The following is a 71,839-nucleotide window of genomic DNA, read 5'->3' as shown; positions in this document are numbered from 1 at the left end:
TGGAGTACTTATTGGCAATTCCCAACTCGCAACAATATCTTCTGAAAGCTTTACTATCAAATTGGAGACCATTTTTTGAGATCAGGGTGTGAGGGATTCCAAACCTGGTGACAATATTTTTCCAAACAAACTTCTTGGCGTCAACGTCTCTAATGTTTGCCAGCGGCTCAGCTTCGACTCATTTTGTGAAGTAATTCGTGCCAACAAGAAGAAATCTTTTGTTCCTCACTGCTTTAGGAAATGGTCCTAGGATGTCTAGGCCCCACTGCACAAATGGCCAAGGGCTGGATAGCAAATTAAGGGTTCCGCCTGGCTGATGTATATTCAGGGCGAACCTTTGGCACTGGTCGCACTTTTTCACATATTCCTGTGCCTCTCTCTGTATGCTCAGCCACCAATAACCTTGCGTTATGGCCCTATGGGATAGGGACCTACCCCCCATATGACTTTCACAAATTCCTTCGTGTAATTCCTCCAGGATAAGTTCAGTGGCATCTGGGTGCACGCATAGTAAGTACAGTCCTGAGAATGAGCGCTTATACAGTTTGGAGTCCTTAGACAGCCAGAATCGAGAAGCCTTTCTTCTAATCTTGTCGGCCTCGTTTTTATCTTCTGGTAAGGTGTCATGCTTTAAGAATAGTACTAGAGGATCCATCCAGCTAGGCCCTGCCCTGATGTTGTGAACCCGTACTAAGTCGGTTCTCGCCATCGGTGGGCTGTATAGATCTTCAACAAGAATTACCCAAGGAAGTGGCTGAGCCGAGGAGGTGGCGAGCGTTGCAAGAGAGTCAGCATGGGTGTTCCCGCTCCTGGACACGTGCACTAGATTGAAGTGATCGAAATGCGCCTGCAAGCGCTTGACTTGGACTAGGTACTCTTGTATTCTTTCATCCCTCACCTACAATTCTCCATTTACTTGTCCCACGACAAGTCTTGAGTCCGAGAACATGTTTAAGGATTTTCCACCTAGTTTCTAGATCATTGACATTCCTTCCAATAATGCCTTATACTCCGCTTCGTTATTCGTGGCGGAGAAGCCCAGCTTCAACGATTTTTCGATGGTAATCCCCTCGGGGGAAACCAGGTGAGCCCCACTCCTGAGCCCCTTTGGTTGGCCGCACCGTCAATGTGTGCTTTTCAACAAGGGGGCTTTTGTTGAGAGACTGTGCCGATTAGATTCCGATCTGGGTTTAGTGGCTTTCCTCCTCCTTCTGGTGTGGGTTCTACAAACTCAGCTATTAGATTCGCGAGAACCTGACCCTTCACAGCGGTACGAGGCATGTACCTAATGTCGAAGGCACCCAGAATCGTCCCCCACTTTGCTATTCTGCCTGTGTAGTCGGTGCTCCGGAGTATTGATCTAAGCGGAAGTTGGGTCACTACAACAATGGTATGTGCCTGGAAGTAATGGGGGAGCTTTCGCGTAGCTTGCACAATTGCCAGGACAGCCTTTTCGAGAGGGAGGTAACGGGTCACTCACTGGCATGATTTGCTTACGTAGTAGACGGGCTGTTGTGTGCCATTGTCTTCTCGGATCAACACTAAACTCACTGCGTGAGGGGCTACCGCAATATAGGCGAATAGCACCTCGTCGGCTTCAAGACTGGACATGATTGGTGGCCGAGCCAGGTATTCCTTAAGCTGCTGGAAGGCTAAGGCACACTCCTCAGTCCACTCGAAGCCTTTCTACATGTTTAATAAGAGGAAGAAAGGCCTGTACCTATCCGCCGAGTGAGAGATGAAACGGTTTAAGGCGGCAATCATGCCAGTGAGTTTTTGGACCTCTTTGGGGTTCCGATGAGGCTGCAGGCTATGGATAGCTCTAATTTGGTCGAGGCTGACTTTAATGCCTCTATGGGTCACCATGTAACCTAAGAATTTCCCTGACTCCATCCCGAATGAACACTTGGACGCATTTAGGCGCAGCCTGTACTTTCTCAAAATTCCAAAGACATTGCCGAGGTCCCTGACTTGGTTGGGCACTAACTTGCTCTTCACCACCATGTCGTCTATATAGACTTCGATGCTCTTACCCATCTGTAGTTCAAACATCCTGGTCATCAACCTCTGGTAGGTCGACCCGACATTCTTCAAGCCAAAGGGCATTACCTTGTAATGGAAGTTTCCGACAGGAGTGACAAAAGCCGCTTTTTCTTGGTCCTCGGCGGCCAGGGGTATCTGATGGTAGCCTTGGAAGGCGTCCAAAAAACTCATTCGAGGGTGTCCCACAGTTGAATCCACCAATCGGTCTATCCGCGGCACAGGGAAAGGATCCTTCGGGCAGGCCTTGTTCAGGTCTGTGAAGTCCACGCAAACCCGCCATTTCCTACTTTTCTTCTTCACCACGACTGTGTTGGCCAGCCATTCGGGGTAGAATACCTCCTTGATAGCTCCTGCTTTCTTCAATTTTATAACCTCCTCTCTCACTGCCTTTGCATGCTCTTTCGACGGTCGCCGATGAGGCTGCTTCTTAGGTGTTACGGCCAGGCTAGCATTAAGGTGGTGGCAAATGAAATTTGGATCGACCCCCGGAGCCTCGTAGGCATCCCATGCAAACACGTCCACATTCTGTCTGAGGAAGTCAATTAGTGTTTCCTTCTCTTGGGGCGGTAGTTCTGAGCCGACCTGAAAAAATCTTTCCGGGTCGGAGCCAACAAGAATTTTCTCCAAATCCTCATAACTCGCTTCCTCGGTAGGTCCCTCACTACCCAAGGCCAGGGCTGAGGTCATTAATTGCTATAAGCCATTCTCGGCTGAGGTGGAGGGCTCAGTACTCGGTCGTCGAGAGATTGCTGAAACCATGCATTGCCAAGCCATGGCTTGGTTCCCTATTACTTCTTTCACTCGACCTTCCAATGGATACTTCACCTTTTGGTGTAAGGTTGATGACACAGCCCCTAGGGCATGAAGCCATGGTCTAGCTACGATGGCGGTGTAGGGGGAGTATGCGTCTACCACTATGAAGTCCACCTCCACCACATCCAAGTCTGTTTGTATAACCAGCCTAGTCATGCCTTTCGGAGTGACAATTTTTCCCTTGAAACTCACTAAAGGGGAATCGTATGCTGTCAGGTCCTCCGGTTTCAGCTTTAACCCCTTATACAAGTCGGGATACATCACTTTCACGGCGTTGCCCTGATCGACTAGAACCCTCTTCACGTCGTATCCACTAATCTTGAGCATGACGACTAGGGCGTCGTCGTGGGGTTGGAGGGTTCCCAGTTTGTCCTCATCTGAGAATCCGATTAGGGGTGTGGTCATCCCTTTAGCCCTCTTGGACTCCCTATCGTCAGCTTTAGAGGGGAGTCTGCCCACCGACATTACTCTGAAAGGATGGGAGCCGGTCCGTCCTGGTGCGGTGAGAATAACATTTATTGTGCCAATGGGTGGTCTCAATGTGCTTTGCCTTGTTTCGATGTTCGATTGCTCCTGCCATCCGACAGGGTGATGCAGCAAATGTCACAGCTTCCCCTCTCGGACCAGACGTTCTAAGTGGTTTTTCAGATTTCTGCAATCATCGGTGGTATGGCCTGGCTCTTGGTGATACGCGCAATACAGATTCTGGTTACGTTTCGCGGGATCGCCTGCCATCTTGCTTGGCCATTGAAAGAACGGTTCGTTCTTCACTTTCTCTAGGATCTTATGTGATGGTTCTCGGAACACAGCATGGACTGCCTGTGCCCCTGTGGATCCAGATTGCTCCGAGTAATCCCTTCTCGGCCAATTACTACTGTTAAAACGGTCCAACCTGAAGTCCCTCCTCTCTTGAGGGACAACCTTCGCTTTGCCCTTTCCCGTCTGTTGGTCTTCTTCGACTCTCTTGTACTTGTCAATTCTGTCCATGAGTTGGCGCACGCTAGTGACCGGTTTCCTTGTCAAGGACTTCCTTAAACCATGCTCTGTCGATAGGCCCCTCTTGAATGTGCTAATGATGACGTCATCGTAATTTCCCTCTATCTCATTATACATTTCCCAATATCTATCTAAGTAGGCCTTCAGGGTCTCTCCTTCTCGCATGGACAAGGATAGGAGGGAATCTAGGGGCCAAGGGACTCTGCTACTAGTTATGAAGCGAGAACCAAAAGCCTGTGTCAGCTGCTTAAAAGAGTTTATGGAGTTTGGCTTGAGGCTATCAAACCATCTCATTGCCATGGGTCCCAAGCTGGACGGAAACACTTTGCACATCAACGCCTCGTCCCTGGAATGGACGACCATCCTCTGGTTAAACTGGCTTACGTGCTCTACTGGGTCCGTTCGACCATTATATATAGCAAAAGTGGGTTGGTGGAACCGCCGAGGAAGCTCAGCCCCCTCTATCCTACGTGTGAAGGGCGACTGGGAGATGCGGTCCAGGGCCTTACTCATGGCGTCGTTTGCCAGGCCCTGGTAAGATGGGCTTTTGTGGCCGCGTTTGCGAGGTTGCTCTTCCTCGTAGGAAAAGGTTTCACTTGGAGGGGTTCTCGATCTCCGCCTGTACTCATTATCCTCCTCATCGCTAGTGTCCAAGCCGGGTGAAGGACGCTTTCGCTGCGCTCGGCGTAACTTCTTCTTCAAGTCGTCGATTTCTTGCTATAAAGCCCTATGATCGTTTCGTTTATGGGATGCGTGACCTTTCCCTTATAAGCTACTTCTGCTCGTATGGGAGGTGTTTACACTACCCTCTCGCTGCTTGTCTTGATCTCTCTCCCATTCGAGGTTCAAGAAGTTGTCTTGCCTTTGGGAGTCTATGTGTCTCGTTTGGCGCGGACCTAATCCTTCCATTTCTAACGGTTTTACTTGTCGAGGCACGAGTTCTCCCCACAGACGGCACCAATTGTAGGGTCTTGATTCGGGACCCGGGCCCAACAGTTATAGAGTCCTAGACAATGAATTTGTAGAGAGTGGGTTACAGAACTGGGCCCTAACGAAACGTGTGCTAGTTAACTTTGGGCCATACAACAATCAAAAGTAAGAAAATCTCCTTCATGTCCATTAGGTATATGGTTCGAGGAGATGTATCAGGTGAATCCTTGTCTCTGTTCAATGGTTATGGTCTTTCTCTTCTTCTTCTTCTATGTTCCTCCTTTTTTCTAGTCCCCCTCTTCATGGGGACTCCCTTCTCTTATATAGCCCCCTTGAAGTCATCAGATCCTTACACCTGTTGATCATCTGGACCTTCACTTGAGTGCCCGTCCTATCGGATATCTCCCCCATTTTTCTGTGAGTTGTAGTAGTCAAGGTAACACTGTTCGCCAGTCCTCTCCACATTAATGCGGCCAGAAAAGTAGCTGCCATGCATTTAATGTGGCAGCTGTGGTTTCTCCCATGACATCCTATACTCTCTTCCCTCTCACAGGCTTGTGAGACTCATCCCTGCTACTAATACTCGTTGGAGTGATTCTTTACTGCAGGTAGGGTGCATGTTTGAGCCATACTTGGTACGTCTGAGGAGACATTTCTCCTCAGACCGCCTTTTAAACAAGTCTAGGCCCATAAGAATTGGGCCGGGAGCCCTTTTGGCGTCCACACCTTCTCCTTGGACATGATCGAATTCTATATGGGGCCCAAGACCCATTGTTTGATCTGGGGACTTTACCCCTACACATATTAATTGTGAAATACTAAATAAAATTGTATCTATTCTTTAATATATATATATATATATATATTTTTTTTTATATCTAAAAGCTGAAGCGTAACATTTATTGTTATTATGCTCCAGTTGAGCCATATCAGCGTCCACATTATTATCATTTTTCTTTCCTATTTTCCTATAATTATTTTTATCATTTTTTTTAATATTTACACCATTCCAACCTTTTTTCCTCCCTTACCTTTTCATCTCTCCACTGTTTCTCCAACCTTTCTCCTTCCCTTACATTTTCATCTCCCTACTACCCTCTATATTAATATTATTCTTCCTTTTTCCCTTCATTTTCCTTTATTTTTGTCTAATCTTATTCATATCCTCTTACTATAAATTTGTCACTATCTCTTCCATTCTATGCATAGTTTTTCCTCACATCAAAAAAGTTGTCTCTCTCTCTCTCTCTCTCTCAAAATTTTGGTGGATTTTTTTTTTTTTAATTTTTCTTGCATCTCTGTTTTAGGTTAATAATTTTTTTATATTCTTTAAAATTGTACTTTGGGTTAATGTGATTTAGTTTTGTTTTTAAAATTTTTGTTGTTGTTGTTGTTATTGTTTTTTTTTTCCCCCTATTTTCTTTGATTGTTAAATGTAATCTTATTGCATTATAAAGAATTAAATATACTATATAAAAATATAATATTATTCTATTACATAGCATGATTTGAATAATTTGATATTTATTCTATTACATAGCATGATTTTTTATAGTGCTCAATTTAGATGTTAAACTATGAGATTTTACTAATTTTTGTTTATTTTTTAATCCTTTGTGGTAGACAAAGTACTCTTAATAATTGTATTAGAAGTACTCTATAATGCTATTTATTTAGAGAAAAGTAAAGGTTAGCCAAACAAAAATAATCGGAAGGGTGACAAATTTTAGTTTCACAAAATGTTATAAATAACTTTTTATTGAAAATGAATATTTCCGTTAACTTGCGTTTTGATTTTCTAGGAAAAATTTTATTGCTTTCATTTTGGTACAACAAAATTTTTATTTATGATTTATGATTGTTCCTATATTACATTTATGATTGTTTCTTTGATAAATAAAAATATATTACAAAATACATTACTCTTTATTAAATTAGTTTAAATTGTAAATAATAATAATAATAATAAAACCACAATAAAAATAATTATCACACGCAATGCACGAGTTCATGGCTAGTATATATTAAAGCCTCATGCTAGGCTTTGCCATTTGCTATATAGCAAGCAATAATTTATATTACATAGATAAGTTTCCTTAAATTAATCCTAAATAAATGAATGTTTAAATGTATATTATTTCCCTTTCAAGTTACTCACCTTTTATTATGGTGCGGATTTTAAGTATGATTATTTCAAATTGATTGCCTTCTAAAGTTATCGCAAAAATATACTTTTAGTCACTACATTTTGGGCATATTCTCATTTTGGTCCTTAAATTGATTCTGCGCGTATCTCAGTCCCTAAAATTAGAAAATCATTTACGGTTTGGTCTCTATCGTCAACCCACTAACAAAAAATGCATACATGGTAGACAGAATGCTCTGTTTGCACAGTAAATACTGATGTGGCTAATAAAATATTTTATTTGGCATTTTTTAAATAACATGTTAGCATTTTAATTTTTTTAAAAAGCCACCTCAGAAAATTTAAACCAAAAAAAAAAAAAAACCTTAATTCTAATTTAATTAAAAAAAATTCTTAATGTTCTTCATTTTACAACTTGTTCTTCATGTTCTTCCCAAATCAAACCCAACAACCAAGAACTCAAATCCATCACAAGAACACAAACCTAGCAACCAAGAACTCAGACCAAGATCACAAGATCACAAACGAAAACAAGAAGAAAGAATTAAATTAAATACTAATAGGAAATTAAAAAAAAATGAAATTAACTTAAAAAAACGTTAAATTTAATCTCTTTATTTTAACAAACCCATCACCTAAACAACTAGCCCAAAGAAAGTATAACCCAACAATGAGCCCATAGCCCTAAACTAACAAGTTTCCCTTCTCTCTTTCATTTTATTTTATTGAAATTAGTTCCTTTTATCAATATTCAACATCAGGTCCTAGCTTAATAAAAAATAAAAAATAAAAAAATCAGGTCCTAGCTTACAGGCATTCATAAGCCAAAAATTCATGCAAAAAATCAAGCAAAATATATGAGAGGTGTGAGATATATACCCGGCCTTTTTCACTACACATCTGGTGATGGGTCGATCGACATCCATGGATGTTATAGTTGGGTCTTTTGTGGGGATAGCTTGGAATTCTGATTAATCCGTATATGTAGACACTGCATTTTGTACCCCTTATGAGTTGGACCCCTGCTCCCCTATGATGCTAAATTCTAAGATCCAAGGTTGGTTTAGGGACCAATTAGGTGATAAATTGACTTGAGAAATGTTAAAATGAAAAAATATAACTGTTAAATGAGCAAACAAATCTATTTTTGAAAAAATAAGGCCAAGGAAACCCTTGCTAAGTGCACGCAGCTTTTTGCATGCATATGCAGGCTCGATTTTGCGCATGCATAGCGAATTCCAAAAGCCTAAACAATACAAGTTTTCTGCATTAATGTTGATGTTTGGAACGAATCTCACATCATCTAGGAGTCGTTCCAAACCCCCTTTTTTCACACTATAAGTAGCCTTACATGATATATTTTCAAAAACATACAGAAATCCCATGGAAAAACTTTAAGATTCACTAGAAATAGTGAATCAAAGAGGGATTTTTTCACAAAAACATCCTCAAGTCAATTTTCTTTTGATTAAGGCCTTTTCTGGCCTTGATCTTTGAGTTTAAGATTACTAATCACTCTTTTTGTTAATTGTGAACAAATTTGATTGAGGGGAATGGTAAAAAATCAATCTTGAAGAGCTTTTCTTTAAGGTATTAGTCTAAACTTTTCTTTTTTCATTTTCTTAACTTTTATGCTTTAAATCCTTTTGTTTGCTTTATTTTCTTGTTATAATACGCTTTAATATGTTTATCTAGCTTAGGTTTATGTTTTTGTATGTTTAAAATGTATGTTAGGATGTTAGATTTAGTGCTTTAAGTATCTGCTGTTTTTCTAGGGTTTCTGGGTTGGAACCTACATACGCATAATCTTGCCTGCGCATGCAGGCTTGATTATGCGCACGCAAGGAAGTTCATGCATGCGCATGATTTTGCCTAGAAACCTTAATTTTATTTTTCTGTTTTTGCTTTCTGTTTTCACATGTGTGAATCTGTATAGCCTCTTTTCTGTATTTTTATGCTTTCAAAGCTTCTGTTTTACATGTTTAATTGCTTATTTGCTCTCACATGTTAGAATTAGGGTTTATCTTATTTGGTTTTATTTTAATGCTATGAACATGCATTCACACACTCATGCATGATGCCATAGGTGTTGAAATGCTGAAAGGTAAGTAAAAGGTAAGTCATGCATTCATAATGTACATGCATTTGTGATATGATCTTGCTTAGGTTTTATGATTGTGATCTTGATGCCTTGGATGATTGCATGTTTTCTTCGCTTTGTTTCCATCTTGATTTAATGCTCACATGTTTTTTTGCCTTGGATGAATGTGATATGATATGATGGAGTTTGTGATGAGGCATGCTTAGATGTATGATTAGGGTTAATGATATGTTATGCCATGATTAGATGAATGCTAGGAGGAAGTGACATGTATGCTAGATGTATGTTAGGAGATGCCATGCTAGATGAATGATAGGTTGTTTGAGATGCATGTTAGAGGAATGTTTAAGCTTTTGTTTCTTGCCATGATAGATGTATGTATAGGGATGTCTGATGCCATGTTGATTGTTAGATGCATGATTAGTGTGTGTGAGTTACATACAAGTATTGAGTGTGCCTTTAATAGGGTTAAGATATAAGACACAATGATGGGAAGCCAACCTTAGGGTTGGGTGGTTTTGGGTGCCTAACACCTTTCCAAGACTGTACCTTAATTCCAAACCCATATCTTTGGTAGTAAGATCAAAAGGTCCTTCCTCGAAAGGACGTTATATATATGGTTCCTAGACCATTGCAAAATCTAGGTGGCAATTCCTAAAAATGAACCCTTGCATCCACAGGGTAGTGGCGTTCGCTAGTTGGTATGTTGCGTTTGGAGATTTGGGGTTTGTGGCTTATGAAGGAAAGGTGTTTGAGTTTGGGTTTGGATGGGGATTTTGGGTGTGGCTTATGCAAGAAAGGTGTTTAAGTTTGGGTTTGAATGGGGATTTTGGGTTTGGTTAGGATTTGGGGTTTTGTTTGTCTTCCCTCAAGACTGGGATTTCTACCAAGATATTTGAATCTCTCTCAGAGTTTTTGATGGCTTTGGAAAATTAAAAAACAAAGAAATGTAGTTAAGATTTTAAGAGATGAAAAATATCAGGTAATAAATTTTAGTTGTGAAATCAAACGGAAATGGAGAAGTGTTTTTTGAATTTGACACGTCTCCATATTTAAAATTCAATGTTTTTAAAAAAAAATTTTAATTTCTTTTTTTTTTGTTTAAATTTCCTGTTAGTATTTAATTTAATTTTTATTCTTGTTTTTGTGTGTGTTCTTATGATCTGGGTTTGAGTTCTTGATTGCTGGGTTTGTGTTCTTGTGATGGATTTAAGCTCTTGGTTGCTGGGTTTGATTTGGGAAGAACATGAAGAACAAGTTGTAAAATGAAGAAAACATTGAAGAATATGAAGAACATTAAGAGTTTTTTTAATTAAATTTTTTAATTAAATTAGATTTAAGGTTTTTCTTTAAATTTTCTGAGGTGGCTTTTATTAAAAAATTAAAATGCTAACGTGGCACTTAAAAAAATGCCAAATAAAATATTTTTTTATTATTATTTTATTAGTCACGTCAGCATTTATTGTGCAAACAGAGCATTTCGTCTATCACATATGCATTTTCTGTTAGTGGGTTGATGGCAGGGACCAAAACGGAAACAATTCTCTGATTTCAGGGACTGAGATAAACGCAAAATCAATTTAAGGACCAAAATGAGAATAGGTCCAAAATGTAAGAACCAAAAGTGTATTTTCACTTATAAATAAAGTATATCAGCTTCTTTTAGAAACTTGAAGGACATTTGTTTTTAATCTGTTTGACATGTGCCAAGTTTTTTTAAACCCGTTTGACATGAAAAAGAATTCTACTCTAATCTAAATTAGGTGTATATATGTGAAACTCCCTCCTAGAAACTTGAACCTTGACTCTTGCCCCACACACCTTACAAGTACTTATACCCAAGTTAAATGTGTAATCCCTAATGCATCCTTAAATAGTATATTAAAAAAAAAAAAATTCAAACAGCATGGATATTGAAATAGTTATATATATATATATATATATATATCTCTCTACAAGGTCATTTGATCAACATTTCCTTATCTAATTATTTTATAATTAATGATAGTAGGACATTTGTAGTGTGTGTTAGAACTTCATGAGAATTGGTTTCTAATAAATTCAAAGAGTCCGGCATAAATAAAAGAAAAAGGAAAAAAGTGAGGAAAGACATCATAATAAGATCCTAATCTTAAAACAACAAAACAAAAATGGGGTATATGGTGAAACTCGTAGATGCTACAGACTTAATTGGATTGAGCCTTGGTATTATGCATTTATTATCGTACATTCTCAAGCTTTATACCTGTTGACGACTAAATTTCGAATTTGAAATAAATCAAATGAGTAAAATAGTTTCACAAATGTAGTTTGTTTTGATCAATGTGTGGTACAATTCTCTGAAATTACAAAAGAGTAATCCTCTAATTTGATCTCCTTGAAATATTTGTTGATTGGAATTGTAGTGATATGATTTTGATTTGAACACCAAATATACTTTAATTTGGTTGAAGGATGGATCGAACACCTTTGAAATGGAATTACAATGAATCTTTGGCTACGAGTTTGTTAGGAATCCTTTGTTCTTCACGTTCTTCGTGTTTTTCTTGTGTTCTTTGTGTATTCTTCATCTTCAAAGGTTTATGATGGAAATTCTTCGGAGCTTTGGAGGCTTGAATTCGTAGAGCATCACTGATTTGTGGTTTCTTGAAGTTTCTAGAGGCTTTTGAGCTTGATTCCAATGAACTTTGAGAGATCTAAGAAGATGATTTGAATGAATCTACTTCAAATATCTTCGTATTAGAGGTTGAAGTTCCTAGAGGCTTTAGGGCTTGATTCCACCAAAGCTTCTATACTTCTGAATCTTCTTTGATATTGCTTGAAGTGTGGATGTCTTGGTGTGTGTTCCAAGACATCTTCCAAGATCTATTGGAATGCCTTATGAAGGCTTCTATTTATAAGATTTTAGGGGTGGGTGAGTGACACGTGACGGAGTCTTATTGGTGGCACATGTCACAGCCTGATTGGAGGAGTTTTAAGACTTTTACTCCAAGACACTTGGCATCGTTTGATTGGCCGAAATGTCTTAATTTTCAAGGTGATACATGTTAGCACCCAATTGGATTGCTTATATCATTGCTTTCACGCACCGGTGTATGATTGGCTTTTGCATGCTTTTTATGTTTTTATTTTAGTAACACTTCACAAATCTTTGTTGGTTTATGAATGGTAATAGTAGAAACTAGTAGCAGTATGTGGCACTTTGTAATTGGTTATATGTTGTGGACTTGGTAGTATAATATGTTAGCTTGTGATAGGTTGGGAATTTTCCCTCTTTACAATACCATCTAAAATAAAGTGTTATTTTTTTTTTTGGAAGACTTCTAACATAAAATGTCCACATTTTGCTTCTCACCATTCAAAAGAAAAAAAAAATTATAGAATTATTTTGAAAGGGGTGAGGAGATTAAAAGGCACAATCACATCTCACCATCTGATGCAAAGCACGTTATTCAAATTTAGACAATCTAATGTGGAAGTTTTGAAAAGGGGTTTAGCAACAATAAGAAAAATAGGTTCTTATCCTAAAATAAGGAGAAAAATTTAAGCAATCTAATGTGAATGCCTTGGAAGGCTGGAATGTATATTAATAACTTAATTAAATGGGTGGCTATTTATTTCCTTGCCTTGTGAATGAAAATGATGCATTGCCAAGAGCTTTGAGCTATCATTAAGAGTGGACGCTATGGTTTGAAACTCTCTCTAAAAAAAAAGAAAAAAAAGAAATAGGGTTTAAAATAAAATAAAAAATCTAATATGGAAGTTATGAAAAAAGTGTTTAGCCGTAATAATAAAAATAGTTTCTTATCCTAAAATAATTGAGGAGAAAAATTTAGACAATCTAATGTTAATGCCTTTGAAGGCTAGAATGTACAGTATATTAATAACTTAATCAAATAGTTGGCTATTTATTTCCTTGCCTTGTGAATGAAAATGATGCATTGTTAGGAGCATTTAGCTATCATTAAGAGCGGACGTTATGAATTGAAACTCCCTCTCAAAAAAAGAAAGAAAAAGAAGAAAAAAAAGACATAGAGTTTAGAATAAAAAATCAAATATGGAAGTTTTGAAAAGACGTTTAGCAGCACTAAGAAAAATAGGTTTCTGTGGGGCCCAATAATTTATGGGCCAGGCCCACTTGCTCATGGAGAGTCCACAAGCCCAAGCCGAAAAAAGTTATGGCCCAAAGCTTAAAAAATATAAGGTCAAAGATGGCCCAGAGACGTAGCCGAGGACGGTTTAGTCCTCGGCCGACCCAAAGCTCCCTTAAGAAGAGGGGTAAAAAAAGAGGTAAAGGAAAATTGGTAAGAAGATCTAAAATATCTTAGGTAAGTTACCCTTATTACCCTCCCCTAATAAGACTCTGTACCTAACAGAACCAGATTCTTAGGCTTTATCAAACCATCCCCAACAATTCTGGAATTAGACTGACGGGACAAGTAGCAGTTCTAAAAAAGTTGACCCTACACGTGGATGAGGGACAGCGAGCGTAGGCTAGTATAAAAGAGAAGATAAACTAATCAGAAAAGGACCCCCATCTCACTTCCTGGAAAAAAACTCCAGGGATGAGAATGCCCGGGCAATATATGTACACCACCACGAAAAACCCACCGCCGGGTAACCGAAGAAAGACATTAGTGCTCCTCGGACATGATCCGAGGAGTCCAATTCCTCAAGTTACAAAGCTGTAGGGCTTGGATATCCAGGCTGAAGCCTTTTCTTATCTGAGTTTCCCTAAAGTCTGGTTTGGACCAACGCCCTGTGACCAAACGCTAGCCTTTCAAGCCCACTCTCTACAAATCTTATTGTGAGGGATCCTTCACGTGCGAGCCCAACGTCATTGTTGGGCCGTTTGAGAATCGTGTCCCTACAATTGGCACCGTCTGTGGGAAGGCTTGCGCGTTGGCACGGGTGGCGAATGAGTCAACTCTCTAGCAAGTAGAGATTCGCGAGTTTTTCCCATCTTCGGTGACCTGCAGTTGTCGCTCCGATATAAACTGGTGCCAGGGCTTACATCCTGTAGTGCCAACGGCACGGGTAGCTCTAGGGGCTTCCGACCTCAAGTCAGCTCTCCCAGTCATGGCCAAGGGGCTGACCTGCGAAAAAAGCAAATAAGTACCCAAAAAGTTTTGGACAGAACCAAGGCCTTGCATGGTTCTCGGACTCAAGCCTATGGGGAAACCAAGTACACAAAAGAAAAACCATAAGTTTTGGACAGAACCAAGGCCTTGCATGGTCCTCGGACTCAAGCCTATGGGGAAACCAAGTACACAAAAGAAAAATCATAAGTTTTGGACAGAACCAAGGCCTTGCATGGTCCTCGAACTCAAGCTTATGGGGAAACCAAGTACACAAAAGAAGAACCATAAGTTTTGGACAGAACCAAGGCCTTGCATGGTCCTCGGACTCAAGCCTATGGGGAAACCAAGTACACAAAAGAAAAACCATAAGTTTTGGACAGAACCAAGGCCTTGCATAATCCTCGGACTCAAGCCTATGGGGAAACCAAGTACACAAAAGAAGAACCATAAGTTTTGGACATAACCAAGGCCTTGCATGGTCCTCGGACTCAAGCCTATGGGGAAACCAAGTACACAAAAGAAGAACCATAAGTTTTGGACATAACCAAGGCCTTGCATGGTCCTCGGACTCAAGCCTATGGGGAAACCAAGTACACAAAAGAAAAACCATAAGTTTTGGACAGAACCAAGGCCTTGCATGGTCCTAGGACTCAAGCCTATGGGGAAACCAAGTACACAAAAGAAAAACCATAAGTTTTGGACAGAACCAAGGCCTTGCATGGTCCTCGGACTCAAGCCTAGGGGGAAACCAAGTACACAAAAGCACAATCGGAGTTCCCTACTTCCCAATCGACTGCTTGGATGGATTATTTAGAGATTATCAGTCTTGGACGGTATTCACGCGCTTATCACAGAGTATTCAACTATTACCCCGGTTAGTTTCCTAAGTTTGATTTACTATGAATTATCGATATAATGCCTGGTAGTATTGGTAAATTAGAGTTAGTTAGATTATGTTTCAAGGTATCTTGCTCTAAATATTCTTGAAAAAACACACATATGGAGCACACCCATTCACAAAGTAGTGTTGCCAAAAGATCAGTACTCAAAACATGTAAATAAATTTCTATTTTTACTAAAACAAAGAAATAGTACAGTGTACAATGAAAAGCTGGAATCAGCTTATGTCAGAGCTCACTACATAATTGAGTAGGAAGATACAAGAAAAAATATATAAAATAAAGCCGAGGAGCAGTACAGACGAGAGGTTGGCTACTAAAGCTAACCACATAATCAAGAGGAAAGATACAAGAAAATAAAACAAAGCCGAGGAGGTGGCACAGAAGAGAGGTTGGCTACTGCTTCAAGACCTCGTTCTTCCTCAGTGCTTTTACATGCCCATAACTCAGGCAGCAAAAGAACCCAGCCTGGGGCCCGCAACCTCGAAGAAAAAGTGCAAAGAGAACCCAACTTGAGCCTGACACCGCTGAAGGAAAGGTGCAGGGAGCTGGAAGTTGAGGGGCTTCCTCTAAATATTTGCCTGCCACAAGGCAGAGGCGCTGATGGTGTAGAATCTTTCTTCTGACACACCAAAATTCTGGCATGAACAGAACCTGCTTCGGATTTTGACTAAAAGAGGGAGAGACACCCTTTCCCCTCGATCGAAATGGAGTATTCTCTTGAACTTATGCTTCCTGTGCCCATACCTCACTATTTTGAGTCTCAGGAGGGCACGATGCTTCCGTGGCGGAGAGAGCTCCTTCTTCCCAACCCTCACCTCAAACATGTTATGCTAAGGGAGGACAGCACTGAGTATAGGAGCTGTGATGTGGGAGGAAGCTGAAGGAGTTGCGTGTAGGGAAAGCAACTATCTCTCCTATTTATTTAAGGGAATAAGGTGGTGGCAGTTAATTCACGCAGCATCCCAAGGGACGCTACAGACAAAATGGTTCTGGCTCAACTTCCAACGTCAACTGCAACCACAAGATTAAAGAAGCCTCGTAAAGGCGCACCTCGAACATTGGGACGTCAGAGAGTACCGCGTGGCCAAAGGCTGTAGAGATACCTCTTAATTCGTGGGCTTAGTGACTTCGCGGCCCAGGCCCGCTCTGCATGAGGGCCTAGGGACTGTGGCCCACGCCGAGAAATAGCCGTTGCCGAGGACAACCCCTGCTCGGCGCCTCGTGAAATACCTGAAGAAAGGGAGAATCTGAACTCAAAAAGTTTTGGACAGAACCTAGGACTTGCATGGTCCTCGGACTCAAGCCTATGGGGAAACCAAGTACACAAAAGAAAAAACATAAGTTTTGGACAGAACCAAGGACTTGCATGGTCCTCGGACTCAAGCCTATGGGGAAACCAAGTACTGAGAAAAACATAAGTTTTGGACAGAACCTAGGACTTGCATGGTCCTCGGACTCAAGCCTATGGGGAAACCAACTACTCGGATGGGGAAGGTTCTCGGCTCAAATACTGTAAAAGGTTAAGGCCAGTGTGTTAAGAAGATGGCGAAATGACCCAATGTTCATTAGCTTAAGGAAACTGTTCATTTGGCGGGTGACATGTCCTCGGATAGTTACTTCCTATACCGTATCGAGCACTTAGTCCTCATCTCGGCTAATTTTAAGGTGAGTTTCGTCCCTCACTGGTCGGCATTGCTATGTCGAATAATTTTATTAAAGTTATGATGACATCTTTTTATTAGCAAATATTTTAGCCTTAGTTGTCATTGATTCAAATGCTATATTATTGTGCCGAGCAGCGCTTGTAAACTTGTAAAAACATAAAAACAGAACATGCGAAGTAAAGTAACAGCAACTTTTATTAATATGAAAAATTATTACAACGTACAAAAAGGGGCTTAAACAAGCCTATACAAAAGATGAACTGCCGAAGCAACTATAACATCCGCAATGCAGATAAGTAAATAATCAGGTGTCTTTTAAACTCGTCTTCAAAGTCTCTCCAATCTCTGCCTCAGTATTGCTTATATAGAGAGAAGAACCTTCTTAAGAGAAAGATGAAGGAGAAGGAAGAAGAAGATGAAGGAGAAGGAAGAAGAGGATGGAGGAGATGAATGAGGAAGATGGAGGAGATGAATGAGGAAGATGGAGGACATGAGTAAAAGAAAGAGAAATGAGCAAAAGAGGGAGAAGGAAAAGCACCAGGATGGAGCTGGTGGTGGAAAGAAGAAGAAAGAGAAGCAAAGGGTGGCGCCAGTGAACAAAGAGAGGAAGAAGCAGGGGCATTTAGTCCCTGCCCCAGTCCTGACTCCTAATACATTGGTGCCATGTTAGATATGCTCATGAGAGAGCGAATGGTGGTGATAATGGATGTTTTTGACTCAGTCACACCGAAAGTGAGATGTGACGAGTCCCTGCTTCGGATTTTGGCTAAAAGGAAGGGGAGACAAATCTTGAGTCTCCGCCATCCTTGCCCTGACCGAACCATCTCGAGTTTTATTAAGACATGGTGTTTTTGGGAATGGAATGGTTTATTCATGGCTGACAACTGTGCTGAACGTATTATCGGATAAGGTATAACCAGAGGGAAGAAGTGAACTCTAGGAGGAATATGAGGGATTCAAGTATGATAAAATCAGCTTTTGTCTTCTCTCTTTATATAGGGGACGAGGAAAAGAGGTCATAATACATTCAGATCTTCAGGGAAATCTGCAAATAAATATACATCCGTTTCGTTTCCCCACGCTATCAATAACCGTTAGATCTGGGAGGTCTCGTAAAGGGAAGATATTAAAAACGCACTTCGGATAACCAAACGACATAAGGGCATCGTGCGCAAATTAAGGGGAACATCTCGTAGACCGGTACATTCCCTGAGCAGGTGAAGAGTCGCCCGCGTCAGTCAAGGGCTGAAATAAATGAGCTATAATAAAGGCTCGGTATTACCAAAACCCACCTTTCCAACCAAGATGTTGGACAGCAGGGTTTCGAGGGGCTATTGTGGGGCCCAATAATTTATGGGTCAGGCCCACTTGCTCATGGAGAGTCCACAGGCCCAAGCCGAAAAAAGTTATGGCCCAAAGCTTAAAAAATATAAGGCCAAAGATGGCCCAGAGACGTAGCCGAGGACGGTTTAGTCCTCGGCCGACCCAAAGCTCCCTTAAGAAGAGGGGTAAAAAAAGAGGTAAAGGAAAATTGGTAAGAAGATCTAAAATATCTTAGGTAAGTTACCCTTATTACCCTCCCCAGATAAGACTCTGTACCTAACAGAACCAGATTCTTAGGCTTTATCAAACCATCCCCAACAATTCTGGGATTAGACTGACGGGACAAGTAGCAGTCCTAAAAAAGTTGACCCTACACGTGGACGAGGGACAGCGAACGTAGGCTAGTATAAAAGAGAAGATAAACTAATCAGAAAGTGACCCCCATCTCACTTCCTGGAAAAAACTCCAGGGATGAGAATGCCCGGGCAATATATGCACACCACCACGAAAAACCCACCGCCGGGTAATCGGAGAAAGACATTAGTGCTCCTTGGACATGATCCGAGGAGTCCAATCCCTCAAGTTACAAAGCTGTAGGGCTTGGATATCCAGGCTGAAGCCTTTTCTTATCTGAGTTTCCCTAAAGTCCGGTTTGGACCAACGCCCTGTGACCAAACGCTAGCCTTTCAAGCCCACTCTTTACAAATCTTATTGTGAGAGATCCTTCACGTGCGAGCCCAACGTCATTGTTGGGCCGTTTGAGAATCGTGTCCCTACAGTTTCTATCCTAAAATAAGGAGAAAAATTTAGACAATCTACTGTTAATGCCTTGAAAGGCTAGAATGTATATTAATAACTTAACTAAATGGTTGGCTATTTATTTCCAGGAGCCTTGTGAATGAAAATGATGCATTGCTAGGAGCCTTGTATTTCATCAGTCGGTTAGTATTTCTTGGTGTTTTCAAGACATCCATAGTTCAAATTCCCATTCCGCCATTACATTTATCGAATTATAAAAAATAAAATAAAATAAGGAAAAAGAAAAGAAATTGATGCCTTGAATAGCTCTCTTCTGCCGTACGTGTGTAGACCTAGCTGTGTTTCACAAAGGAAATTCATCGTCGGAAATTCGCCATGGTAATCTAGCGTATGTTCTATGATGGGTACTTGAAGTTTAATCTAAACTCACCATTAGGAAAAGCTAATAATTTATAGTTTTTCATGCAGGAGTTCTTTTCTGTTCTACACATCATGGTTCCGGTTTCAATGACTTTAATTTGGATTACTGCGAAAGCTCAAGTTAAATATTTTAACGTTATGGATTATGGAGCAAAAGGCGACTTTGTCACAGATGATTCCGTGGTAATACTTCTATAGTCTTTTCTTTTTTCTGGTTAAAACTTCTATAGTCTTTAGTCAATGAGAAATTAATTTGTTGACCCATTATTTTATTAGGCTTTAGAAATATATATATATATATATATATATATATTCCTTTGAAATAGTTAGAAATCAGTACACTACAATGCAACCCCTGCTATTTGTCCCAGCCCTCCCTTGGGCTTAGTCATCATTGCACTTTGAATTGAGTGTCAATTAATTTGGCCCCTAAATTAAAAAAATAAAAAACTAACCTGCTAAGAATTAGTTTAATGACAAATCAAATATTCTCTTGGCATGTTATAACAATTCAAGATTTATTGACAATTTAATAGAAATCACACACACACATCACATAATTAAATTCATTAGGTTTTAGCTAAAAAAAATATTAATAGAAAATTTAGTTAATTTGTTGCAAACCTTATAAATCCAAGAACCAATAAGTTAATCGTTTAAAATTCAAGAACCAAATTGATAATTACATTAAAACTTAAGAGTGATATTTATAAAAATTCTTTATTTTTCTTTCAATTTTAAACATTTCTACTTAGGTGCATGTAGGCATTTTTGAAGGCGTGGAATGATACATGCAATGCAGAGACAGGAGAACCAACTATGCTTATTCCAAGAAAGCAATTTTTCTTGAGACCCACAACCTTTAGCGGTCCTTGCAAGTCTCACGTTTATGTTAGAGTAAGTTGGAAGAAGTATAATTTGACATTCTAAGATTTATTCTATGGTAACAAAATGTTGTGAGCTGGTTTAGGTCAATATTTTTTGCTTGCTCTAAATGTATGATCTAACTCAAAAGACCTTGGGGTTGATTACTGTCTACCATAAGTTCATTGCCTTTTTTTTTTTTGGGATGTGAAGTTCATTGCCTTTGATTTAGAATTATATGTCTATATAATATATTAAAGTAGAGGCATAATAATGATCTATATTTGATTTTAATTCCATATATTTTCTAATTTTATGCCAAGCATCACTCCATTTAAAACTACTTTCTAACTCATTTTACCTAAAGCTCTTTTAAAATTACTTTCTCTTCATTTGTACTTAATCCAAATTTTCTTACCAAAATTTATTATTAATTAAAGTGTAAATTTCTATAAAAAATACAATATCCTAAAAATTGGCTCTTTCTAAATACATTTTTGTGGGGCCAGAGAATTTGTGATCTCGGCCCACTTTACATTAGGGCCCAAGGCCCGCGCCGAGGAGAGGCGTTGTCGAGGACATGCAACGGAAGTCCAAATGGCCTAGAGATATAGCCGAGGACAATCGTCCTCGGCATCCCAAAATCTAGAAGGAAGGAACAGCACACCATCAAAGGCAGTCCCCAAAGCGCTCCTAGAAGAAAGGGCGAGTACAGTATAGGAGCGGTTCAAGGAAAAGCTAAACACCTCCGCATTGATGGGGAAAGGACCCCTGAACAGTGTGGCGACAAAGGACAAGGGAAAGGCTGCCATTATTGTAATTAAGTACTCTACGCTTGACAGAGCCATGCTTTTCAGCTTTTACAACAACCTCCAACCACTTTGGGTATGAACTAATAGGACAAGTATCAGCCCTAGAAAGCTGAACCTACACGTGGACATTGGAGGGAGGGGAAAGGCTAGTATAAAAGGAGAAGGAAGCAGTCCAGAAAAGTGGCTGGGACCAGGGCCAAGAACCAGAGCCACCCAGGCCGTGCCGAGGAGAAAGTCTTCTTGGGCAGGCATAGTTCACCTCTGTGCGATCATCATGAATGCCATGACTAACTAATGTCCGATAACCAAGGCCTAGCCTTTTAGCCCACTCTCTACAAATTTATTGTTTGGGCCTTTAACGTTCGAACCCAATACATCAAATTGGGGTCGTTACAAATTGAGTCCTTACAATTTTCATAAATACTCATTTTTCATTTGAAAAATATAAATATCAAATAAATTTATTACATCATAACAAAAATTATGATGAGAATTAAAAACAAAGCATATAAATAGGTCAAATACATTGCTTTTTCTTTTTTACTAAAATAGAATAATAATAAAAATAAACGGTTTGCATATCCAACAAAATGATATCATTATAAGGTTTTTCGAAAGGTTAACAAAAATTCAAAAACCAATTGTGTGAGTATTAAATTAACTTAGGTATATGTATGTAATTGTGTTTATTTTGAAATGTGTCCCTACATAAGCATTGATAGATTAGAAATATATTGGAGAGAATCTTTAAAAAAAAAAAAAAACACTTGAGATAAAATCTTAGTTAGAAAACAAATGGATGACTCAAATGGGATTCTTATGCAGTTATTGGGAGGCTTATTAGCACCTGATGGTCCTAAGGAATGGAAGGAGTTCAACGATGTTGTGAAATTTATAGAATTTGAGTCTGTGACTGGGCTCCACATAACTGGTGTTGGCCTAATAAATGGTCGTGGAAAGGGTTGGTGGGATATCTCATGCAGATATCATCCTAAACTTTTGGTAATATCCTCTTCATGCATATTCATTCGCTTATTTCTTGTATATGATTTTGCTAATTTCATTTCTTTTTTCTAAAATGATTTTCACACAAAATAAATTGTAACGAAATTAATTTTTCAACAGGATTGTGGCAAGGGTGCACCTACGGTATGGTTAAAGCTGCTTTGATTATTATTACCATTGAAAGTTGTTTAGACACCTAAGTCGAACTACTAATTTTATTAATTTAGCTATTAACGTATCTGGATAGTTAATAAACCAATTTCAAGTGCAATATGATAAAGGAAAATAATCGCAAAACACAGAATGTTCACAAAGTAAAAACCCAATTTGGAAAAACACTTGGAAGCCAAGCCCAATCCTTTGCTTACTTCAAAATTTCTAGAAGAATTTTCTTTTTTCTATGTGGTTTCACAACAACACTCCAATATACAATATCTTTGTATTTGGGAGGTAAAATCCTCTCAAGTGTATGGAAATTAGAGAGGTTGAAAGACTGGTTTTGGCAAGGAATTCTTGTGTTGTCTTTCTTTACGGAATATTAGGGTTTTAATTTTATTCTTATATGGTATAGGTTACATGGGATGATTGGCCATAAATAAAAGAGAAATGCTTTGTCTACAACAAATCTTATGAATTAGGTTGTTATGAATTGTTATTGGTAGGGCAAAAAAGTAATTTCAGTGATAAATTCTAATTAGAACCAATAACAACTAACTATCAATGATTTGTTGTGAAAATATTGTATACGTATCACCTTTTTAAATAAAGTGTTAAAGCGAAATTGTTGGCTTTCCTTAACAAGTTTGTGCTTAAACAAGTTTTGCACGAATGTTAGGCTAAACTTGTTTGTCCAACAACTTTTTAAATTGCTTGATTTGGCTTGATCGATCACCATTTTGCTCAATTGAAATTCCCAGTCATGCATAATGAACAACTTTCTTCAAACTAACACCAAATGATTACAAAAAAGTGAAATACAATTAAATCGAAACATTTTCATTACAAATGTCATAGAATTTAGTCAACATAAAAAAAAAATTTATTATTATTATTATGTTGTTGTTGTTATTGTTGTTATTATTATTGAGTAATAACATAAAAAATTATTTTTAGATGTTTTGATTTTTTTAGTAAGATAATTGTTATAGATGTTATAAATTTTAGCAATATATGGTTATAAATTTAATCGTATAAATAGTTGGTAAGTACCACACATCAGTTTAAATCAAGGTAAGAATTTGTAGTATATATTTAACATTATTACTCATTGCAAATAGTATTGTTCCAATTTGATAACAAATTATATGGTGTTCTATTTTGACTATTTGCAGACACTCAGATTTCATAAAAGCAATGATATCCACATGAACCAAATTAAAATAGTAAATAGCCCCCAAACCCATATTCCTCTATTGGGATGCAATGGTGTTGAATTACAAGACCTAAGCATAATATCTTCAGGTGTGAGCCCAAATACAGATGGAATTCATATTCAGCAATCAAATCATATATTCATCAACAACTCATTTATTGGCGTTGGTAAATGTCTTCCCTTTTGCCTTTCTCAATCTTCTGCATTTTATTATACATATTTGAGATACTGCATTAATTTGACTCTTATGCTTTAAAATATGGTAGTGGTTGGTTTGGAGCTCAATCATCTTCTATTTACCAATTGCATATATAAAAAAGTACTTAATTAATGCACATGTAATAATGGTTGGTTTACTAAAATATTTCAACAAAATTACATAAAATTTGTATGAACATTTTACAAATGAAACCATATATATAAATATGCGAATACAAGAACAATCACCCAAAAAGGAACTACTTGAAAATTATACAAATTATATATGATTATGTTTATTTTTTAGAAATTAAGAAGGTATAAAGAAGAGAATTTAATGTAATAGCAGATTTGTCAAGAGACTCATCCAATTGTGGACGTTTATTTATTAAAGGGAAGTTAATGTTTTTTAAAAGTGTAATGGATGTTTCAATTATCATTCCAAACAAGCATGTAATAGTTTTGTCAAGATTGATACCCAAAATTTGGAGAAGTATTTTGCCCATAGTGAATTGAAAATTTGAAGAAATCAAATTTAATCTCTATATGTGTGTATATATATATTAATAGGTAAAGTCTAAACAAAGTTCAATTAAAATTTGAAATTAGAATCCAATTTTGTCCTATGTGTCTAAATTTATGTGAAAATTATACCATAATTATCTACTTAAGTCTGTGCCATGTCAATGTGCCAAATTAAGTTTTTTAATCTTCTTTCTCAAAAAAAAAGAAAGTTTTTTAATCTTTGTGTCAAGTGAGTTAATGAGTAAAAAATATTAAGAATCTAATATTAATGAACTATAAAATAAAAAAACCAATCACTTATACTTAATAAAAATCATCACACGTTCTATCTTATTAAAAATTAGAAAAAAAAAATCATAAGTAGTATTAAATTTATGTAAGAATTTTAATATGTGACTAATTACGTTTACTTTAAAAAAAAATAATTTGATTAATTATTTATATTTATGATAAAAATTGTGTTTGATTTTAAATGTATTTATATGTATGCATGTGTTACATGCTATTTTTTTTAAAAAAAATTGACTAATTATTTATATTTTTATAATAAAATTTTTGTTTAATTTTAAATATATCCATGTATTTGTATGAGTTACATGCTAGTATAACTAAAGCATATTGCAAAGTTCTGGATTTTTGTTTGTCCCTACTTTTATAACCCAATGGAACAATTTAATACCTATGGACATCCAAACACCCTATATATAAAAAAATTCTCTACCAGTTCAGGTCACATTTATTCTGAATTTATGTGAACTATAATGAGTGGTGGAGTTAGAATTTGACCTCATGGGTGAAATTTATAACTAACGTATGTATGGCTTTGTAGGGTACGAAAAAGATGGCCAACGATTTTATTTTTATTTAATTTTTGTTTTATTTATTATTTAATTCTTACAATAAGAGGCCATTGTTAGAGAGAGATTGAAGCATAGGAGTGTAAAACAATTTCAATCCAGCAAAGTGGGTTTGTTTTCTTCTGTGGAAAATGATATTGGTTTGACAAAATTCCCCTAAGCACCTAAAAGAGTAAAAATGAGGAAAATTTTCTCTAGAAAACATTTTCTTCTAAAACAAATGGAGCTAAATAAGGACAGGATTGAACCTATATTTTTCTCCAATTAATGGGAGAATCAAGCAGTGTTACTGAAAATGTCAATTTCCGACTATTGTTAGTTGATATTTTGGATATAAAAACAATAACTTGATGTTGTTATTATTGGCAAGCAGGTGATGATTGTGTCTCTATTGGAGATGGAATTACAGATATAAATATCACTTATGTGAATTGTGGGCCGGGTCACGGGATAAGGTAAGGGAAGAGCGCACTGTATTTATATATTTGATTTCCTGAAACAAATATTTTGTTTGATTTTATTTACTTTGTTTAAATATGTAAAAGGTAATTTAAGAATCTAAATAAACTCACTTTGTCTTTATCTAAAAAAAAAAAAAAAAAAAAAAAAAATGACAAACAGCAAACTATTTCTCAATCTCCCGGGGGGGGGGGGGGGGGGGTTGGGGTAGATCTATAATCTTCTAAAATGCGAAATTTAACATATTTTGTTCCATTTTGATTGATTTTATTAGGATTTGTTGGGAAATTTAGACCCTAGTTACAAAACAATTAACCACTTTTATGCCAAATTCAATTAATTAACCAATTGTGCTTTTAAGTTCAGTTTTGGTTAGTTCAACTCACAAACCAATACTGCTAAATTATTGTGCGTCATTGGCGTGATAGTCACTCTACAAGTATGAGTGTTTGTGGAGTGTTGGGGTGGGGGGGAGGGGGGGGAAGGGTCAGAGTTGAAGTCTCTAGGAGGGAGTTTTACATACATATACACTTATATTAGGCTAGAATAAAATTTTTATCTTGTATCAAAAATAAATATATATTGCTAAAACATATGTGGAAAGAAAATAGCACAAGCGATATGGTTACAAAGATAAAACTTTGACAAGAAAAACTCTTCGAGGGTGTACCATCAATATTCCTAATAGAAACAAATCCACCAAAAGAATTGAAGTTTGTATAATAGAATGGACCTTAACCAACATTTAATTTTTAGGTTATTATCTTCCTGCTTCTAAAAAAAGAAAAAAAAAAAAAAAAAAAAAAAGGTTACTATCTTCCATATATATATATATATATATTCTTTCTTTTAACCCTTTCTGTCTTTTCCTTTTGTCTTTCTTTTTTAATCTTTTCATTTTTGGTTTATTTCTTTTCTATTTTCGTTTTTGTATATGGTTCAAATAGGTGGTCACTCTTACTGAATGCTAAGTAAACAAACCAATGCCCATGATTTTATTTTCACTATTATATATATATATATATATATATATATCAATCTTTATTTGTAGTTGCCAGATGGAGAACATGCAAGTTATAATTTACATTAAGCCTTTTTAGAAATCTGCATCCAAAATAATAATTTTATACTAATATTATCCAAATGCTTGATTGAGAGAAACACACAAGATTTATCGAATGCTAAACTGTGATTTTAAAATTTTCTAGATTCAAAAAGCATGTTTTAAAATCCTTATTTTTTTAAACACACATTTTCAAACAGCTAACCCAAACATACACTTGAACTCACAGTGCCCACTTCTTTAACGTAGTTACACACACAAATCTAATTGTATCTAAGGAGAAATTTTACTGCAAAATGATGTGGCACACTACCGTGAAGTAAATTTTTAGGTTTGTTGGATAAAGAATATTCAATCATGGTATGTTATATGTTTGAATTTTTTTTTTTTTTCCATTTTAAACTTTAATTATTTTATAAGAAAAATTAAATAAGTACATAGTAAGTTTTGATTGTAGAACACAAAAAATAGGATTGACGATTGAGAAATTCTAGTACCATGTAAAATTTCATAACTTTTATCACAACTATCTTATGTGACAAATTGTGATTGACTACATATTACTTTCATATGAATCCACTATTTTTTCTTTACCACTCATAGTTTGCCCCGTAAACAGTTGTGACCAAAGTTGTTATATTTTATATAGTTTTAGAATTTTTGCTGACGATTTGTTTTCTACATGTCAAACAATTTATAACGAATTGGACGTTTCATTAAATACCAAACAAATTACCTTTTGCTGAAATATTTCATTTTCTTTTTTCTCTCATAGAATTTGTTTGAGTTGAAATATTCTACTTTTGTCAAATTAACAAATAGTATAATCTCATTTAATAAAAAAAAAAAAATTACGGTACTAATTTTGTCTACCTTGAATTTGCATATACAATAAGTAAGCTAAGCTAAAATAGGTTCATTGGAAAATGACATCTTCGTTTGCATGTTTCACATTTTATTTTATCCTTTTAAAATCAATTTGCAAGAACTTCATAATTTTAATATTTTTTGTTGATTCTTCATTGGTGATAGCATTGGAAGTTTAGGACTTGATGGAACTGTGTCAAACGTATCAAACATTCGTGCGAGGCATATTCTCTTCAATGGGACGCAAAACGGAGCACGAATCAAGACATACCAGGTATGAAATGCAGAGTCAAACTCATGTTCATTTGGAATACTTATTTTACAATTTAGATGGTTAATCTTGAGCTCAGCTTGCATCCTATAAATGGAATATGGATCTTCTAGCTAGGATTTTTTTAACACGAAGCCAATCAATACTGCTCTAAACTCTAATACTAAGGTGGCCAGGCCCCCTTGGCAACCTTTGTATTCTAGACTTTCTAGTTGTACTGCTATATATGTTGTATTTATTAAAGTTTCTTACTTGTAGAAGTTAGAAAATAGCTAAAAGCCTTATAACTTAATTAGTTGACATTTCCTGGTACTTCTAAATCAAACTGTTAATCTAAATTCGATCTTTTGTAGACTGGGAGAGGACAGGTTCAGAACATTGAGTCACAGATGTAACATTCATAGATGCTGGAAATCCAATAATTATTGACCAACACTATTGTGGCGCCCCAAATGCATGCCCACCAACGGTAAGTCAATCATGCTCTCTTTACTTATCATTTTGAATATTCTACCTTACCTATTACTCTATTAGTACTAAGTTTAGAGAAATGGTCGTGTTTATCACACACAAATTGTTTGCTTAATTCGGGACAAATATTTGAGCTAAGAAATATATATATTAACTTTAAAAAAAATTGGCGTTTTGTTGTGTGTTGATAGAAAGTTGGAGTTAAGATAAGCAATGTGCTCTACTCTGAAATGCATGGGACATCCACGTCCGACGTAGCACTCAATTTTAATTGTAGTGAAAATGTTGCTTGCACCGACATCAAGTTGAACAATATCGATTTGACATCTTCAACCCGTGGAGAGAAAGTCAGTTCTAGCTGCAACAATGCTTCTGGAGAGGCAATAGGAACTGTAAATCCCAAGTCTTGTCTAAGATAAAAATTTAAAAAAAAAAAAAAAATTTGAGAATGCTCACTGTTGCATTTTTTTTTTTTTTTAAATCTGTCTTCTTTCTTGAGCTTATAAAAGCTGTGTACTCAAATTATATATATAGATCACTCATGAACAATTCAATGGATTGATAAGGTCGATCAAATGAAGAATCCTAGATGGGGGGAAGTGTTGAAATGGATTTATTTGATCACAATTTTTTTTTTTTTTGGAGATAGTTTTAACCTATGGCGTTTGCTCTTGATGATAGTTCTTTATCATCAGACCAAGACACCAATCAATTTTTGATGTAGGCGGGGATTAAATTTCAGATTTCTTATTTAACTATCAGAGACTTTATCAGTTGAGTTAACTGGAACTCACTATTTGATCACAATTTGATTGCATTAAAATACGTCGATGACTTGGATGCTACATATTTATTTATTTTCTTTTTGGATAAATTATAATTTACTCTATTGTGTCAAGTTTTCTAAGTATAATATTTTGACCTTAAGATTTCGATTTAAACCAAATTGTTTGGAATAATCTAAGAAGAAGAAAAATTGCGCCACAAATGAAATGGCAGAACAATTGCACAGTTCTCTGCTAGCTTACAAAATAAAAAATAAAAAAAGCTCTCCGATAAGGCTTACGTTTTTTGTTTCTAGTGAGCCGTCTGTTAAGCAAGGTTATCAATTACGTACCGTACCGGCTGTACCGGCTGGAATATACCGTACCGGCCAGCAATCCGGTACACTCGACCCCCCTGTTTCGTACCGGAAAAAATACCGGCCATACCGGCCAATTTCAGACAATACCGGCCGGTACAGAAAAAAGTTTTTTTTTTTTTTTTGTTAGGACAGAATGGTAACTTATTTGTATTAACTTATTAGTATTATTTGTTTTCTTAGTATGCAATGGTAACTTTTAAGCTTTCTATTTTATTTTTTTATTTTTTTCCCTTTTAATTGATACTAAAGTCTAAAATCATGAATAATTAGTTCTGAATTGAGGAAATGTTTTATGGTAAACTTTTATATTTATTATAATATATATATATATATATATATACACAGACACATACATACACATATATATATATATATTTATATTTATAAATATAAAAAAAATAGCGGTAAACCCGAAACGGTACACCGGTATTGACCGGTATCCGAAATATATCGTACCGGTGGCCAAACCGGTACGGCCTCCGGTACAGTATTGACATCCTTGTTGTTAAGGCTCTTTGTGAGACATTAGGAAATTTTTTTTTTTTTTTTTTTGAGAAAGAGGAAATTATTTATTAAAACAGCTTTCATTGCCCCTACAAATTTTCATGTTGCTTTACAACTAATTTCCAAATAATTAGTTTTTAAATTTTTTTAAAAATAATTAGATTATTTTAGGCCTTTAAGAGAGACCATTTGAAAAAAAAAATTCCCATATGCCTATAAGTATGATTTTGATGTTAGACTTTTTTTTTTTTTTTTTTTTTTTGCTTGATAAATTCAATAGTTACAAAATGTGTCATACTGGGATTCTCACTATGTTCCCGATGACGTTCCATTAGGCGTGGGACATTTTACAATTTGGCTATATACACTTGTGTGGTATTGCTTTTTTATTTTGTAGTGTGAAAGGATTGCTTACGAATGAACACCTTACTTACTCCCCCTTTTATAATCACAAATGGGAGAGGAGTATAGAAAAAAAAAAATTTAAATGCTAAAATTCTATTGGTTAGGATATGGTTACAAAAGCAAACTTTGGCACACTATCAAGTAGTAGTATTCCTTGTCTAGCAAAGACTGAGTTCAGTACTCTTGTACACTGAAACCTATCATTCTGATGTAAGTCATGATCTTAATTGATCCATTCCAATGTACACAAAGCACTGTACCCTTGCCAAGTCCCTCCTTATCGATCTCATTCTGTTCCACATGACATGGTTGTTGGGGGAGTCTAGTTTGTGTTTGATCCGGTTGACGACCTGACCTGACCCGAAATAATGTTGCATGGTTTTTAATGAGATTTTCTGAGGCTTAGTTCATGGAGTGAAGGCTTGGGCTGACAAGCCTAAGCCGAAGCTCTTTGGGGGTTTGGGAGCAATGGGCCCAAGAAAAATTTTTGGCCCATTTTGTAACCCATTGTGAATCCTATGCGCAGGATATAGAAACCGTTTTTTGGTGATTAGGGTTTTTTTTTGTAGTTGTTGTTGTCGTCTTGAGAGAGTGTGAAAAACTGTAGCCACACTTTGTATTTTTTCTTGATAATAGTGAAATCCCTACAACTTCGTGGATGTAGGCAAATTGCCAAACCACATAAATATTGTCTTATGCGTGTGATTGTTTTTCTTTGACATGTATTTTCTCTATTTTTGTTTCTTACAGGTTGGGAATTTCGGGTTAATTCCTTACAACCGGTATCAAAGCCTAGGGTTAGGTTTGAGTGGAAGCAATGGCAGAGGAAGCAGGAAAGGTGTTTGGAATAGAAAAGTTTGATGGCATAGACTTCGCGTATTGGAGGATGTAGATTGAAGATTATCTCTATGGGAGAAAATTGTATCTGCCTCTTTTTGGGACAAAATCTGAGACTATAAAGGTTAAGGAATGGGCTCTTCTTGATAGACAGGTATTGGGAGTTATCAGGTTAACTCTGTCTAGGTCTGTTGCACACAATGTTGTAAAGGAGAAGACCACAGCAGATCTGATGAAAGTTTTGTCTGGTATGTATGAAAAGCGCCGTCAGCAAACAACAATGTGCATCTGATGAAGAAACAGTTAAATTTGAAGATGGCAAAGGATGCATCAGTAGCGCAGCATTTGAACGAATTTAACACTATCACAAATCAATTGTCGTCGGTAAAAATTGATTTTGATGATGAGATTCGTGCTCTGATTGTCTTGGCTTCTTTGCCAAACAATTAGAAGGCATTGAGGATGGTAGTAAGCAATTCTACAGGAAAAGAAAAGATGAAGTACAATGACATACAAGATTTAATTTTGGCTGAGGAGATTCGTAGAAGAGATGCAGGCGAAACTTTAGAATTTGGTTCTGCCCTAAACCTTGAGACAAGAGGCAGAGGTAATGATAGAAATTCAAATCAGGACCAATCAAAATCTAGAAATTCTACTCGGAATAGAAGTAAATCTAGATCAAGCCAACAAGTACAATGTTGGAACTGTGGGAAAATGGGTCACTTTAGGAGGCAATGCAAGAGTCCTAAGAAGAAGAATGAAGATGATTCTGCTAATGCTATAACAGAAGAGGTACATGATGCATTGCTTATTGCAGTAGATAGTCCACTTGATGATTGGGTTTTGGACTCAGGAGCTTCGTTTCATACCACTCTACACTGAGAAATCATACAGAATTATGTTGCAGGTGATTTTGGTAAGGTGTATTTGGCTGATAGTTCAGCCTTGGATGTTGTAGGTATAGGAGACGTCCGAATATTGTTGCTCAATAGATCTGTTTGGTTACTGGAGAAGGTTTGACATATTCCTGACCTGAGGAGGAATCTGATTTCTGTTAGACAACTTGATGATGAAGGGCATGCAATACTATTTGTTGGTGGTACTTGGAAAGTTATAAAGGGGGCCAGAGTATTGGCTTGTGAAAAGAAGACTGGTACCCTATATATGACCTCAAGTCCAAGAGACACAATTGCAGTTACTGAAGCAAGTACTGATACAAGCCTATGACACCGCAGATTTAGCCACATGAGTAAGAAAGGGATGAAGATGCTGCTGTTAAAAGGAAAACTACCAAAATTGAAGTCCTTTGATTTTAACATGTGTGAAAACTGCATCTTAGGAAAACAGAAAAATGTGAGCTTCTTGAAAACTGGCAGGACACCGAAGGCTAAAATATTGGAGTTAGTACACACTGATTTGTGGGAGCCTTCTCCGGTTGCATCCCTTGGAGGTTCAAGGAACTACATCACTTTTATTGATGACTTAAGCAGAAAGATATGAGTTTATTTTTTGAAAAATAAATCTGATGTATTTGAAACTTTTAAGAAGTGGAAGGCTATGGTTGAGATAGAAACAAGTTTGAAAGTAAAATGTTTGAGGTCAGATAATGGAAGAGAGTACATAGATAGAGGGTTCAGTGAGTATTGTGCTGCACAGGGAATTAGGATGGAGAAGATCATTCCTAAGACACCATAATAGAATAGTGTGGCTAAGCACATGAATAGAACTCTCAATGAGCATGCTAAGAGTATGAGGTTGCATGTTGGACTACCAAAAACTTTTTGCGCTTATGCTGTTAGCACTGCAGCTTACCTAATAAACCGAGGGCCATCAGTTCCCATGGAGTTTAGACTTCCTAAGGAGATTTGGAGTGGTAAAGAGGTAAAATTTTCCCATTTAAAAGTTTTTGGTTGTGTTTCTTATGTTCATATTGATTCTGATGCTCGTAGTAAATTTGATGCAAAGTCTAAAATATGTTTTTTCATTGGCTATGGTGATGAGAAATTTGACTATAGGTTTTGGGATGAACAAAACAGGAAAATCATCAAAAGTAGAAATGTGATATTTAATGAACATGTTGTGTATAAGGACAGGTCAACTGTAGTGCCAAATGTTACAGAGATAGATCAAAATAAATTTGAGTTTGTTAACTTAGATGAATTGATTGAAAGTACTGTCCAGAAAATGGGCAAAGAAGATAAGAAGAATGTAAATTCATAGATAGATCAGAGTACACCTGTAGTTGAAGTCCCCAGATCTTCCAGGAACATTAGACCTCTACAGCATTATTCACCCACTCTAAATTATTTCCTTTTGATTGATGGTGGTAAGTTAGAGTGTTATGATGAAGCCTTGCAAGATGAGAATTCAAGCAAGTGGGAGTTAGCTATGAAGGATGAGATTGATTCCTTGTTGGGGAATCAGACATGGGAACTGACTGAATTGCCAATAGGAAAGAAGACTTTGCACAACAAGTGGGTAAACAGAATAAAGAATGATCATGATAGTAGCAAACATTATAAGGCCAGATTAGTTGTTAAAGGGTTCCAGAAGAAGAAGGGTATTAACTACATAGAGATATTTTCTCCATTGTGAAAATGTCAACAATTAGACTGGTACTGGGAATGGTGGCTACAGAAATCTTACATCTTGAGTAGTTAGATGTGAAGACGACATTCTTTCATGGTGACTTGGAGGAAGAAATTTATATGATTCAGTCAAAAGGGTTCATTGTTCAGGGACAAGAGAATCTAGTCTACAAACTGAGAAAGAGCTTGTATGGCCTAAAACAAGTTCCTAGACAGTGGTATAAGAAATTTAACAGTTTTATGCATAGAATTGGGTTCAAGAGATGTGAAGTTAATCACTGTTGCTATGTTAAGTCTTTTGACAATTCTTTCATCATATTACTGTTGTATGTGGATGATATGCTTATTGCAGGGTCTAGCATTAAGGAGATTAATAATCTGAAGAAGAAATTGTCAAAACAGTTTACAATGAAGGATATGGGAGTTGCAAAGCAAATCCTTGGTATGATAATCATTAGGGACAAGGCTAATAGTACATTGAAGCTTTCACAGTTAGAGTATGTGAAGAAAGTTCTCAATAGATTCAACATAAATGAAGCTAAACCAGTGAGCACACCCTTGGATAGTCATTTCAAATTAAGCAAAGAACAGTCACCAAAGACAGAAGAAGAAAGGACCATATGAGCAAGGTGCCCTATGCCTCAGCTATTAGCAGCTTGATGTATGTTATGGTGTGTACAAGGCCAGACATTGCACATGTAGTGGAAATTGTGACCAAATTCATGAGTAGGCCAGGAAAACAGCATTGGGAGGTAGTCAAGTGGATTCTGAGATATCTGAGGAGTTCATCAGATATATGTCTTTACTTCACAAGTGCAAGTTTGAAACTGCAAGGTTATGTAAATGCTAATTTTGCTAGTGATATTAATAGTAGAAAGAGTACTTCTGGGTTTGTATTTACTCTGGGTGGTACAACTATATCATGGGCTTCAAATTTACAAAAAATTGTTATTTTGTCTACTACAAAAGCTGAGTATGTTGCAGCAACTAAGGCTAGAAAGGAGATGATTTGGCTACATGGCTTCTTAGATGAATTGGGTAAGAAGCAAGAGATGGGCATTCTACATAGCGATAGTCAGAGTGCAATTTTTCTTGTTAAAAATTCGGCTTTTCATTCAATGTCGAAGCATATATAGACAAAATACCACTTTATCCGTTACCTTGTTGAAGATAAGTTAGTAATACTTGAAAAGATTTGTGGATTTAAGAACCTGGCAGATATGTTGAAGTTGTGCGCAGCTTCAGTTAGTTTTCTAGCTTAAGAACAGAAGGATGAGTTGCAGGGATGAGGGGTTTTTTTTTGGAGGATAGCGGCTGACGTTGGTGATTGAACTAGTCTCCAAGTGGGAGATTTGTTGGGCTTTGTGGAATCTAGTTTGTGTTTGATCCAGTTGACGACTCGACTCGACCCGAAATAATGTTGCGTGATTTTTAATGGGAGATTTTCTGAGGCTTAGTCTATGGAGCAGAGGCTTGGGCTGACAGGCCTAAGCTGGAGCGCTCATTGGCCCGTTTTGTAGCCCATTGTGAATCCTGTGCACAGGATATAGAAACTGTTTTTTGGTGATTAGGGTTTTTTTTTTTTTTTTTTTTTTTTTGTAGTTGTTGTTGTCATCTTGAGAGAGTGTGAAAAACTGTAGCCACACTTTGTATTTTTTCCTGATAATAATGAAATCCCTGCAACTCTGTGGATGTAGGCAAATTGCCAAATCATGTAAATATTGTCTTGTCCGTGTGATTGTTTTTCTTCGGCGTGTGTTTTCTCTATTTTTGTTTCTCACAGGTTGGGAATTTCGGGTTAATTCCCTACAATGGCACTATATATGTTGTCTAGGTAAGTTAAGCGTTAGTGAAATTTGTTTTTTTGACACCGGTTTAGTGCTCTTTCGCACCGCACATGTACTGAATGGCATGCATGAGGTGCATGTTAATGGTCAGAATAGCCATTAGGAGTTGTGGAGACTTCAGTTTCCCTAACAACCACGCTTGCCTTCCCCATCACTACTTTTGCTGGAATATATATAAGTGATTTTACGTTTTTCATTAGAAAAATAATAATATTGTTTAAAAGATTATATTTCTATGTACGTATATAAATTTAAATAAAATTTTAGAGCGTTATAATTGCAACTATTTAGAACTACATCTCTCAAAAACACACACACACACACATATATATATATATATATATTTATATATATAGGTCTTGACTGGGTGGTCTATTCTAGTCAATAATTATCTCATATATGTGGTAGAGACATTATCTATCTCCTAAGTCATAATATGTCTATATGCTTCAGCTTTCTGACTCAAATAAATGAGAGATGCTACGTCTATAACATTTTTACAACAAATCACAGGTGGTTAGTTGTTATTGGTTCAAATTTGAAACTAACAGTAAGATTACTTTTTTGTCCCAATAATAATAATCAGTAACAATCTGCCACTTAGAATTTGTTGTGAAAATATTGTAGACATATCATTTCTCCAAATAAATAGGACTCAAATATTGTGAAGAGAAAAATAACACATATTTGATCATGTGAATTTATGCAAATTTAAGAAAATCGTTAAAATTTGGTTATTTATGCAAAAATTTCCACTTCTATTACCGGGGGGAAAAGTACCAAACTTAAGTAAACTGCCAACCCAGCAAGACCTGTCCTCGCCAGGAATAGCCTTCTTTTTTTTTCTCTCTCTCTCTCTCTCTCTTTCTTCTCGTGTTCACAATAGAATCTGTCACGGTCGCATATTCGCGACGTCGGTGCAGCCTGCCTTTTCCTCTGCCATTGCCACAATGGGGAATATCAGACCTACACCGCCGTGTGACCTTGAGACGGGCCCTCTCAAGGCTCGGCCACCACCACCGCCTTCACCTCATTTTCACCCTCCAGCCCCTCAGTCATGGTTCTCATGGCTTGTGCCGTTGATTTTTGCTGCTAATATTATCGTGTTTGTGTACACCATGTACTACAATGATTGCCCAGCACACGGAAATAAGGACGACTGTCTTTTCCATAAATATTTGGGGAGATTTTCTTTCCAACCCTTCAAAGAAAATGCCCTCCTTGGCCCTTCTTCTAACACGTAAGAAGTTTGAATAATTTTCTTTTGTTTTTTCCATTGTGTTATCCTTAAAAAGTTTTGTCTTTGGAGAATTTAAAATGGGTTTCTTTTATGATTCTTGTTTATTAGTGCTATTTAATAATAGACATGCTCTTATTAAATCAATAAAGAATTAAACAGTTCATAGTTTGCAATAGAAATCTTTTAGGTTAAATTATTAATTTGATCCTTCATCTATAGGATATGGTTTAATTTGATCAATCGACTATTGATTGCATCAATTATTCCTTGGCTATCAATCGTGTCAATATAATCCTTTAACTTTCGAAATTAAATCAATTTCATCTTTGAACTAACACTTTACTTGAATTTTAATGAATTTAGTTAAAGTGATAAATGGAACATAAGTTAAAAAAAATATTGTAAAAATGTGTAAAAATTTCAAAATTCAAATCTTTCAACCATTTTTTAATTGAAATTTAAACTAATATGAAACCCAAGGGTAAATTTTACCAGATTTGAAAGTTAAGGTCTAAATTGAAATAATTAATAGCAGAGAGACCAATTTACACATTACATAATAGTTGGAACACCAATAACCAATTTAACCAATCTTTTATATATAAAACTTTGGTTTGAAAGATGAATATTTTGTTACTTAATATTGATCCTTAGTGAAGCATGTAATATGGACCCTTAAGCAAAAGTAGAATAATTAAAATTAAAAAGCCATTGCAAGCTAATAATTCAGGTCAAGCCTCTTAATTAGAATAATGTAAGCTAGGGCTTATAGGATATATCTGCTAATCTAATGTTGAATATCATCCAAACTGCTACAAACTTGATTATATATACAGGCTGATAAAACTAGGAGGGCTTGAAAAGAAATCAGTGGTGGAGGGAGGTGAAGGATGGAGGCTCTTGTCTTGCATGTGGCTTCATGCTGGAGTTGTGCATTTAGCTACCAACATGTTGAGTCTTCTATTCATTGGAATCCGGCTTGAGCAGGAATTTGGATTTGGTTAGTATAATCTGACTATTGTCTAATCAGTTTTTGACTGTCTACCTTAGCTGATTTTTCAACTTCTTGGAATTTGGCAGTGAGAATTGGAGTCTTGTACCTGCTTGCTGGTTTTGGTGGAAGCTTGTTATCTGCTCTTCATGCAAAATCAACAGTATCAGTTGGTGCATCTGGTGCACTTTTCGGGTTACTGGGAGCCATGCTCTCTGAGCTTCTCACTAACTGGACAATCTATGCAAATAAGGTTACATTTTCTTTGGGCAACTTACACATTTTTCACCCTAAACTATTATCTTAATTACACTTAACCCCCTAAACAATCAAAACACATGATTTACCCTCCAAAATAATAACTTTGTTTCAATGTCCCCCTGCCGTTTGTTTTGGTGTTAAGTCTAATAGAATATACATTGAAAGATCAATTTACCCCTCTCCAAAATAGATAGCTGAAAGGTAAATTGATCTTTCAATATTAAATTTCATTAGAGTTTACCGCTAAATACACAGTAAAGGGTTAAGTATAATGTATTTTTAAAATTGTGGGGTCAATTGTGCTTTTCAATAGATCAAAGAATAAAGTGTAATTAGGGTGATAGTTTAGGGTGAAAGAATATAATTTTTCATTTCGTTTTTTTGCTTTTTATGAATGTAAAAGTTACTGTAATATATTCTTAGTTTGTGAAAATAGTTATTGACTCCTAAATATTCAGTGTGCAGCACTTTTTAGCCTCGTGATCATTATTGGCATAAATTTGGCAGTAGGGTTTCTACCTGGTGTGGACAATTCAGCTCATATTGGAGGATTCATTTCAGGATTTCTCCTTGGCTTTATTCTTTTGGTTCGTCCTCAATTTGGATATGTAAGCCGCAGATACATTCCTCCTGGATATGAAATAAAGAGGAAACCCAAGCACAAGTGTTATCAGTACCTGTATGGGATTACAGCCTTAGTCCTCTTAATTCTTGGGTAATTTACTTGAAATTTCGCTTCATTCTAAATTTCTTGTTTTAAGTCTACTATGGAAAAATGATCCACCCGTTGCTAACATTTTCTTTTTATTTGTTTTGTCTACCCCAAAAAAAATAAATAAATAAATAAATAACTTGTTGGCAGATATGCATATGGATCTTATGAGCTATTTACTGGTCAGAAGATGTTTAGTCTGCCCGTCTAGTGCTTCAATCGGCTGAAAGATTATGTCAGTCTAACTTCCTATTCTTCAAGCTTTGCAAGTTTTATGGATGTACATATATACCTGTGTTTGGATTGTGCATTTACCTTTTTTTTTTTTCTGTGAGAATTTATATTTTTGTATATACATGGACATCTTTAATTATGGATGTTCACATGTAAATATGAAGGTATGTGTGTATGCATGTATAAATGGATTGATGCAGGTACTTTTCCGTGAATGTATGTATTTTTTTGTGGTTGTATCTTCCTCGATTGAAATTGGTTAAAGATCTGTATTTTCTTTGAAGGTACTTGCTCCGTTAGAGCATAGCTGAAGGGAAATAGAGACAAAACCAGGCACCCAGAGACTCACAGATTGCAATATGGTGTAGCTTGCTATACTCAAATCCATCTGGCTTATAAATCAGTATAGAGAAATACATGAATGATTACTTTTGAGAGAATTTAATGGAATTGGATAGAGAAATACATGCATGAAAGCAATTTGAAGGACCATATATATGAAATAGTATTCAACACTATCAAGTATCATATATTCATTAATATTTTCTTCAATTCCAGCAGCCTATGTTGTACACTCTAGCACATTTAAATACATGGGGTGGGTCTCACTCACCATGGGGCCTACTTCCATGTGAGAGGGAGAGAGTATACTCCCAGACTACCTAATAAATTTCTTGGAATTGGAGAGGACATAGTTTATCAAAATTCCAAAAAAATTATAATTACATACAGATAAAAGAAGTTGGCATGGCCTGTCATTGGCTGAGGAAAGTATTTGATAGGAAGCAAAATTTTGAATGCACCCGGCATAGTTTAGTTTTCTGAACAACTAAATACAAGTACTACTTATTCATGCAGGCCCATGAGGTAGACAGTAGACACAAACCAAATGGATCTCGATAATAAATTAATATTTATATAAGAATTTTGGGCTGAATATCCTACACTTTATTAAATTTTTGTGAAAGGTCATTTGAAGTTAGGAACATAATAAAACAGAAGAACAAATATGCAGCAATATATAAGTCAAGAAATTAGCTGATTTTGATGCTTTTGTGCACTTATATCATGAGTCACCAATGAAGGACAGGAGGGAGAAAGGTGATAATGCCCAATGGAGATCAACGACCATGCTAGTTGGCATGAAAATTTTGGTTCAGATTGAAGCTTCATAAGAACAACTTTGTGACAAATTACAGTCATGGTATTACGAAAAGGAAGATTTACCTGTATGATAATGATATTGATATTGCCCCAAACAGATCTGCATTGAAATTTACTTGTGTTGTGCAAACTAGCACCCCAGGATTCAAATAAATAACAGTAAATAAGCGGAATTAAATAATAAACACACACAAAGAGCACAAGAATTTACTTGGTTCGGCAAATTGCCTACCTCCACGGCGACGACAGAGAAATTTTACTATAAAAATAGGGACATACAATAATACATGAACACTCTTAAGAAACCCAAATCTCAATTACACTCTAGCTCTCTCTCTCTCACGCAAGAAAGACACAAGACTGAAGAACCCACAACTTTTTCTCTGATGCGGTTGTTCTTCTCTTCTTATTTTATTCTTATATAGTTATATAGTAGTAGGACTTTTTGTTATTACTCTTACTGCTGCATATCATAAAAGCGTGCTCGCGCGCGCGTACACACACACACACACACACACACACATATATATATATATATATATTACTTTAACAAGTTGGTTCCAGGACTCCAAATACAACTAGTATTCGGTCAATTACTATGACCGAATTGGGCTTGGTTGGGCTTTATGGGCTTGTGGCAATTCAAGCCACACACACGGGCCACTTCAACAAATCTCCACCTTGGCTTGAAATGATCAAACTACACTAGCAAATTCCTCCACCGCCTCCACCTTAGCCCTTAAGGGCACACATACTACAAACACCAATCAAGTCCAAGTAACTCTTGAACTTGTCTGTTGGAAATGACTTCGTCAACATATCTGAGGTATTCTCTTCCTCTCTCTGTGAGTAATCCTTAGCCACTAACTGTGCCTTGAATTTTTCACCTTCATTTTATGATAATGCTTCTTTCTTGCGATATACACACTTGCAACCAATAGCCCTCTTTCTCTTGGGCAATTTCACTGATTCCCAACTCTTATTCTTCTGTAGTGACCCCATCTCTTCTACATCCTTGTAAGATGATGGATCTCCACTGCTAGTTATGAGAGCAAAACTAACCATGTCTTTAAAGTCATATCTCTGTGGTGGTTTATGAATCCGCTTCTCTCTACCTTTAGCAATTTATTGTGAAAAGTCGGTGAAATAATCTATTTACACAAGGTTAAAGAAGAGAGATAGAGAGGAGAGAATATGACACAAGGAATTTACATGGTTCGGCAATATGCCTACATCCAAAAGAGGCGACAAAATAAAGTTTCACTATAACTTTGGAGATTACAACAATAGCTTGAAGGCACTCTCACACAAACCCAAACTCCAAATACACCCTTGGTTCTCTCACAAATAAATAGAGAACATCCTATTGTATTTAGACAAAAGTTGCAGGATACTCTAACTTCCTATCTCTGGTGCGCACACATAGAAAAAGCTCTTTGCTATCTCTCTATCTCACGTAGGAACTCTCTCTTACTCTACCTCTATTTATAGCTAAAGTTCAGCCGAAATACAAATAGTTTCAACATATGCAAGACTTCTATTGTTAAGGAAGTCAACAATAGTGGCCAAGAATCCATGCAACATTTAATGCAAGGAGTGTAGAATTTCTTCATGCATGCTTATTTGCTGAATTGCAAATCTTTGGCTCTGTTGATCAAGCCACACTTTCTAATATAGGCATGCAAGCATTCATTGCCAAGATTGTAATTCATTGCTAGAATTTGTTCCTTACCTTTTGTCAATTCATGCAAGATAGCATTTAATGCTTGCTTGTAATGTCAATCCACCGACATTACAATTCAAGCCATTTCAACACAATTGAATATGGCTCTTCTTATTGCTGTTGTGGATCAATATCATTATCATCACCCTTATCACTAGGTGAACTATTCTTGTCAAACTCCACCTCAACAGTTAATTTCTCCCGTAAACTATCATCACATGTCTCTGCCTCATTTTGTTTCAACATATGGGCTTCATCAAATACGACATCTCTGTTGGTCAACGTTTTCTTTGGGATTGGATCCCAATGCCTGTAGCCTTTAACACATTTTTCAAAACCAAGAAATATGCATTTTCTGGACTTCGAATCCAATTTAGAACGCTCTCCACTCTACACATGCATATAAGTTGGACAACCAAAGATTTTTAGACTCGAAATCTGGAATCTTGAAATCAATGGTTGATGATGGAGATCTATTAATAATGAAGCTTGTTGTATTAACTGTCTCTGCCCAAAACACTTTAGGCAACCCTACATTTAATCTCATGCATTTGGCTCTTTCTGCTAAGGATGTGTTTGTTTTGGGTGAAAATCATTTCCGGAAATGCTTTTTCGGAAATGAGGCTGTTTGGTTGGTCCAGAAAATTCTATTTTCCAGAAATTGAAATCCGTTGATCGAAAAAAAAGGCTTTTGACCACGGAAATCAATTACCACTTCCATTTTCACTTCAAAGGATTTTCGGAAAAAGAGAGAGAGAGAGAGAGAGAGCGCGCATGCGCGAGAGGAGAAGACCAATCCAAGCTCCAGTCCGCGCCGATCTCGCTAGCTCCAGTCCAACGACCGCGATCTACGCTTCGCGAGATCGCGCCGGATCGAGATCGCGATCGACGGCGCGATCTCGCGAAGCATCGTTCGCGAGATCGCGCCATTGATCACGATCTCGCCTTCGCGAGATCGCGCCGGATCGAGATCGCGATCAACGACGCGATCTCGCGAATGACGCTTCGCGAGATCACAACGTTGATCGCGATCTCGCCTTTGCGAGATCGCGCCAGCAAGATCGCGATCTCGGATCGCGATCGTTGATGATTTTTTCCTGGGTTGTGGCTTGTGTTTTTCTAGATTTGTGTTTTTCTTCTTCTTTTCCAAACACCAGAAAATATTTTCCGGAAAATTTTTTGAAATGCAACCAAACACACAGAAATATTTTCCTTTTCCGGAAATTAGCATTTCCGGAAAATATGTATTTTCCGGAAAACGTTTTACAGCAACCAAACACAGCCTAAAGTTCTGCTTATTCTCTCTGCAACCCCATTCTATTGTGGAGTTCCTTTAACTATGAAGTGACGAGTAATACCTTCTTATTCACAAAATCTTATGAATTCTTTTTCTCTATACTATAGTCCATTATCTGTTCTAAGGTATTTTATTTTCCTGCCAATTTGATTCTCAACCTGTTCTTTCCACTTTTTAAATATGACAAACACATTAGACTTATGCTTCATAAAATAAATTCATACCTTTCTAGAGTAATCATCAATGAAACTGACAAAGTACTGAGCACCGCTATGAGAAGAAACTAACACTAGGCCCCAAACATCTGAATGAATGTTGGTAAGAACACCCTTACTTGTATGAGAGCTTGTCTTAAAACTGACTCTATGCTGCTTCCAATACATACTTGCAGAAGTCTAGCTTGCATGTCTTCACTCCCTTCAATAAATTTCTCTTATGCAGCTCTAACATACCACATTCACCAATATGGCCAAGTCGCATATGCCATAATTTTGTGTCGTCAATGCTAGAGTCCATTAGAGTGGTGACTGCAACTCTTTCTACAACTGTGTTCTCAATTAATCTGTAAAGCGTGCTTACTTTCTATCCCTTCATCACCATCAAAGCACCTTTGGTAATCTTCATGATTCCACCCTTTGATGAGTATGAATAGCCCAAATCTTCCAATACTCTTAAGGAAATTAAATTCTTTTTAAGATTTGGAACATGTTTAACATTACTAAGAACTCTCACAATTCCATCAAACATCTTGATCTTTATAGTATCAATCCCAATAAACGGGCATGTAGCATCATTACCCATTTGGACCATACCACCATTGTAAGGCTTATACGTGTCAAACTAATCTTTCTTTGGAGTCATATGATATGAGTATGCTGAATCTAAAACCCCATATTCCAATATAGCATTGTTACCCGATGAAACTGAAAGTAAATCTGTATCAACTTCATTGTCATCTGATATTTCTTCAACAACACTCGCTGATTCTAGAGACTTCTTTCCATTATTCTTCTCCTCTAAGAGCATCCATACCAGTGCTTCTAAATCTTCTAAAATGCAAAAAAAGTGACAAAATTTACACAATTTTTCTCCAAAACTGCCCACATCAATAGATGTAAAAATGTGCATATTTGTACATTTGCTACATTAACTGTGCAAATATGCACGGTTACTATAGCGGTGTATAATAATATTTTTTTATTTTTTTTATCTCTCCTCTATCAGACAACTTCATCCCAACATTCACAACAACCCAGCAAAACATAAGAAGAAGAAGAAAGAAACCGAGGATAACCTCCCAACCACCAACCATCACCTCACCTCCCACCACCCAACCAACACCAACACAAATCATTTGAACAGTTGATAATCCACCACAAAGTTGACCCAAAATCAACGGAAAATTAAACCAAAATCAACACAAGCAACTAGAAAAGCCAACTCAAAATCAAGCCAAACCTACTAGAAAACCCAACTCAAAATCAATCAAAACTCACTGACAAACCTAACTCAAAAATAGTCCAAACCCACCGGGAAACCCAACTCAAAATCAATTCCAACCCATCGGAAAACCATCCCAAACCAAATCGAAAACCCACGTGAAAAAACCAAACGAAACCACTACAGCCACCGATCTGCTGCCGCTCTGCCACCAGATCTGCCGCCGTGTGTGAGTGTTTGAGAGAGGAAGATAGTTGAGGGAGGAATGAGAAAGAGACTTTTGGAATTGATATTTGAGAGTGAGAGATACGGTTCAGATGAAGGAGAGATTTTAATAAATAAGTAATAAAAAAAGAATAAATAATATTATTTAAGTAAAGTAGATTGTAAAATAAATAAACTGATGTGTGTGTTTTGGAAAAGTGATAGTGTAAAAAAAAATATATATATATAGGATCTTAGTATAAAATAGACGGAAAAGTTTAACCGGACTGATGCGAATGCTCTATATGCTCTTTCAACTCTTCAAATTGATTCTTGTAGTGCCCTTTCTTGTGACAATAAAAGCACTCTACATCTTTGTTTGCACGTGATATAGACTGAGATATGTTCCCGTTAGATCTTGACTCGCTTCTACCTCGATTGCTCAACTCTAACTTTACAACAATTCCATCAGCTTGAGAACCATTACCATCTTGCTTCATCTTCACATGTGACAAGAAAGCACTAGTCACCTCATCGAGTACTACAATCTCTTTCCCATAGAACAACGTAGTCACTAGATGATCAAAATGTGTAGGAAGCAATGCTAATAAGAGTAACGTTTTATCTTCGTCCTCATAATTCACCTCAAAACTTGACAATTGGGTGTTCAACTTGTTAAACATGTTGAGATGCTCCAACAAATCTGAACCCTCCTTCATATGCAAACTATACAATTACTTCTTCACATAAAACTTGTTTGTCAGATTCTTTCTCATATAAAGACATTCTAGTTTTTCCCAAAATTCCTTTGTGGTCTTTGATTCTAGGATGTTGTGAATAACCTCATCACCTAGGTTGAGACGAATAGCGCTAGCTGCTTTCTCATCCATCTCTACCCATTCTTCATCCTTCATCTTTTCCAGTTTCTTCTCCTTCCCAAGCAAGGCCTTATGAATTCGTTGTTGAATTAGGAGATCCTTCATTCACCTTGTACTTAACATCTTTACTGTATTCAAAGGATTAAATCCTAACCTTGCTCTAATACCACTTGTTGTGCAAACTAGCACCCTAGGACTCAAATTAATAATAGTAAATAAGCAGAATATAATTAAAAATACACACAAATAATACAAGAATTTACGTGGTTCGGCAAACTGCCTACCTCCACAGCGACGATGGAGAAATTTCACTATAAAAATAGGGAGATACAACAGTGTACAAGAACACTATCAAGAAACTCAAATTTCAATTACACCCTAATTCTCTCTCTCTCACAAGAAAAACACAAGACTGAAAAACCCACAATTTTTTCTCTAATGCGGCTGTACTTCTCTTCTTATTTTATTGTTATATAGTTATACGGTACTAGGACTTCTTGGAATTACTCTTACTGCCACATATCATAAAAAAGTGTGCACACACATATATAAATATATGTGTGTGTGTGTGTGTGCACGCCCGCTACTTTATCAAGTCAATTCCAAGACTCCAAATACAACTTGTATTCGGTCAATTACTATGACCGAATTGGGCTTGGTAGGGCCTTATGGGCTTGTGGCAATTCAAGCCACACACGCAACTGACGCAAGCCCACTTCAACAATTTGCATAGCCATTGAGTATTTTGAGAAAGGTTTTTTTTTTTTTTTTTTTTTTTCTTGAATATAAATATATATAAATAAAATAAAATAAAAAAGTCTCTTTGTTGAGTTTATTCGTATACTCTAATATAATTCCTTGGAGAATAGATGAGAAAATTTAAGCAAGAAAATGAAAGAAATATTCACAGGAGAGATGCATACTATGAGTAATGAGCTCTTAGCAGGGGGTCTTCCCATAGATAAAAGAAAATGAGAGAAATGCCAAAAAATTTTATCTTAAGTAGTGATATAAAAGAGATCTTCTCAAAATTGTAATTTCTTGATTAACATTTTTGAAAGAAGACTTCAATAACCACCTTTAAGCATTATTTCAATATGCCCAAATGGGTTACTTTTTTTTTTCTTTTTTTCTTTTTTCTCTTTCTTTTTTTTTTTCTCTACTATTTATTTGCTTCTATTAATTGCCAAGAAATTAGAGGGGAAAGAAAGAAGGAAATTAGAATCTTACAACCATATTTTATTGGAATTTTGTAGTCATATTATTTAATTCTTCTTTTCCTTCTGCCTGGCAACACAATTAAGTCACTTGAAAAGCTAAGCTATATAACATACACAAATAAACATCAGTTGATAAATATCATTACAACTTCAATTTATTCTGGGAAAACAATATTAGTGGACCACAGGAAGAGACCTTACTTTTGGACTTTACCGTATATTGAATTAATCTAAGTACGATGAATAAATTTGTTTATATCTCACATGATTCTGAGCGGCCAAAAAATGTGTAACGGTTGTTTGCCACATTATCATATAGGAAATCCCTTATGAACCTGCAATCATCCATGAAAAGGGGTAAATAAGTGATCATCTCTGGTTGCTTCCATTAGATTCAAATCTGAAGTGACAAACAAAACAGCACTGGAAACTGGAAAGGTAGTACTTACAAAGGCACAAACTGTAGAAAAAGTGCCAACTGAGGGAAGGGTAAGTCTATGTATTCCATTATTTTCAGCACAGCTTCTGACTTGATGTATGATCTGAAATCCAGCATGGTTTCTCAGTTTTCATTGGGCAATATATCTTTATATCTATCTTCTATGTCCTAACTAATAACCTCTTTTTGAACAAAAAGAAATTTGTAGTAATCCATCTGTTGACAAGTAGCAGGAATATGGATATTTATTCAGCTAGGAATTGTTGAATTTAGAAACCAATCTTTTCTGTGTGTCCAACATCTTCACAACCAAAATGAACTACTATGGATGATTTGATGATTGGTAATTGAATTCGTGCAGTTATGCTAGGCACATGATTATTGTTTATCACAATTAAGCGAATTGAACCAGTAATATACAAACCTATCCTTTTCAACAAGTACAACACTGGAGATATCATCAGGAGCTCTTCCAGACCTCCTAAGCAATTTCTTGCCTGCTTCACTTTGAAGAGGCTCAAATCTTATGCTTCTGTTAATAATGAGATACAAAAGAGCAAATGAATAGATCTCAAGTGGTAAAACTACCCTATAAACATGGTAAGGAATTCATTTTAATGAAAATATGAAAGTGCATATAAAGACTTTTTTCTTTTCTTGCAGAAAAGAAGCATTCCCTATCTATTTTTTAGAAAGCTCATATTTTATCATTAAGTCTTTAATATGGATTTATCTTGGAATAGCATCAGCAATAAAATTACTCAATGGCCATTACAGTGAAACTCAGGATGAACCTAAACCAGGACCATAAACGTGAAGGTTAGTAACTTAGTATCTTATTGAAGCTCAAGATGCAGAACACATTTTTGTAACAAGGTAAATTTCCAATGCGAAATAACTTCAGCCTAAAGAGTTCCTTCCTCATTTTCTTTCATCTTCCAGCAAACATCTTAAGTAAAGTGGGCCTAAACTCATTAATTTGTTTGCATGTGGATACCAAAAATGAAACTGTAATTTAACAACACCACCCCCCCCCAAAAAAAAAAAAAAAAACAAATATTACAAGTTAATTGTGAGCCATTGGTCCAAACATTTGAGAATCGTTGTAATCAGAATTTACAAGAAGGAAAGAAACACTGACCTATTTCGATCATTTTCACGCACAAACTTCACACCCCCATTACATAAGTTGCATACACCTGTCAAACCAAATTTAGCATTTACTTACCAGAACAAAAAAAATACAGATACATCAAACAGAAAACTCAGGTAGAATTACTTTAAACTTTGTCATTCATTAATTGCCCCTTAATTTAATTTGTTCAGACTCTGGGAAAGAAAGTATATATGCATTTCATGTTACATAAAAACTACAATTTGCCTATCCAAGCACCATTCTATGCACGTGTATAGTAGTTACTTGAAGTTAGTTATCAGATAAGCATTCCTCTCCTCTTTATTTACATTACATAGTAAAAGAAAAACAAAAGCTTCGGTCCATGGGCTTAGTTGGACATCCTACAAAGAGTTAGGATGGGGCAAGTTTAAGTGCCCATAAGTTGCAAAATATCTTATAATAAAAATCTGATCATTCATTTTGGGGTGGAACAAACAAGAAATTTGTTCTGATATTAGTTATTTATATATTTTTTTAAAAACAAATTTTTAAAAAGAAATATACTAACAGAAGAAAATACTCCAATTCACATATAAAAAAAAAATGCTATATTTCTTTCTCCAAATACATTATCTCTTACAGAATTTTACTAATACATTGCTTTTGTAAAGTGAAATTGAGAAAACCATACCAAAGATTGAATATTTCAAACTAAACTAAAGATTAAGATTGAAAAGAACACGTCACCAAAACTTCACAAAAACTTAATTAGTAATTTCACATCTGAAAATGAACAATAATGGGTTTAAAAAAAAAATAAATATTATCTAATTCATATCTAAATATAAGAATATGCTCCAATAAGGCCTCAAATTGTTTCAGCCAAACATAAGCCTAACTATAATTTGACCAAAAAAATTTGTAATAAAACACAACAAAATTCATAATATTCCTAAATTAGCCTAGCTACCACAATTTGCAATTTTGAAATTTGTCTTTAATAGTCCATATGTGAGAAATTGTTGTAAATTAATTTTTGGGTGTCCTCTATTAGTTCTATTATAGGACTATAAACTAACATTTTTTGAATCATTCATTCAAATGAACCATTTTTTCAAATTTCAACCAAAAAATTCCAGTACTCAAGTAACAGAATCCTCGTCCCTAACACATATATATCATATGAAAGAAACAAGTACAGGTAGAGTACATGTACATAGACAGTTATTGGTTTACTTTGTATTCTTAAACTTAAGATTTACTTTGTACATGTACATGTACATATACATATGTATATTACGTACGTACCGTCAAATAACATGATGGGCCTTGAGTCTTGTTGGAAAAAGCTCGAAGTTGCTTCGACCCACTCCATGCTTTGGCTTCCAACTCGACCTGGACCTGGAGATAGAGTAGCAAACGGACTCAGTACTCTCTGTGGTCTAACGTGCGCATGGCGTGGCACGTGCAACCGTGCGCACCCACCCTGAGCCAGTAGCGCCATGAGGAAGAAGAAGCAGTGCTTTTAGTCTCAACTCTCAAAGAAAATAATTTTTATAAGAAGTAAAACACACTATGAAAAAAAAAGTTTTCCAGGATGTAGATATAAATCACCTAGAAGTTTTTCATAATTACAGGGAATACCCTTCTTTTCATAGCGTGCGAGCGATATGCTGCAAATTAAGGAGTAGAGGAGGAATGGGTGGCTAGTTAGTTTTGTAAAAGTGAAGTGATGAGTCATTTTATTTATTTATGTGGATTATTTTCTTCCACGTGCGAGCACAAATAACACTCGAATTTGATCGAGTTGAGAATAAACAACAAAAATATACAAATAGTAACAAACTAAAACTGTATTGTATACCAATCAGTCTAATCGTGATTCATGACACAACAAATTGGTAAACAATAATATATAAAAAAAAAAAAAAAAAAAAAAGATTTATTACTTCTTAAATGATATAAATAAAACACCATAGTAGCAATTTATTCAGACAATTTTAAGGTAAAAAATAGACAAAAGTTACTTCTTAAATGATATGACCATACTAAAATTGTTACTTCTTAAAGAATATGGTAATACTAAAATTGTTACTTCTTGGAACTATTATTTTTTAATCATTTGTTGACTAAACTATCATTTTCTTTCTCTTTCCTTATCATGTTTCTTTCTTTTTTTTATGTCCTTCTTTATATCCAACTTCTTACGTAGAGTTTCTTTTGAGTTAGTTAGTTTATTGGCTTGCTTTTCCATTATTTCTATAATTTCTTTTACTATTCCTTTCTTTAACATTCCTTTTTCTTTGTCTTTATCAATTATGTTTAGGTTTTCTTGCACTATTGTATCAGTTAATTTATTCCGATTCTTGAAACCTAGAAACAATTCCTCCAAGCTCATAGCTATCCCATCCTCAGCAACAAACATAACCATGAATTACCTTTGGCAATAAGTTAATGCAATCCTGGTTTCATTCCAATATGCAGGCTATGCAGCCACTTAGAACTTTGGCAAAACCAGGATTGCATTTAACAGTTGAGCAATACCAACACCATCACAAAACTGCACTCATCATAAATAATAAGCCTGTTTTTTATCAAAGCAGTATTAAAAAAATTAGAATTTTTCACATAGATCTCAAAGCTGCAATTATGAAGTTCGCTTAAGCACTCACATCTCTTCACATCTGATAGCAATCCACTGGGATATATCATATATCCATTACTCTCAACGGAAAAGCTGCAGCATTTGAACAAAAAACCAAACCGATTGTCTGCAATGAATGCCAATTAAGATTGACTCAGAATATCACAAAACCAACTAGATCCCTATACCAACCATAAATCTATCTCCATCCCAATCATAATTACAGAATTCAACATTCTTGATTCTGCAAATCATTTCTCATTAACTTTCCACGCTGAAAAGACATTCAGAACAAACAATTACAGAACAAAGTACCCTCGTTAACTTTCTCCATATAAATTGCTTTCCTTCCTCTTAAATTTTAAATGACTATGCTTCACATGTAGCAAACAAATATTAAATCCCAAAAAATTCTTTGCAGACTATCTGCCAAATACTATATGTATCACAAAGATCCAAAAATTTTTGTAAAAGATAAAGAAATGAGAAATTAATTTTTTAGTGGGAGTTGTAGCCATTGACTTCAACCAAGTTTGTAGCCAAACTTTGTCAAAAAGCTAATCAATCTGCATGACAACTCCCTTGCTGATGGGAGTGTTTAACTGAGCACTCTAATCCTTCCATAGCAACTGTTGACAAGCCTGAAATGAATTTGCATCAAAATGAAAGCTAACATCTCTACAGAAATAATAGCTCCTGAATCAGTTTTAATCTCCACTATTTTCATATCATATTCCACGTCAACAAAATTATCTGATCAATGCCCCACAGCTCATCTATAACACTAAAACAAATTCTCAAACTGAGAAAGAAAACTGAAAGCCACTTAATCTCCCTTAATTAATCCATCCCTGCAAACCTTTGACCATCTTCAAAGCAACTGTCAGCATTAAGCCAACCACTTCACAGAAAGTTCCAAGCCACAAATATTACAACAGGTAGCACTCTTTGTGGTACAACAAAGTCCCGAAAGAGTGTCAATTGAAAGAAAGAAGACGGTAAATTCAAATAAAAGAATGAGTTTTCAATACTACTGTTACAACTACAATTGGATATTCCATATTCCTGGATTGTTAAGCCAGACAACAGCATGCCAATATGGTAAGATTCAGAACAATAATTTCCTAACTATTGAACATTATATAGAAATATTGAGGTGATACTTGAGAAAATCAAGCCATTTTTGCTGCAAGCAGGTCAGCTGTTTCCTCTTAAATATTTACATATGCCAAAAGCTCAGGCAGCCTAACTGCAAACACCAGAAAATTTATAGGAATCAGTAAAAGCCTGAAACACACAGAAACATAAATTAAAAAGAAGGATTACTTTCAAACAAGACCAAGTCAAATTACATTGGCATGTTATCTTGAAACATGCCTCATGAGATGGGCAAAATATACTTTTTATAGAGATTCTGTTCATTTCAAAGAGGGGGGAAAAACAAAAGATTCCAAATTCAAACAAATAAAATTCCAAGTTATACATTGGCATCAAATGCTTATGCATATAGAGCCTATTTACGCAAAGGTGTGCTTGACATGATATCTTTTGTATTTATTGATAAGATTAGAAAGAACTAGCCCATTATCTCCACTAAACTATGCCTCTATCTTTGTTCTCCATAACTTAACATCTCAGTTTACATAATTATACAGTAGCAATTGACTAAACAGCAGTACAGGACCCTCATCATTTTTCTTAAATGACAACTCTCTGGCTGTTTTGCACACAATTTGCTGTCATACTAGCAGTTACCCACCATCAGAACAGAAGCACACATAACCCTCATAACAAATAAGCATTGGTAACTACCTATACTTGCAATATTAGATAGCATATGGAAATTCCAGTGAATAAAATCCATAAATATACAGTGATAAATATAGGATATAGCATATACACATAGCAATTAAAATAGGAAAAAAAAAACACACACACACACAAAGTAAGTGAATATAATTGTCATATTAGATAGCTTATAGCAAAGAAATTTGTAGATAATGGCCTATGAATTTCATGCCCCTAACTTATGGCATGATTGAACCAATGTTATATATTTTCAAAAGAAGAATTAATATTTCAAATTAACAACTGGAACTGATCTATCTCCCTCTCATATCCAAAAAGCTAAGAACTCTCTGTTAAGTTTACAAAGAAAATCAACAAGAACAACATTATGCACTGCAATGGAAAAGTAAATCATGAAGTTCTTAGCACATTGCTCACTTAGCATATGCTGCCTCAAGCGCATGTCACTAATTTGTAATTTCTATAGAGAAAAAAAAAAAAAAAAAAAAAAAAAAAAAAAAAAATCCTCAAAATTGTGTCACTAGACTTGTAAAACTACTCCCATACTTAGCTTAAATAAATAAATATAACAGAAAAGAAAAAAACTCAATACCCTTTGACAAGTCATGCTGCCTCAAGCTTATGTCAGTATGAAGTTGTCTATTAGGTTAAATGAACTTGGTGACAGAACAGAGTTCTCCAGGGGCAAATTGTAAACAACCAACCAAACGGAATCAGCTGTACTGCTGCTACACACAGAAAAAGCTAGCACAAAAAACATGCTAGAGATGTTTTTCTTAATAAGATCTAGAGCAGTACCATATCAAATTTCAAGAACCACAGGTCTACAGCTATCATGGTCGGATGACTACAACACAAAACTTACAATTAGGGAACCAAAAATGCATCATATCATCAAGAAAGATGCAAAAATTGTCTTCTTCAACAGCAGAGAGGGGTTTCTTGAAACTCGAAATCAAAGTTCAGACCATTGAATCAGAATTTTCAGGGTTTACTGAAAAATCATCAATGAGATTCTTGAATGAAAAACTCAAGACAGCCCTCCCTCTAGACTCATCCTCTTAAAAACTGACAGAATGAGTTTGCAATTATTGAGTTTTTATCATTATTATTTTATAGTTACAACAAGTGGGGAGGGGGATTCGCACCTGAGTTTGCATAATGGAGACCAGGCAGTGGCACAATTATTGAATATTTGAACGTAGAATAATAAAATTTCATAATCTATCAATTAATTGGTATCATAAAAGCTTATCATTAAGTAAGAAACTAATGTTAAGTATGAATTCATTGAGCTCACGAGAATGACAGCCATACCAATAGTTGCAGAAATATAATGAATAAAAGTATCAAATTGTCATAGTTCCAAAGGTATTATTTTAAGTATGAACTCATGGGGATGGTCCAACAAGCCAATCATCTATATTCTTGGTAAACACTGCCTACCAAAGCATACGATCAGTTTGATTATCAGAGGGCTGAATAAAGTACCCAAGAGTGCAACCACCTCTTACAATTTCTAAAGCGAATTTTCTCAACAATATCAGGCGAGCCAGTTTATGGACTACCTAGAGTGGATGCTTCAAGTGTCTATGAAGTCAACCTTGAGACTCCATGACCACAATGACACTTAATATTGGTAAAATATATAAATCCTCAAGGAATTGATTTTGAAAAACATTTTGTTTTGCTAAGCTATTAAAAGTACCCCGAATAATGACATAACTAATCAGTCCTGTCCACTGAAATAGGTGATATCCAACCGAAAATTATTAACACAAAAGATGTTGTCAAACTTATACCAATGCATCATTCATAATTAATAGTGCCTAATGCATAAAGTAAATTGCCTCACTGAGTTTTTCATGGTATTTTAATGTACAACAAAGAAAATGAAAATAGAATTTCCAATGAAAAAATAACAACCACTATTAGCAACTCAAATTTAACTACAACATTTTGGAAAATAAAAGCTTCTAGACATTGTTAGACACTATTACTAATTGTTCACCTTCATTTTTACTGTGACAGAGCAATCTCAAATCATTCAACCTAGGTTTTCCCTACTTATTTATCCTATAACAATAATTGACACAGCATATACAAGTAGACTATAAGGTCTATGTTTAAATAAATAAATAAAATATTAAAAAGGAAAAAACGTACACAAAAGGGAACTACTGCTGGGAATTCATCCAGAGATTGTTCTTAGAAGAAATACATCCACTTCATCTAGATGATCATAATTCCAAGATGCTCATAGCCCATTGCTCTTAATCACTTTCCAGATCTGTTTCTTCACTTCTTGAAGTCTTATTTGTCTCATCACCTCTTATCATGTTTGCCAGCTCCTGAATTGAACAAGAAGTGCTTCTCTCCATCTTATTTGCAAGTATCTCAATCTGGTCCAAGAAACCTAGCTCTAATATGCGGTTCCTCAACAACTCAATGGTAGAAGTATATGGCGGTATTCCTTCATCAACCATCATCTCAAAGTATTTACATGCCTCCTCTAGTTTACCTTTCTTCTTGCATAGACCATGAATCATGACAGCATATGTTGACACGGAAGGATAAAATCTTCGCTCCCCCATACTCTCCCAAACTTCAGTTGCCCTATCAAATCTTCCTATCCTGATAAGCAATTTGAGCACCATATTATAGGTATGTCGGTCTGGCATGCAATTATCTTTCTCCATTCTAGAAATCAATTTAAGAGCCCTATTAACCTCAGAATGATCGCAGTGGTAAGCTTGCATAGCATTGTAACTCCATGTATCCGGCCAAACTCCCCGCTCAATCATCTCATCTAGAAGTTGGTAAGCCTCATCCACCCTATCATTTTTACAAAGCTTCTTGATAATACAATTGTAAGTATAAACATTAGGCAAAAGCTCATATCTTCTCATTCGATCAAGCACCCTAAAGGCTGAATGCATATCATTTGCTTCACAATATGCGCGGATGAAAATCGAGTAAGTAGAAGCATCAGCATCAACTCCATTAGACCCCATTTCCCGGAAGATCTTGTACGCTTCATCCACATTCCCAGCTTTGCACAAAGCCTCCAACAAACTAGTATATGCTAACACGTCCACCTTACATCCTCGTTCAAGCATTTCATCGAACAACTTACGTGCCTCATTTGAGTCACCAATATCCCCCCACCCCCTCATCAAAATGCTATAAGTTTTTGCATTCAGCTCGAACCCAATCTTCACTTTATCAAAAAATTGTTGCGCATGTCTTACATGCTTCCTTTTGCATAACACATACAAAAGCTGATTAAGATCATGAATTCCCGGCTTGATACCAAACTCAACCATTCGATTGAAAGCTCGAACCGCATCCTCAGGAAGATTAGCTCTACCGTAAGCTCTAAAAACAAGCCAGAAAACTTCAGAGCTAATCCCGACACAATGAGAGTCTCTCATTTCTATTAGGAAATCCCATAATATAGCAAACTGCTTACTACTTCCCAAGATATCAACCAAAATCTGATAGCTAATAACACTATGCTCAAAACCCGGAATTCTTTTAGCCCAAAGAAAGAACCTGTGAGCTGAGAACCCAAGATTTTTGCACCTCTTCAACACTTGCTCGACCATGTTTGTGGATATTTGATTTGAAAAAGTGTTGAGAGAAAGTTCTAAATCATTATGGGGGTTCCGGTGGTCACTGAGTATGCGAGAGATTTCGTTAACGAGGTGTGGTGATGATGGGTCCGGCACTAATGAGAGCTGTGAGGCTCGGGAAGAGAAAGGGTGGATATTTTGGGGCTTGGGTTTGAGACGAAAGTAGAAGAGAGTGTGTAAGATTTTGGGTTTAGAGGACACAGACAGAGACAGAGACAGAGACCTAGTTGTGGCCATATTATGATTTGTTTGCCCTAACAACTTCCTAGTACTTATATTATTAACATTATTGAAGACACAAATAAAACACAAAGTTAAGAACCCAACTAAAGATTACATGATAATAGACTTACAGCTTGAGTAATGTGCTCTCTCACCTATTGCCTCAGAGGTCTTAGTTAACAGGTTGAAACGTATGTTCCCTTTTATGTCTAATTGCCTTTTTCTTTTTCTTTTTCTTTTTTTTTTTTCTTTTTTTTGATAGATAATATATTTGTTGCTTTTGAAATTATGCATCATATAAATCAAAAAAGAAAGGAGAAGGTAGAAAGACAGCCTTGAAACTTGATATGATTAAAACTTATGATAGGAGAGAATGAGGATACTTAAATAATATAATGCTTAAAATGGGCTTTGATGGGAAGTGGATGGATATCATGATGAGATGTGTTAGAATTGTAACCTATTTGGTGAAGATTAATGGGGAACGTTGAGGGCTCATTACCCCAACTAGGGGGCTATGCCAAGGGGACTCTCTCTCCCTATATATATATATTTTTTGATGGCGCAATTGCACTTTTAGTCCCTACATTTTGACCTTTTTCCATTTTAGTCCCTACATTTTATTTTTTCCACTTTTAGTCCCTAAACCAATTAACGCGGAACATTTAAGTCCTTGAAACACTGTTCCGTCACCAAACTACCGGAGAAACTGACGGATTAATAAAATAATAATAAAAATTCACTGTAGCACTGACATGTCAGCATATAAATTTAAAAAATTAATTTATTAATTTTAACTAAATAAAAAAAATAAAAACAGAATTAAAAAATCATGTTCAAACCTTGCCCAGAATAAAAACATGTGTTCTTCCCCTTAATCATGTTCTTCATTTTCTTCCCAGCAAACCTTGCCCAGAAATTTAAAAAATCAATATTTTTGTTTCTCTTCTTGCATTTTCTTAGCAACCAAACATGCAAAACACACAGCAATCTTCAAATGAGAACAAAACCAACAATCACAAAAATACAGATCTCCTGCAAAATCAATCTCCAACAAAGAACCAAACCCAAATCTCCAATAAAACAACCAAACCCATAAACCCAACAACCAAACCGATCTCCAACAAAGTAAACCTTAACCTTCAAACCCATAAATCTACTTGGGAAACAAATACAAAAAAAAAAAATTGGGTCAGATACCCACAGGAAAAACAAACCAAAACCCCCCAAAATTCTCCGGCAAACTAACGAAATTGTTAGCAAAGTAAGGTTATTTGGAAAAAAAATCTAAAACCTTGTATGTAAAAACTTGTAAAATATTTTACCAGAAAAACAAGTATAACGTATTTTACAAAAATATCACAGCTGACTGTCTTTCATACCCAACTCTTTCTCCCCCTTTCTCATACTTTACTCATCCTCTCTCACACTTGCCCAAACCAGTGACAACACCCATCGGTGACGCCACTCTTCAATCCACTTCGCCAGCACCTTTCACCGCTCTTCGCCTCCACTCCGTCGGCACCCTCTGCCTTCGTTCTGGTGGCACCACCATCAGATCTTGGCCCGTTTTGTCGTCGGAGAAGTCGCTGCGAGGGGGCCGAGGTGAGCCTTGTCATCGCCGCTTCGTCGCTCGTTGCTCGGATCTGGTTTCACTAGAAATGCCGTCACTAAGATCTCTGACCTGGAATCGGTGAGAGTGAGTGGGGTTTTTTTTTTCCTTAACGATCTGGGCTTTTGGGATGGCTTGGGGGTTGCGGTGGGTGGCTGGGCGGGTTTATGGAGAGTGGCTGAGTGGGTGGGCTGTGGTGGCTGGCTGGCTGGCTTTTGCTGATTTTTTCACTCCGATTTGTGATTTAGGTGGCTGATTTAGGTTGCTAACAATAATGAAATACTTTTAATTCTGTTTTTATTTTTTTTATTTAACTAAAATTAATAAATTAATTTTTTTAATTTATATGCTGACGTGTCAGTGCTACAGTGAATTTTAATTATTATTTTATTAATCCGTCAGTTTCTCCGGTAGTTTGGTGACGGAACAGTGTTTCAAGGACTTAAATGTTCCGCGTTAATTGGTTTAGGGACTAAAAGTGGAAAAAATAAAATGTAGGGACTAAAATGGAAAAAGGTCAAAATGTAGGGACTAAAAGTGCAATTGCGCCTTTTTTGATTTGTGCAGAAGGCTTGTTGGCACTAATTAAGCAATTTGCGGAGCAAGGAATGTTGAAAGGAGTGGTGGCAAGCATGAGGGGACCTAAGATTTCACACCTTTTCTTTGTAGATGATAACCTCATTTTTTGTTGCACTGCACATGAGGACTACGCTACTATGGAAAATATCTTAGAAACTTATGAACGGGCATCTGGGCAGCAATTGAATCGGGAGAAAACCACTCTATTCTTCAGTTGTAATACACCTCAAAGACATTCAAGAGGGCATAATGGATCAATTTGGGGTAGAAATAATACGTCAACATGAGAAATATCTTGGCCTACCATCTTTAGTGGGGAAAAATAAGCACAATACTTTTCAATAATTACTTGAAAGGTTGGATAGTAAACTATCAGGTTGGAAAGAAAGCTATTATCAACAGCAGGCAAGGAGATACTAATTAAGACAGTTGCACAGACAATACCTACATACACCATAAGTGTTTTTAAACTCTCTAGTGCTCTATGTTATGAAATGACAAGTATGGTTCGAACTTTTTGGTGGGGACAAAAGAATGAGAAAAATAAGATGGCATGGTTGAGTTAGGAAAAAAATGTGCTTACCCAAGGTTGAAGGAGGTTTGGGTTTTTGGGATCTTAAGGACTTCAATCTTGCTTTGCTAGCTAAGCAGGGATTTGGGTTACAAAATAACACCGACTTGTTGGTCTATAAGGTCTTTAAAGCTCGGTATTTCAACAATTGAGACTTTCTTACTGCTGAGCCTGGCAATCATCCTTCTTTTGCATGGAGACGTATTCTGGTAGCACAGAACCTTGTTCGACATTGACATCGATGTCAAGTAAGGAATGGTTCATCAATTTATATAAGGAGGGATAAATGGACTCATCAACCATTTTCCTTCAAGCTTATAGCTCCACTAGCCAGTTTGCCAATGGGAGCACAAGTTAATTTGTTCATAGGACCTCACTTTAGGGAGTGGAACGCAAGTATGATTAATTAATTATTTATTCCTGCTGATGCTTCGGCTATGCTTATTATTCCAATAAGATCTAGGTGGCAGAGAGATCGACTAGTGTGGACTTACACTCCTAAAGGACATTTTACATTCCATAGTGCTTACTAAGTGGCAGTTACCATGAACTCTTCTCCAAGCCCAGGCGAGTCCTCAAATGACTAGCACAATCTGAATTTCTGGAAGTGTCTTTGTAGCCTCAATGTCCCAAACAAGATCAAATCGTTCGCTTGGAGGGCTTACAAAAATATTCTTCCCACCAAAGCTAATCTATACCACCAACGGGTCATTAATAATGATCCTTCTTGTGAGGCCTGTGATTAAGCTGCTGAAAACGGTGGTTATCTGTTTTGGGAATGTGATCGAGCTTGTGAAGTTTGGAGGCCATCATGAATACCTTTTGAACCCGGTGGTGCCTGATTCACTGAATTCCCGGATTTCCTGTGGCATGCGAGGGATGGCCATGGGTAGGGTATGGATCGGGTATACCCATACCCTACCCAAAAAGTTTGTCCATGGATACCCAATTATCAATACCTATTAGTATCCATACCCGAATTTTACCTAAATATATTATCCATGGATATCCATACCCTACCTGAAACCGATTTAATTTCTTTTTTAATCCAAAACATTTTAACGTAAAAACTAAAAACTAACCGATCTTTAAAAAAGAAAAAACTAACCAATCTTAAAAAAGAAAAAACAAAGCTCTAAATATCATGGAAAATATCTCTCTTTCTCTTTCTTTTAGATCTAAATATGGAATTCACAAATTCAGAGAGTATTCACAAATTTTTAGGTACATGAGCGAGTACGAATTTGTGGGCGGCGAAAATGGTGGCGATGAGGACAAAGTGACGGAGTGGGAGGTTGGGCTACTGAGCATCGACGATTTGACGCTGTTATCGCAACTATTGATACCGCCGAAGCTAGCTTCGGCGTTCAGTATTTCGCCAAAAACCTACAAGACTGTCGTGGAAGTTAACCACACGTTGCAAACAATGTTCTCGACTCTCTGTGGGGTCAACCACTCGACGGCGAAAGGATCGCTGTTCGAAACAACAGATCCGAATCCTGACCCAAACTAGGATCCGATGGTCGTGGAGGCGGACGAGAACGAGATTACCGATCGAGGCGAGTCCAGATCAGATCCGAAAAGATCGAGAAAAGACGACGAGTGTTGTCTGGAAATAGAAGTAGAAGAAGCCGATTCGGCACTCTATAACAACAAGAACGACGAGTTGTCGGTGGCAGCCAAGATCAGCGATTCACAGACATGGTGGATCAGTGCTGCTATGATTGACCAAGAGATGTGCTTGGATGGGTTGGGAAGAGAAAAAAGTAGCTCTGGTCTGGAGAGGCAGAGAGAGTGTGACTGAGTCAGTGATGGTGAGAGGTTTTGAGATTGATTTTTTTTTTTTTGGTTGGGTTTGGATAATATCCATACCCTACCTGATTAAGCTCTACCCATGAAAAACCGAGTATTACCCGAAACATTTGGATCGGGTAAAGTTGGATATCCATTACCCAATGGGTATGGCCATCCTTAGGCATGCCAAATTTGTTCAGCATTTAGATGATGATATGTTAGCCCTAATCATTACTGTAGCGGTTGTAGCCTGGTGTCTTTGGTTCAACCAAAATGAAGTCCGATAAGGAAGACCTCAACAACAACGTTCTGCTATCGTTCACAAGGCGAGATATATGTTGCATGAATTCCAGATGGCAAATTTTACGGTTTCTCCACTAGGTTGCTCGGATGAGGTTACTAGACTCCCCCGAGAGAACCATGGTGCAAGCTGAATGTCAACAGAATGGTGTTTGAAAATTTGCAATCTTCGAGGATGGGGGTTGTGATATGAGATCATGAAAGACAAGTTGCAGTAGCATTAAGCAAGAATTTTCATAGACCTTTTGGGGCAATTGAAGTTGAAGCCATTGCACTAGACGAACATGTCACTTTTGCTTGGGATATAGGTATCAAAGATGTAATTTTTAAGTGTGATTCCCTAGTAATATTTAATGCTGTCTTTGGAAACAATGAACCGCCAGCCATTGTGTCTAATATTATCTTGGGGTTCTTTCAAAAAATATAAGACTTCAGAAGAGTACAATTTTGTCATGTAAAGCTACAAGAGAATCGTTCTACACATGTTTTGGTTCAATACGCCAAAGGTATTTTTCATTTTATAACTTGGATAGAGGAAAATCCTATTATGTTTGAAGCCACTTTGGCTCAAGATGTATTGAATTTCTCTTCTTCTTAATAAAGTTTTTGTATTCTTATAAAAATAAATAGATAAATAAAACCTAAATGACAAATTGATAATTATTGTCACAAAATACTTAGAAAGTCCTATAAGGGAATATATATATGTAAGGGCTCAATTTGTAACGATCCCAAATTGGTGTATTGGGTTCGAACGTTGAAGGCCCAAACAATAAATTGTAGAGAGTGGGCTAAAAGGCTAGGCCTTGGTCACCGGACAGTTGTTAGTCATGGTGTTCATGATGGTCGCACAGAAGTGAACTGAGTTTGTCCAAGAAAACGTTCTCCTCGGCACGGCCTAAGTGGCTCTGGTTCTTGGCCCTCGTCCAAGGAGTTTTATGTTCTTATTATCCCTTTGTGTTGCCCCCTCCCTTTTTTTGGCGATACATCATTTTCCTTTTATACTAGTTTTTCCCTTCCCTCGAACGTCCACGTGTAGGTTCAACTTTATAGAACTGATATTTGTCTTATCAGCCCATACCCAAAGTGGTTGGGGGTGGTTGTAAAAGCTGAAGAGCATGGCTCTATCAGGTGCAGAGTATTTAATTGCAGTAATGGCAGTCTTTCCTTTATTCTTTGTCGCCGCACTGTTTAGGGGTCATTTCCCCATTAAGGCGGCCAGGATGTTTGTTGGCGCATTCAATGCGGAGGTGACAGTTTTCCTTGAACTGCTCCTACAATGTACTCGCCCTTTCTTCTGGGAGAGCTCTAGGGGTCGCCTTTGATGGCGTGTTGTCCCTTCCTTCTAGGTTTTGGGACGCCAAGGACAGGATCGTCCTCGGTTATATCTCTAACCCATTTGGACTTTCGTTGCATGTCCTCAGTAACACCTCTCCTCGGCGTGGGCCTTGGGCCTTAATGGAAAGTGGGCCGGGATCACAAATTCTCTGGCCCCACAATAGCTCCTCAAAATCCTATTGTCCGGCTCCTCGGACGGAGAGGAGGGTTTTGGTGACGTCGGGCCTATGTCATGGCTTGCCAAGTCTTGTCCTTCAACAATGCCGGAGTCTCTTCGTTTGCCTGGGACACGCTCTTGGTTGTGAGACATTCTTTTAGTTTACCCACGCTGCGTCCCTACCGTTTCGGTACACGAGGCGCGCCTTTAATAAAGTCTCTTTACGAGGCGACGCAAATCCAACGACTAAAGACTGCTTTGGGAATTGGGCGGGACTTATCTCGTTTATAGTTTTTCTTGGAGATTTGCACAGATTAAATGTCACCAGGCTTACCCCCAATATAAGAAGCAAGTTGGGAGGTTATTTCCTTTATTCGCAGACACTTTAAGCTTTTCAAATTCCCAACCCTCCTATTATGCCCAAAGTCCCCACTTCTAGTGTGACTGAGCCTTAGGGGGTAACATGGTCAAGGCCATGATAAGGGTGAGAGGACCACACCCTCTTCAAAGGTCTTAGGTATCTTCGAGATCCAACATGGCCCTGTCAGGGCAAGGGAGACCATGACTCAAGACATTTCTTCCCTTTGATAAGGTAAGAAAGGAGCCTATTCTTCCTTCAGCCAAAATCCGAAGCAGATGGAGGTCGCATCAAATTTTTGGTGCGACAGCATTGAGATTTCTCATCGCTGGTACCATCCGTTTTCGCTCTATTGCTACTAATGTAATGCCTGCTTGATTGCAATCAGAGCTAGTACGGGGATTTGGCATCCTCACTTCTTCCTTTCTTCCATCACTGGTGCCACCTAGGTACCTCCGTTTATTCTTCTCTTCCATCACTGGTGCCACCTAGGCGCCTCTGCTTCTTCTTCTCTTCCATCACTGGTGTCATCCAACGTACTTAATTGCTGCTAGAGCAAAATTGAAGGATTTATCGCTCTCATGTATGTTTTTTATTTTTCTTTTTGCTTCTGTAGTAGGCTTCTAGTGTAGGCTTGTCTAAGCCCCTTATTGTACGCTGTACTACTTCTTTGTCTAATAAAAGATGACTTTATCCCATTTTGCATGTTTTTTCTTTTCTGCAATAATTATTTTGTGAATGGATGTGCTGGTGTTCCTTTCTTTCGAACAGGACTTAGGGTCGAAACCCTTGTTGACAAAGAGTTATCACTTTGAATTTATTAAAACTGACGGGCACAATAATACCGACTTGAAGTAGGTTATCCATATGAGACTAATTGGGATAATAGCTGAATATTCTGTATTGCATATGGGGTGTTCACCCGAGAATGAGTAACTTAAAATGAACCGTCCGAGAGGGTCACCGGGCACTAAGGTGTTTTGCCACGTTCCTGACGACATTCATAGCCTCAGCTTGTTTTTAGCATCCGGTCCGAGGACCGAGGTATGACTGCACCGGGGCTAAATACTCGGTTGTGTTAGTCTCCTTAGAGCTGGGGGTCCAAGGACCATGTAAGACATTGGTTCTGTCTAACATTTATATTTTTTAGTGACTAGTTTCCTCATAGGTTCGAGTCCGAGGACCATACAAGACCTTGGTTCTGTCAAAAACTTATATTTTCTTAAAGTAGTTAGTTTCCTCATAGGTTTGAGTCCGAGGACCATGCAAGACCTTAGTTCTATCCAAAACTTATATTTTCTTGAAGTAGTTGATTTCCCCATAGGTTTGAGTCCGAGGACCATGCAAGACCTTAGTTCTGTCCAAAACTTATATTTTCTTGAAGTAGTTGGTTTCCCCATAGGTTTGAGTCCGAGGACCATGCAAGGCATTGGTTCTGTCCAAAACTTATATTTTCTTGAAGTAGTTGGTTTCCCCATAGGTTTGAGTCCAAGGATGATGCAAGATCTTGGTTCTGTCCAAAACTTATATTTTCTTGAAGTAGCTGGTTTCCACATAGGTTTGAGTCCAAGGACCATGCAAGACCTTGGTTCTGTCCAAAAGTAGTTGGTTTCCTCATAGGTTTGAGTCCGAGGACCATGCAACACCTTGGTTCTGTCCAAAACTTATATTTTTTTGAAGTAGTTGGTTTCCCCATAGGTTTGAGTCCGAGGACCATGCAAGACCTTGGTTCTGTCCAAAACTTATATTTTCTTGAAGTAGTTGGTTTCCCCATAGGTTTGAGTCCGAGGACCATGCAAGACCTTGATTCTGTTCAAAACTTATATTTTCTTGAAGTAGTTGGTTTCCCCATAAGTTTGAGTCCGAGGACCATGCAAGACCTTGGTTTTGTCCAAAACTTATATTTTCTTGAAATAGTTGGTTTCCCCATAAGTTTGAGTCCGAGGACCATGCAAGACCTTGATTTTGTCTAAAACTTATATTTTCTTAAAGTAGTTGGTTTCCCTATAGGTTTGAGTCCGAGGACCATACAAGACCTTGGTTCTGTCCAAAACTTATATTTTCTTAAAGTAGTTGGTTTCCCCATAGGTTCGAGTCCAAGGACCATACAAGACCTTGGTTCTGTCCAAAACTTATATTTTCTTGAAGTAGTTGGTTTCCCCATAAGTTTGAGTCCGAGGACCATGCAAGACCTTGGTTCTGTCAAAAACTTATATTTTCTTCAGGTAGTTGGTTTCCCCATAGGTTTGAGTCTGAGGACCATACAAGACGTTGGTTCTGTCCAAAACTTATATTTTCTTGAAGTAGTTGGTTTCCCCATAGGTTTGAGTCCGAGGACCATACAAGACCTTGGTTCTGTCCAAAAGTTGGTTTCCCCATAGGTTTGAATCCGAGAACCATACAAGACCTTGGTTCTGTCCAAAACTTATATTTTCTTGAAGTAGTTGGTTTCCTCATAGGTTTGAATCCGAGGACCATGCAAGACCTTGGTTCTGTCCAAAACTTATTATGTCCAAAACTTATATTTTTTTAAAGTAGTTGGTTTCCCCATAGTTTTGAGTCCGAGGGCCATACAAGACCTTGGTTCTGTCCAAAACTTATATTTTCTTGAAGTAGTTGGTTTCCTCATAGGTTTGAGTCCGAGGATCATGCAAGACCTTGGTTCTGTCCAAAACTTATATTTTCTTGTCCCGCAAGGATTAGCCCCTTGGCATATGTGTGGGGCATAAACTTTAGAAGCCCCTAGAACTGCCCGTGCCACTAGTGCTTCGAAGTGTAGCCCCGAGTGGAACTTTATGTTAGGGTAACAACTGCGTGCTGCTGGAAATGATGGAGGGGCTTTTGCAGACACTTGTTTGACAGGAGATTGATCCTACCATGACTAAGCACCGCCTGTGCCAACGCACAAGCCTTCCCACAGATGGCGCCAATTATAAGGGCTCAATTTGTAATGATCCCAAATTGGTGTATTGGGTTCGAACGTTAAAGGCTCAAACAATAAATTTGTAGAGAGTGGGCTAAAAGGCTAGGTCTTTGTCACCGGACAGTTGTTAGTCATGGTGTTCATGATGGTCGTACAGAGGTGAACTGAGTTTGTCCAAGAAAACGTTCTCCTCGGCACGGCCTGAGTGGCTCTGGTTCTTGGCCCTCGTTCGAGGAGTTTTATGTTCTTATTATCCCTTTGTGTTGCCCCCTCTCCTTTTTTGGCGATACATCATTTTCCTTTTATACTAACTTTTCCCTCCCCTTGAACGTCCATGTGTAGGTTCAACTTTATAGGGCTGATACTTGTCTTATTAGCCCATACCCAAAGTGGTTGAGGGTGGTTGTAAAAGCTGAAGAGCATGGCTCTGTCAGGCGCAGAGTATTTAATTGTAGTAATGACAGCCTTTCCCTTATTCTTTGTCGTTGCACTGTTCAGGGGTCCTTTCCCCATTAAGGCGGTCAGGACGTTTGTTGGCGCATTCAATGCGGAGGTGACAGTTTTCCTTGAACTACTCCTACAATGTACTCGCCCTTTCTTCTGGGAGAGCTGTAGGGGCCACCTTTGATGGCGTGTCGTCCCTTCCTTCTAGGTTTTGGGACGCTAAGGATAGAATCATCATCGGCTATATCTCTAAGCCATTTGGACTTTCGTTGCATGTAAGTGGGTCAGGATCACAAATTCTCTAGCCCCACAATATATATATATATATATTTATATATAAAAGAAAGTGAAAATTTTGATTCCCTCTTAACCAAAACACGAATGGTTTGAAAAGGATTGGGCAGATGCTTCTAAACCCGGTGTACCCAAATAACATGCAACAATGATTATAAAAAATAGAAAGAAAACGCACTGGTAGTGCCTCAATTGTACGGACAGTTGGAGAGTGCCATTGCTGTTGCAAGCTCTTTCATTCTCCCTCTCTCATTAATTTTTCACTATGTTATTGGTGATTTGGATTTCATCTTTTCAAATCTTTTTTCTTTTTCTTTTTTTTATTCAGCTTTTTGTGGTTTAGAATAGGTGATTCATGGTAGTGCCTAATTTAGGAAAGTTATAGAGATTTTACTTTTTGAGGATGGAAACTATAGAGATTGTGAACAACTATAGTGGTTGAGAAGTTATATTATTATTATTATTTATAAGAAAGCTATTGTGGACGCATGTGCTCGTGATGGGCTTTGGGTTTCCTTAAATCCATGAGAAGTACTCCTTCGCTTAGGGTGGACCATAGCGGAAGGTGTAAATGAAGTCACCACCTAGATTAGGTTTAAGAATCATGAATATAACATCCTTGTGAAAGGACTAATCTTTACTAGAGCATGTGTCCGGAGTTTAAGTATAGGGATGGGAAGGTGTTAGGCACCCAATCTCACCCAACCTCTAAGTCGGCCTCCACTCATTGTGTTCCAAATCCTAATCCTATCAAAAGGTCTTCTAATATGTTATTCTAAACTTACATTAACATGCATCTAACATCCAAACATAGCAAATGTCCCATACTCATCTATAACATAAAACCCTACTATTCTAGCAATATATATCTAATGGCAGCAAGCACATCACAAAACAATATCATAAATTAAAATAATCAAGTATATTCATCATGTTCATCAATCAAGAAAGCACACTATGTTCATCAAATCAAATGCATGTTCATGTAACTATGCATGACTTACCTCACTTACATCGCTACACCATAACACCTCAGCACCTATGCATCAATGCATGTTCAAGTTCTCATGAATATTCATGTGATTCTACCAAGCATAAACCCTAATCATCAATTTATCAATCCAAGTATGTGAAACAAGTTATTCTACTAACCCTAATGCTAAACATGTGAAAACTAGACTCAACAAGACCTAAACATGTTATTAAAACTAATCAAAATAAACAAAATAGCAAGAACCGTAAATCTATGTTTCTGGGCATGAGTATGAGTGTTCATGAATGAAGTATGTGTATGCATGCCTATGCATGCCTCAAGTATGCGTACGCATGCATAAATCATGCGAGCGCATACACACCAAGAAACACAGTTTTAAAGCACAGCCAAACAAGCACGCTTATATATACACACCCAAAAACACAATTTTAAAGCACAACCAAAAAACACAATCAAACAAAACCAAACATGCTTCTACTATATTAATCCAACTTTTCATTCAAAGCATGGCGAGACACAACTAATCAAAATCAAATAAAGCAAAACATATTTTTAAGCATGTATAACACATAATTCAAATTAAGAACAACAAGAAACACAAGTTATAAAAATCCAAATTAAGGAAGAGCCATGAAGAGAGACTCACCTTGCTTATGGAACACAACTTGATTGATATTTAATCGGTCTCTTAGTGCCTACACAATAAGATTCAATGAGATATCATGGAAATCAAATGATTCAATAGTTTATAGGTGTGGGGCCCAATGATTTATGGGCCGAGCCCATTTATTCATGGGGAGCCCTAAGGCCCAAGCCGAAGAGGGTTACAATCCAAATTCAATAACGTGAAGCACAAATTGGCCCGGAGAAGCAGCCGAGGACAGTACAATCCTCGGCTGACTCAAAGCTCCACCAAGAAGAAGGGCAAAAACGGTATAGAGACAAACTTGAAAGAAAATCTAAAATATCCAGGAAAGGCTGCCCTTACGACCTTCCCCATACCTAACTCTACACCTAACAGAGCCGTATGCTTTAGTTTTATCAACCACTCCCTACGACTTTTGTCTTGGACTGACGGGACAAGTATCAGTGTTGGAAAGGTTGACCCTACACGTGGACGAAGAAAAGTGAATGCAGGCTAGTATAAAAGAAAAAATAAGTAATCTAGAGAGGGGGGCTGGGAGGACTGGCCAAGAAGGAAGGGCTTCCAGTCCACCTCTAGGAGCAAAACTCCAAGGGTGAAGGCACTTTAATCACATATGAACACCACAAAAACCACCGCTGGGTAACTAAGGCCTAGCCTTTCGAATCCACTCTCTACAAATGATATTGTTTGGGCCCATTCACGTGCGAACCCAACACTACTGCGGTTCGTCGCGGAACGTGACCCTACAATTGGCGCCGTCTGTGGGGAAGGCTTGCGCGTTAGCTCGAGCGGCGGTGGAGTTGAGCTTCTGTCGAACAAGGGTCTACGAGGATGCCTTTATGACCGGCGACACGTTGTTGTTGTTCCGACACAAGTTCCCACTAGGGGCTACGCCTCGTAGTGCCAATGGCATAGCAAGTCTAGGGGCTTTAAACATCAAGTTAGCTTCCCCCACCTTATTCGAGGAGCTAACCTTTAGGAAGTAGGTAAATTAAGAAACGGAATACAAAGAGAATACAAGTTTTGGACAGAATCAAGGCCTTGTATGGTCCTCGGACCCAAGCCTCTGGGGAAACCAACTACTTACAAAGAGAATACAAGTTTTGGACAGAACCAAGGCCTTGTATGGTCCTCGGACCCAAGCCTCTGGGGAAACCAACTACTTACAAAGACAATACGAGTTTTGCACAGAACCAAGGCCTTGTATGGTCCTCGGACCCAAGCCTCTGGGGAAACCAACTACTTACAAAGAGAATACAAGTTTTGGACAGAACCAAGGCCTTCCTCGGACCCAAGCCTCTGGGGAAACCAACTACTTAAAAGTAAAAACTACGTTACGTGGACCTTAGAATCTCCCCGAGGAAAACTCTCCATTAAACATTGGGTTAATTCCTGAACTACATGGATTCTCTAGTTTGCCTTTGGATCTTCAACACCAAAGGGACTAGTACGGAATGGAGCAACATGTTTCCAAAAGCATAAGCGAAGTCATTCAATGCTCGGTCACCCCCTCGGATGAATTATTTAGAATTTGTCGTTCTCAAACAGTATTCTCGCACTTATTACAGAACGTTCAACCATTATCTCGGTTAGTTTCCTAAGTTCAACTTACTATGAATTGTTATTATTATGCCTGGTAGTGTCGGCAAATTAGAATTAGTTGGATTGTGTTTCAAGGATTCTTGCTTTAAATATCGCCGAGGAGAAACAAACACATGGAGCACACCCATTCACAAAGTGGTGTTGCCAAAAGAATAGTATTCAAAACAAGTAAATAAATTTCCATTTTTACTAAAATAAAGAAACAGTACAGCGTACAATGAAAAGCTGAACTCCGGAAGGAATCTAAGGGTTTCAAATTTTGGTGGGATTAAAGGAATTCATCTGTGGGAGAAACAATTCTTGTTTCTTCTCTTTATATAGGGGACGAAGAAAAGAGTACTTAATGAGTTCAGATCTCCAAGGAAATCTATAAAAACATAAATACGCCCGTTTCATTCCCCCACGTCATCAAAAACCGTTGAACCTGGGAGGTCTCGTAAAGGGAAGATATTAAAGGCGCGCTTCAGATAACTAAACGGCATAAACGCATCGTGTGCAAATCAAGGGGAATATCTTGTAGATCGGTACATTCCCTGGGCAGGTGAAGAGTCGCCAGCGTCAGTCAAGGGCGGAATTAAATGAGCTATAATAAAGGCTCGGTATTATCAAAACCCCCTCTCCAACCAGGAAGTCGGACAGCAGGGTTTTGAGGGGCTATTGTGGGGCCCAATGATTTATGGGCCGAGCCCATTTATTCATGGGGAGCCCTAAGGCCCAAGCCGAAGAGGGTTACAATCCAAACTCAATAACGTGAAGCACAAATTGGCCCGGAGAAGCAGCCGAGGACAGTATAGTCCTCGGCTGACCCAAAGCTCCACCAAGAAGAAGGGCAAAAACGGTATAGGGACAAACTTGAAAGAAAATCTAAAATATCCAGGAAAGGCTGCCCTTACGACCTTCCCCATACCTAGCTCTGCACCTAACAGAGCCGTATGCTTTAGCTTTATCAACCACTCCCTACGACTTTTGTCTTGGACTGACGGGACAAGTATCAGTGTTGGAAAGGTTGACCCTACACGTGGACGAAGGAAAGTGAATGCAGGCTAGTATAAAAGAAAAAATAAGTAATCTAGAGAGGGGGGCTGGGAGGACTGGCCAAGAAGGAAGGGCTTCCAGTCCACCTCCAGGAGAAAAACTCCAAGGGTGAAGGCACTTTAATCACATATGAACATCACAAAAACCACCGCTGGGTAACTAAGGCCTAGCCTTTCGAATCCACTCTCTACAAATGATATTGTTTGGGCCCATTCACGTGCGAACCCAACACTACTGCGGTTCGTCGCGGAACGTGACCCTACAATAGGTATTCACAACTCAAAATAAAAATATGTTCTTGAAAAAGTTTTAGAAAAAATGTTTAAAAACGTTTCTTGGAATGAGATCAAGAGTTTCTACCCTAATGAGTATTAGAGAGAGGTTTTGAAGAACCAAAAATGTGTTTTGGGTTTCAATAAACATGTATGAAAACATTTATTTTTTACTTTACCAATATTCCTATGATTTGATACTTAAGACGACGATGAAGTTAAGGTGGTACTAACGAATGGTGTTTATGTAATCACAACAATTATAAGAGTAAAAGTGTAAGAAATCATTTAGTTACTTATGACTACAAAATATATAAACAAGTAAGTTTATTCAAAATTTTATGTATGAAAACATTTACATTTTACCTAGTCAACATCCGTATGATTTGATACTTGAGAAAATGATGAAGTTAATGGTGCCTA

The 71,839-nt window shown here is 37.1% G+C and overlaps 5 protein-coding genes and 1 long non-coding RNA gene across 9 annotated transcripts; 2 read left to right on the top strand and 4 right to left on the bottom strand.

The window, feature by feature from the left end:
- Nucleotides 1-3,459: 3,459 nt before the first annotated feature.
- On the bottom strand, nt 3,460-4,152 carry LOC126728041 (uncharacterized). Its single transcript, XM_050433924.1, has one exon. It carries the CDS (start codon nt 4,150-4,152, stop codon nt 3,460-3,462), a length of 693 nt encoding a protein of 230 aa, XP_050289881.1.
- A 17,497-nt stretch (nt 4,153-21,649) lies between these two features.
- Nucleotides 21,650-28,361, top strand: LOC126728040 (polygalacturonase-like). Its single transcript, XM_050433923.1, has 4 exons — nt 21,650-21,815; nt 25,185-25,266; nt 27,366-27,474; nt 28,134-28,361. Exons 1-4 carry the CDS (start codon nt 21,650-21,652, stop codon nt 28,359-28,361), a joined length of 585 nt encoding a protein of 194 aa, XP_050289880.1.
- A 7,734-nt stretch (nt 28,362-36,095) lies between these two features.
- On the top strand, nt 36,096-39,119 carry LOC126725669 (RHOMBOID-like protein 5). 2 transcript variants are annotated; one of them, XM_050430487.1, is made up of 6 exons: nt 36,096-36,507; nt 37,344-37,507; nt 37,588-37,751; nt 38,218-38,474; nt 38,622-38,706; nt 38,990-39,119. In XM_050430487.1, the coding sequence occupies exons 1-5, from the start codon at nt 36,218-36,220 to the stop codon at nt 38,680-38,682; spliced, it is 936 nt and encodes a 311-aa protein (XP_050286444.1). In that variant the 5' UTR covers nt 36,096-36,217; the 3' UTR covers nt 38,683-38,706; nt 38,990-39,119. The 2 variants fall into 2 exon arrangements, with proteins under 2 accessions (XP_050286444.1, XP_050286445.1); XM_050430488.1 differs by lacking the exon at nt 38,990-39,119 and having other exon boundaries at nt 38,622-38,944.
- Nucleotides 37,219-38,406, bottom strand: LOC126725670 (uncharacterized). Its single transcript, XR_007655537.1, has 2 exons — nt 38,279-38,406; nt 37,219-37,638 (listed from the first exon to the last, which is right to left on the bottom strand). It is a non-coding gene; the product is annotated as an uncharacterized LOC126725670 (long non-coding RNA).
- Nucleotides 39,120-46,715: 7,596 nt separating the features above from the next.
- Nucleotides 46,716-49,943, bottom strand: LOC126725667 (DCC family protein At1g52590, chloroplastic). 3 transcript variants are annotated; one of them, XM_050430484.1, is made up of 6 exons: nt 49,802-49,943; nt 49,496-49,588; nt 48,212-48,269; nt 47,495-47,602; nt 47,081-47,173; nt 46,716-46,966 (listed from the first exon to the last, which is right to left on the bottom strand). In XM_050430484.1, exons 1-6 carry the CDS (start codon nt 49,926-49,928, stop codon nt 46,885-46,887), a joined length of 561 nt encoding a protein of 186 aa, XP_050286441.1. In that variant the 5' UTR covers nt 49,929-49,943; the 3' UTR covers nt 46,716-46,884. The 3 variants fall into 3 exon arrangements, with proteins under 3 accessions (XP_050286441.1, XP_050286443.1, XP_050286442.1); XM_050430486.1 differs by having other exon boundaries at nt 49,832-49,943; XM_050430485.1 differs by lacking the exon at nt 49,802-49,943 and having other exon boundaries at nt 49,496-49,775.
- A 1,698-nt stretch (nt 49,944-51,641) lies between these two features.
- LOC126725666 (pentatricopeptide repeat-containing protein At1g52640, mitochondrial) lies at nt 51,642-56,633 on the bottom strand. Its single transcript, XM_050430483.1, has 2 exons — nt 54,807-56,633; nt 51,642-52,080 (listed from the first exon to the last, which is right to left on the bottom strand). Exon 1 carries the CDS (start codon nt 56,510-56,512, stop codon nt 54,914-54,916), a length of 1,599 nt encoding a protein of 532 aa, XP_050286440.1. The 5' UTR covers nt 56,513-56,633; the 3' UTR covers nt 51,642-52,080; nt 54,807-54,913.
- Nucleotides 56,634-71,839: the final 15,206 nt, after the last annotated feature.

The sequence above is a fragment of the Quercus robur genome, chromosome 5, assembly GCF_932294415.1.
Source record: "Quercus robur chromosome 5, dhQueRobu3.1, whole genome shotgun sequence".
NCBI lineage: Eukaryota > Viridiplantae > Streptophyta > Magnoliopsida > Fagales > Fagaceae > Quercus > Quercus robur.
This window is presented reverse-complemented; position numbering and strand designations above follow the sequence as displayed.

Bases quoted from the DNA above. Each gene is read 5' to 3' on its own strand.
- LOC126725666 (XM_050430483.1), bottom strand. From the start codon at position 56,512: ATGGCCACAACTAGGTCTCTGTCTCTGTCTCTGTCTGTGTCCTCTAAA.
- LOC126728040 (XM_050433923.1), top strand. From the start codon at position 21,650: ATGGATGACTCAAATGGGATTCTTATGCAGTTATTGGGAGGCTTATTA. The intron at 21,816-25,184 runs GTTGGTGGGATA...ATTGGCAAGCAG, and splicing joins AATAAATGGTCGTGGAAAGG to GTGATGATTGTGTCTCTATT. The intron at 25,267-27,365 runs GTAAGGGAAGAG...CATTGGTGATAG, and splicing joins GGGCCGGGTCACGGGATAAG to CATTGGAAGTTTAGGACTTG.
- LOC126728041 (XM_050433924.1), bottom strand. From the start codon at position 4,152: ATGGCAATGAGATGGTTTGATAGCCTCAAGCCAAACTCCATAAACTCT.
- LOC126725669 (XM_050430487.1), top strand. From the start codon at position 36,218: ATGGGGAATATCAGACCTACACCGCCGTGTGACCTTGAGACGGGCCCT. The intron at 37,508-37,587 runs GTTAGTATAATC...GGAATTTGGCAG, and splicing joins TGAGCAGGAATTTGGATTTG to TGAGAATTGGAGTCTTGTAC. The intron at 37,752-38,217 runs GTTACATTTTCT...CTAAATATTCAG, and splicing joins GGACAATCTATGCAAATAAG to TGTGCAGCACTTTTTAGCCT.
- LOC126725667 (XM_050430484.1), bottom strand. From the start codon at position 49,928: ATGACTCATCACTTCACTTTTACAAAACTAACTAGCCACCCATTCCTC. The intron at 48,270-49,495 runs GTACGTACGTAA...TTGGTTTGACAG, and splicing joins GCCCATCATGTTATTTGACG to GTGTATGCAACTTATGTAAT. The intron at 47,174-47,494 runs GTTTGTATATTA...GCTGGATTTCAG, and splicing joins GTACTTGTTGAAAAGGATAG to ATCATACATCAAGTCAGAAG.